At 46.7% G+C, this 71535-nt stretch overlaps 2 protein-coding genes across 2 annotated transcripts; one reads left to right on the forward strand and one right to left on the reverse strand.

Moving 5' to 3' along the window:
• The first annotated feature begins 1487 nt into the window (after window positions 1-1487).
• On the forward strand, window positions 1488-30872 carry CUNH8orf74 (chromosome unknown C8orf74 homolog). The gene is made up of 4 exons (XM_032855918.1): window positions 1488-1573; window positions 3046-3238; window positions 27735-28138; window positions 30501-30872. The coding sequence occupies exons 1-4, from the start codon at window positions 1526-1528 to the stop codon at window positions 30738-30740; spliced, it is 885 nt and encodes a 294-aa protein (XP_032711809.1). The 5' UTR covers window positions 1488-1525; the 3' UTR covers window positions 30741-30872.
• Window positions 30873-54590: 23718 nt separating this feature from the next.
• SOX7 (SRY-box transcription factor 7) lies at window positions 54591-61308 on the reverse strand. Its single transcript, XM_032855733.1, has 2 exons — window positions 60885-61308; window positions 54591-57303 (listed from the first exon to the last, which is right to left on the reverse strand). Exons 1-2 carry the CDS (start codon window positions 61120-61122, stop codon window positions 56381-56383), a joined length of 1161 nt encoding a protein of 386 aa, XP_032711624.1. The 5' UTR covers window positions 61123-61308; the 3' UTR covers window positions 54591-56380.
• Between the last annotated feature and the right edge of the window lie 10227 nt (window positions 61309-71535).

The following is a 71535-nucleotide window of genomic DNA, read 5'->3' on the forward strand; positions in this document are numbered from 1 at the left end:
AACAAGACTGTCTTATGCACTTAACAATGTATTGAGGGTAGATCTTGTGTTAAGTGCTACCATACTAGAGTTTTTAAAAAGAATATGTGGCTTAGAAGGATAACAGGGTAAGATAGAGCAATGGACAGCACCAACATGTAAGGAAAAAATAGAGGAAGAGAAGTCTTCAGAGAAGGCGGCGAGGAGAAGGATAGAGAGATCCTTTGGGAGAAAACAGTTCATGGAGGGTGGAAGAATGTGGTAATTGGGTGATGGGCATTAAAGAGGGCACTTGGTGTAATTGAGCACTGGGTATTATATGCAATTGATGAATCCTTAAATTCTATCCTGAAATTAATAATACACTATATATTAACTAACTTGAATTTAAATAAAAGCAAAAAAAAAAAAGAAATGAAATGAAATGAAGTCAAGAAGCATCAGCCAAGGATGATGATGATGAAAAGGGATCCATTATGAAGGAACCACACGTTGAAAAGGGACACCCTCCATGAGATAAATAAGAATGCAAGGGTTGCTGAAAAGAGAATGGGTAAGTTGGCATGAGGAGCCTGAGGGCCTCATGGGAAGGAAGGGCACCACTTCCCCATCCCTTTGTCCCTAGTAATTTGCAGGAGTGTAACTAAGTGGTCCTAACCAAGTTCTTCCTCATGGAAGAAAAGGTAGCAAGGGCCCTGAAGTCCATGAGGGTAGCAAAGGTGGGTCATGAAACCCACCCAGCTTGATGAAGCCATGGGTCTGATAGGAATAATGACTTTTAATGGTTAAAGTGGTGGATGCTGGAAACTTGGGAGCTCTTACTTCTTCCCTGGCACAGGGTAGACCTATGACCTGTGAGCTCTCACTTCGGGCCAGAAATTCCCTTGCCGGGCCCAAACCAAAAGAGACAACGATGTCTGGGAAGGTACCAATGGAGGCAGCCTCATGATCAGATGGCACAGCTACCAACCCCAAGAGAAGAGACTCAATCCCTACTCATCTTGGCTGTGGCTGTTTGGGCACTGAACTAGGGGACACCCCTACAAACCTGTTTTCTGCACCCTGAAGGGAAGTCAGGATGCAGGAAACTGGGAGTCACAGATACTACTGGCCAGCCAAGAAGAACGAATCTAAAACCAGGTCTTGATTGGAGGAAAGTCAATGAAGACATGAAGACAACAACTCCATGAAAACATGGAGACAAATCCTTGACTGTGAAAGGAAGGAGAGAAGTGGGGGAACTTGGGTTAAAGGAGATGTAGGATGGGGGACATTTGTGAGTGTTCACAGGAAAGCATGAGAAAGCTCACCTCCTGTGAAGGAGAGGTTGAACATTGTAGGAAATGGATCAAGACCCCTGAAACAGGTGTGGGGGAATGAAACCCAGAACCCAGTTGGAGAGGAGGGGCCATGAGGAAAGAAGCCTGGAAAAAGCCACCTCAAAGCAGGTCTTCATGACCTCACAAAGCTGGCACACTCACCTCCAGGGTTCCAGAAACTCTGAGTCAGTCCTGGCTAGGTCTCCTAGCAACTGGATGCAGGGGCCATGGCACTTTTAACACCACAGGGAGTAAAAAAAGTCTTCCAATTTCAGGTGAAGAGAAAAGACAGCTTTTAAAAGAGTTTTCTCAGATTGGTAAAATGGTGTGTTGTGTGTGTGAGAAGTGGCCCCTTGATGGTTCTTCCTCAAGGTGTCTACCTTGGACATGACTCCTTTCCTAGCACACCACCTGTGAGCACCCCAATCAGTTTGTGTCAGCTGGAATGCCAGGCCAAAGTCTTAGCAGCCTTTGGAGCTTGGAGGTTGTTTTTCCAGCCCACAGGAACAGAGCCTGGCTGGAGCAAAGGAGGAGACTAGCACGAAGACACTGTACCTCCCTCTACTCTGAGGAGGGCCAGGGAGGCCCCTGGGGCTTGTTACCATGGGATGCCACCTCTCACCAGATAAACTCAGGGCCCTGTGAGCCCTTTGGGCTTGTATGTCAATGTGTGTGGTTGTGTGTGTGTGGTTGTGGGGTGGGGGTTGGAGGGGGTTATTTCTTTAACGCCAGGAAAGGGCAGATTTTGTTGATTTCTCAGAGCCAATTCTGAGGCCAAAAGACATGAGCAAATGGGGATGGCCTTGTGGAGTAATGAGGACCAAGTGCAGGACCTGGAGTTCTCTGCAAGCTCTTTGCAGAAAAGGGCTGTCCACAGAGGTGTCTCAGGGCACTGCTCTAGAGATCAGGCAAGAGGATCCCAAGCACAGATCAGCTTCTGACCTGCAGCCATGAGCTGATGGGCAGGCACCAGGTAAAGGCTTTCTTGGTGGGGTCTCCCTCCCCATCCTGGGGCATGTGCTCTCACCAGCAGCTGGAGATCTCCCAGGCAGCTCTGACTCCCCCAGCCAGAGCTGCAACACTCCCATTTTTGGTGGGTCTCTACTTCATGCTGCACCTTGACTTACCCCGTCTTTAAAAGGCACTTGCTTCTCCTACATCTGTTGACGTTCTACAGGAACCTTTCTGGAAAAGCAGGACAAACTCTCAGGTGAATTGGGTTCTTACAGTTAGGACTCTGATCAAGATCCCCCCTACCCCAGCACTAGTCTACTAAAATGCCTGAATTTTCACCAAGTAAGACACATTCCTTCTCCTACAGCATAGCCTCACCAAGCCACTTTGCAGTCATTTACACTTTAGCATAAATTTCATTATCAGATCAATACCTCCAGGACAGCTGTTGAGAATAGACACAGAGAGAAGTCAAATTTTGTCTTCAGGAAGAGGAAGGAGGGACCATAAATCAGGACTTGAAGCCTGCTGGAGGCATACAAGCCTGGAAGCTACAGTGTCTAGCACGAGAACTCTCAGAGGAAGGAGAGGTGTTAGAAAAAAGAACACATTCCCAGAAAGGAGAGGGAAAGCTGTCCAGAAATGAAAGCATAATTCTGCCCAGGCATACCCACATTCCTGGTTACTCTTCGGGATGATGGGGAGCCCTGAAGACCCAGTAGTGTTTTGCTCAATGAGGTTGGCATCTTGATTCCTCAGTCTCACCCACCATCCCTCATATCATGCCCTGCAGAAACCAAAAGGTAGGGAACACCTACGGAGACTGCTGAACTGGGAGGAGTTTGATGAAGTGAGAGACTCCCGCCGAAGCATTCTGCTGGATACCCTCTACGAAAGCATCATCTTTGCCGTAGGCAAAGGCTTCCCATGGGTGGAAGTGACCAAGGTGGTCAAGTTCACAGAAGAGCTGCTCAAGGAAACCAAAGGTATGGGACATCTGGAGCAGGAGTCAGAGAGGCTTTCTGGGGAATAGGGGTCAAAGCCCCGCCACACACCACCAAGGTCCATAGTCTCAGGAATCCTCTGAGGAACTGGAAGCCCCTTCCTTTCTTCCTCCGACATTTAGTATCCTCACATGCTCATAGATAATATTCCTGTCTAGGTTTCTGGAAACCGAAGCAAACTGAATGTCCTTCCTGGGTCTTTTCACTCCATCTATCTGGCTGAAAATTTTGCACTACTCCAAGCTGTTCATGTAAAAGTCAGGGTGTTTGTCTCCTGGTCAGTCATTTACACTTTAGTGTGACTCTCATTATCAGATCAATACCACTGGGGCAGCTGGCTGAGAGTAGGCTCAGAGAGGAGTCAGGTTTTGTTTTGGGGAAGGGAGTAGGGTCCATGATTCATACCTTTTGTTTGGTTTCATTTTGTTTTTACTTACATAAACATGTGACTCCTCTGTTTAAAACCCTTCGCTGATTCCCCATTGCATTCCTGAAGGACAGCAAATTGTTCCACATATCAGGTTTTGGTCTGCTGAATGTCTTGGAGAAATCCTTTACAGGCATCAGCTTGCTGGCAGGGATGGGGTAAAAGCAGTCAAGTGAGTTTAAAGAGGGAGCATCTCTCCCACCACTGCTCTGGCTTCATGAGAAGAGCCATCTCCCCCTGGGACTCTAGTGCACAAGGGAATGTGATCACACCCATCTATCTCTTGGGCTGTGAGCAGCAGATTTATTCGTTAAGCAAATATCTGAAACAGCCCCTCTTGGGCCACCATCCTTGTAACACTCAGCCAAGAGTCACTAATAAATGCTAAAACCAGTGGCTGAATGCTTGATGAGAAATGGGATATTTACATATTTCCTCCCCACAACATTCTTGCTGATTATAAAGGGGAAAAGAATACTTCTATGTGAGGGAGCCTGGCAGACATCTCCTTCATCAAATGATCCAGTCAACATCATCAGTAAAAGTACACATTGTGAATCGTGTTCCACATGGTAGAATGCAAAAGGAGAACCCAGCTTCCTTCAGTGATGATTCTAGGAAGGACTCAAAACATGATCTAATCACAAGAAAACACTGAATTAGTGGCACTGAACAAAGTCCCTCTCCTGTGAGCTTCAAAAATATTAAGGTCCTGAGAGCCAAGGTAAGACAGAGGAGCTGTTTTAAACTGAAAGACACAGAGATGTGGCCACTAAACTTGACATGTGGCCTCAGTTTGGGTCTTTACATCAGAGTAAAAAGGATGTAAAGGATGTAAAAAGGGGACAACGGGGAAGATGCAAATGAGGTCTGGAGATTAAGCATTAGTAGTGTGTCAATGGAAATCTCCTGATTCTGATGAGTGTGGTTATGAATGCCCTGTGTTAGGTAACGTATATGAAAGCAATCTGATGATGGGGCATTTTGTGGGCTGCTTATTCTTTAAGTAGTTTGGGAAATTTTTCTTTGTACTATGTTTTTCCAATTCTATTGAGATATAATTGACATATACCATCGCATAAGTTTAAGGTGTGTGGCATAATGATGTGACATATGAACATATTGCAAAATGATTACCAAAGTAAGGTGAGTTAACATCCATCCCCTCACAGAGTGACAGTTTTTTTCTTGTGGTGAAAATGTTTAAGATCTACTCTCTTAACACCTTTCAAATATACAACAGAATTATGTTAACTACGGTCACCATGCTGTACATTAATTCCCAGGGCTTAATTATCTTATAATTGGAAGTGTGTACTATTTGAACACCTTCATCCTTTTCGCCCACCCACCTCTGGCAACCACCAGTCTGTTTCATTTCCATGAGTTCAGGTTTTCTTTTTTTTTTTAATTCCGCTTGTGAGATCATACAGTATTTGTCTTGATACCCTTTCGGTTTATCCACACTGTTGCACAAGGTTCTTTTTTATAGCTGAGTAATATTTTTATGGCTGAAAAATATCATATTTTCTTTTTTTTTTTTGGTGCAAAATGTTGGTTTATTAAAGCATAGGGACAGGACCCGTGGGCAGGAAGAGCTGCTGCCAAAATATCATATTTTCTTTATCCATTCATCCATTGATGGACTGTAGGTTGTTTACATGTCTTGGCTGTTGTGAATAATGCCGGAGGGAACATGCAGGTACTGATATCAATTCAAGATAGCGATTTTTTTAAGGACTTTATTTATTTTTTTATTTGACAGAGAGAGACAGTGAGAGCAGGAACACAAGCAGGGGGAGTGGGAGAAGGAGAAGCAGGCTTCCCGCTGAGCAGGGATCCCAGTGTGGGGCTCAATCCCAGGACCTTGGGATCATGGCGGGAGCCGAAGGCAGATACTTTATGACTGAGCCACTCAGGCGCCCGCCCCCAAGATAGCAATATCACTTCCTTTGCATATATGCCCAGAAGTGGTTCATATGGCAGTTCTATTTTTAATTTTTGGAAGAACCTCCACACTGTTTTCCACAGTATCTGCACCAGTTTTCATTCCCACCAACAGTGCATGAGGGTTCCCTTTTCTCCACATCCTCACCAACTTTATTTCTTGTCTTTTTGATACTGGCATTCTAACATGTGTGAGGAGGTATCTCATTGTGGTTTTGATTTGCATTTCCCTGGTGATGAGTGATATAGAAGTTGTTTTCATGGACCTATTGGGCATTTGAATATCTTCTCTGGGAAAATGCCTATTTAGGTCCATTGCCCATTTTGATTAGATTATATGGGGTTTTGCTATTGAGTTGTATGAGTTCATTGTATTAACACCTATCAGATATGTGTTCTGCAAGTATTTTCTCCTATTTCATAAGATGCCTTTTCATTTTCTTGATAATTACTTTCGCTGTGCAGAAGCTTTTTACTCTGATGTAGACACACTTATTTTTGCTTTTGTTGCTTATACTTAAGGTCTTATATATAAAAAAATCATGGTAATGACCCATGTCAAGGAGGTTTCCTACTGTTTTCTTGCAGGAGCTTTATGGCTTCAGTTATGCTATTTTTTAGTAGACTATTTCTTAGCACAGCTTTAGGTTCACAGCAAAATAGAGCAGAAAGTATAGAGATTTCCCACAGAAACCCTGTCCCACATACGTACAGCCTCCCCCACTGTCAATGTACCCCATCAGAGTGGAACATTTATTACAACTGATGAATCTACCTTGACACATCATTATTACCCAAAGTTCGTAGTTTATATTAGGGTTCATCCTTGGCTTTGTGCATTCTATGGATTTCAGTTAATGTATAAAGACATGTATTCACCATGAAAGTATCACATAGAATAATTTCACTGCCCTAGAAATCTTCTGTGGTCCATCTATTAATTCCTCTTTCTCTGCCAATCCCTGGCAACCACAGTTTTTTACCATCTCCATACTCTTGCCTTTTCCAGAATGTCATATAGTTAAAAGTCATAGTCTTTTTATATTTCCTTCTTTCACTTAGTAACATACATTTAAGTATCCTTCGTGTCTTTACATGATTTGATAGCTCATTTCTTCTTAGGATTGAATAATATTCCATTGTCTGGATGCACCCAGGTTTATGTATCCATTCAATCTGCTGAAGGACTTCTTGATTGCTCATGGATTTTGACAATTTAGAGCTGCAATAAATATCTGTGTGCAGGTTTTTATGTGGACATAAGTTTTCAACTCCTTTGGGTAAATAACAAGGAATGAGACTGCTTGATTGTAAGGTAGGAATGTGTTTAGTGTTGCTGGAGACTGCCAAACTGTCTTCCAGAGTAGCTATGCCATTTTGCATTCCCACCAGCAATGAATGAAAGTTCCTACTGCCCCACATCCTCAACAGTATTTGGTAGTGTCCGTTTTCTCAACTTCAGCCATTCTAATAACTGTGTAGTGATATCTTGCATTTTCCTGAAGACATATAATAATGATCACCTTTTCGTATGCTTTCGTTTGACATCTAGATAGATAGATCCATATATAACTTCTTTGATGAAGTGTCTATTAAGTTTTTTACCCATTTTTCAAGCGGGGTGTTTTCTTTTTGTTGAATTTCTAAAGTTCTTGGTCTGTGTTAGATAACAGTCCTTTATCAGGTATGTTTTTTGCAAATATTTTCTCACGGTCTGTGGCTTGTCTTATTGTTCTTGACAATGTCTTTTGAGGAAAATTTAAATTTTAAAGAAGTCCAAATTACCAGTTCTTCTTTCATAGACTATATCTTTATGTTGTATCTATAACAGTCATCACCAAACCCAAGATCACCTACGTTTTTTATATATGTTATCTTCTAGAGGTTTAATAGTACTATATTTTAGATTTAAACCTATGATCCATTTTGAGTTAATTATTGGGAAATGTATGAGATCTGTATCTAGATTCCATTTTTATACATGTGGATGTCCAGTTGTTCCAGCTCTATTTGTTGAAAAGATTATCTTGGCTCCATCATATTGCCTTTGCTCCTCTATTAAATATCAGTCACATATATTTGTGTGGGTCTGTTTCTGGGTTCTCTCTTGTGTCTGCCCTGTTCGTCTATTTGTCTATTCTTTTGCAGATACCATACTGCCTTGATTATATACTCTTTTTGAAACTTTTCTGTATTTCTTTATTCTGAAATTTTTTCCAGCATAATATTTTTAAAAAGATTTTATTTATTTATTTGACAGAGAGAGAGATATCACAAGTAGGTAAAGAGGCAGGCAGAGAGAGAGGGGAAAGCAGGCTCTCTGCCGAGCAGAGAGCCCGATGTGGGGCTCGATCCCAGGACCCCGAGATCATGACCTGAGCCAAAGGTAGAGGCTTTAACCCACTGAGCCACCCAGGTGCCCCTCAGTATAATATTTTTTTAACATGTGGCATATTTTTTTAAAAAGATTTTATTTATTTATTTGAGAGAGAGAGAATGAGAGAGAGCATGAGCAAGGAGAAGGTCAGAGGGAGAAGGAGACTCCCCATGGAGCTGGGAGCCCAATGCGGGACTCGATTCCGGGACTCCGGGATCATGACCTGAGCCGAAGGCAGTCGTCCAACCAACTAAGCCACCCAGGCGTCCCAACATGTGGCATATTTGAGGTCCTCTGCTGGACTTCTGTCCAAGGCCTCCAACCACTGCCAAGCAAATAGGACACACGACACCCTGTCCTTCATACATGATATCCCCATTCCTTATGTGCCCAGAGTTCACCCACCACTCCCAGCAACAGTAACTCGATGTCCCTCCTTAATCTTATCACTTTTCACCAGCTTCTTGTCCACCACTGTTTCTAACCCCCCTCCATCTCTTGACCAACCCACAGTTTTCAAATCTTATACTGCATCTTTTCACTGAACAGCATGGTGATTTTGTTCAGACACAAATAAAATCCCATCACTCCTCCGTTTCAAGCTATTTAGGGGCTGGCACTGAATCACACATCTTATATGCACGTGGATTAGACTCTTTTTATTTCTTAAACTGCTCATGTACCCTTCCTTCCCTTCTCTCCTCCAAACCAGTGATCCTGGTCTGAAGGCTTAAGCCAGATATGGCACTGCTTCCAGGCTGACTTCAGAGATCCTTGGTAACTGTATCCCACCCAACCCCCAACTCAGCCCTCATCCCTGCAGCCTTTGGATGATATATTTTAAGAACAATCTTAAAATTGTTCTTGGTCCTGTTCCCTGCTGCTCACAGCACTGCACAGGTATCAGAGTTCAAGCCTGTCGGCTGAGCTCTGTAGTGGCTCATGGCCAGAACAAACACTGACAAGCAGGAAGAAGAATGTCAGCCCCAAGCAGGTGGGAACTCGGGCTCTTTCAAGTTTCCATCAGAGACTTCCACAAGCTGAGTCTGTGAAAGTCAGTCAATGATGATGCAAACCAAACTTCAGACTTGGGAGATTAGCTCATACTGGTGCTTTCAGCATTTCTGGTTATCGCATAACTTGCCAGCACAGCCTAGCTATGCCTTGTGGATTTCTAAAACCGTGCAGTTGGAAGGACATTTGGTGATCCGAGAACTTAATTCCCTCTACAGCAGGGAGCCCCTTCAACCAGCCAACAAGGTTCTTCCAGCCTCTGCCGACACCCTCCAAGCTATAGGGTGCTCTCTCCTTTTGAAACAATTCATTCTGTTGTACAACCACTTCTCTTATTTGGAAGTTCCTGTTTATATTTAGCTACATCTGTCTTCTGCACCTTTTACTCAAATGATCAAAGTCTGTCCTCTAGAACCAGAATGCAGGACCGGCAGATATTTCATTTGCTTTATAAAATGTGACTATCATGTCTTTACATTTAGACTAGAAATCCCCAGTCACTTTTGTCTTTCTTAATATGAAATCATTTCCATAGACCCTTTCCCCCACCTCCCCACCACTGTCATCTTCTTTCCTGCCCTTCTCAGGGCATACTTGTGATTGCCAATATTGTTCTTAAAATATATCATCCAAATCCAAACACAAAACAGCCTGCAATTTGATCAGTGAAGTGATTAGGGATTTTATCGCCTCCTCTGTCCTGGTAATGATGCTCCTGTTTATATAGCCTATGGGTAAGTTTACTTAATCAACATCAAATTCACATTGATTTATATTGGGCAGGCAGTCCCACATGGGAACCACTTTTCCCATCCTGCCCTTGTGCAATGGCAATTTTGATTATTCATGCAAGACTTCACAATTATTCCCGCTGATTCCATCTTGTCAGTGTTGGCCATCTTTCCTTCCTCCTGACATCTTCTAAATCTTGATCCTGGGCTCTCCAGCTTATGAGTTCTTCCTCTTACCTTTAAATCATCCCCAAATTTGAGAAACATGGTTGGTACAAACACAGAATAGGAACAAGCTCTTGGGTGGGCCTCTCATGCCTGAAATTTGACTCACTGAAATCAGAATCCATTAGAAGGCTCAGCACCCAAAGGGAACATTCCAATCTTATGTCAGTCCCTTACTGGATATATGGTCCTTGGCAAGTCACATCACCACCAAGCCTCTGGTTACACATCTAGAAAATTGGAAAAGCAAGAATACCCACTTCCTGGGATTGTTTTAAGGATTAAATGAGGTTATATACATAAAGCTCATAACGTGAATTTGGTGCCTAGTAAGGACTCAGTGAGAGCTAGCCATTATTCTTAGGAGGGGACCATAGGGACAAAGACAGAAGACTTGAGAGAATGATGTGATTCAGAGATGGCATGATCAGAAATGGCTGCATGCACTTGGATGCAGCACCCAGGACAGATCAGCCTCCACAGGTTCAGAAGCAGCATCAGCTTCCTCCCGAGGGCAGCAGAGATCATCTGAGGCCCTTTCTCCTCAGACGCCAGCACTAACGCAGCTGACCCTGCATCACAGGGAGTGAGGCAGGACAATGGGCTGAGTGCAAAGGGGCTGGCACTTCAGCCAGAGGCAGTCCAAGGAAGTAAAGGAAACTGGCAGACTTGTTTGGGAAGTGGGGAGGCGAGAAAGAGGCAGGCAAGACTGTTCCCAGCTCCGCTCCCAGGTAACAGACTCATTGTTTGAGCTGACTCTTGGGAGTAATACCATGTGCTGGCTGTGATTTGCAGGGAGTGACAGTGGTTTGTGGTGGGAGCACCCATGGATATGGAGCCACTCTAGAACCAGGCGTCCTGAGCTAGGTCCTGCTCACTTTAGGTCCCCCATGGTGCCATTCAGGATGATGCCGGTTGCTCCTGAGGATGGTCAGGCTGGCCCAGATGATCTCCATGCCATACCCACATGGCTTCTCAGAAATCCAGTACCGGGACACTTGCAAGAGCATGAACAAGCTCATCAGTTCTCCCGAGATAGGGGATAGAATTTCAGCTGAAGCTTCCTTGTTCCATGGGAGTGTCCTCCTCATTTTATAGTCAACACCAGTCTCAAGCTGGACTGGTCTTCAACATTCCTGGTGCCCTGGTTCAAGTCCTGGTTCTGCCATTTCCTTGCTGTGTGACCCTCTGAGAATCCCTTAACCTCTCTCTGCTTCAGATGACTGTAAGGACAAGAAGAGGACAGGAATCTCACCAACTTCATGGGATCATTGCAAGGATTAGATGAGTTCATTTATGTAAAGCACTTGGAACAGTGACCGGTACAAGGAAGCCCTGTGAATGTGCAGTTGGTTAGCCATTATTATTATAATACCCATTCCTCTGGGATTTCAGGCACTCCCATGGGGTCTGTTGTCCATCCAGAAGTGTAGGTCTTACCACTGCAGCAGGAAGCAACCCTATAGCACTGTTCATTGAACGTACCTGGTTTGCTCCTCTTGGCTTTGTTCCCAAAACCCCTGTTTTTGCTTCCTTAGCTCTGTTCCCACTCAACCCAATTCCCGACCTGACCTTAATCTATTCTTTCTCTACCGCCTGGTGTTGTTTGAGCCACACTACCCAGGTCTAGACCACATTCTCTAAGGAGTTGGTCCATGTACCCTTTGCTCCTTCTTGTGCTTACCAGCTCTGGGTAGATTCCCCTCCTAATCCAGGACACAATGCCAGTGGGGGCCAACTGAGCCAGTGTCCAGGTGGACAAAGGGGCACACGACATCAGCCCCATCTGCTGGAGGGTGTTTCCAAATGTTCTCTCTGTTCAACCTGCCCCTGCCGAGGCCCTGTGCACCACCTCTGAGATGCCCCTTGTGCTGATCTTAGAGCGCAGGGCCTCTCACACTCCCACACCCTATTCCATCCCCTCACCCTCCAGGTCTCCAGACTTTGCCACCCAGAGCCAGTCTCGGATCCTCCCACATCAGGCCCAAGTTTGGCCTCCTCTCTCCTAGCCATGGCCACACCTTCCCAAGGTCCTCAACACTTTATAACTGGATTTCTGCAGCTGTATCCTCTCTGGGCACACACATGCATGCAATCATCCCCGCCACTGCCACCAGCAGTGGCTGCCTCATTCTTCTCAAACCCTGTGTCCATGGAGGTATCCTCCTTCCTTATCTATTCAGATCTAAACTCTTCCCCCAAAGAGCCATGGTTAGACAGCAAGAAAGGCTAGACCCTGAGGAGGCTGGATCTCCTGGAGAGGGGTCTATACCCACTTCACTTTTCTCCCTCTATCTGTGCCCCCATGCCAAATGCAGCATGTGACACACAGTAGGTGCTACCTGAAAAAAACTAATTAATTAACCACTGGTACCCCTGGAGATGATATTTCCTGTAGGCAGAGAGGAGGTTAGGGTACTTGACTTGTCCAGGGTGACTGCCTTGAGTGTTGAGTGTCCAGGTGATATCAGGGGGATTAGCACTAAACTCCGCAGTCAGAAGATTTGGGTTGAAGTTCCACCTCCACCACTTATTACTGTGTAACCTTGGAAAGGTTACTGTACCTGTCTGTACCTTCATTTCCTCAGCTCTAAAATGAGGGTCATAATAGTTCTAACTCCTAGTGTAGTTGGCAAGATTAAATGAGACAGGGCCTGCTAGATGTATAGCACAGTGACAGGCACATAGTAAATGCTCAATAAATGTTAACTCCCATGTGCCCATGACACACAGACGGGAAGATGGAATGAACAGAAGGTGCTGGCTGTCCAGGACTAGAAGCTGCTGCTTGACATCCCTCAGAGGGCTTACTGTCTGCGAAATTTCTTGTCTTCCCCTCAACTTGCAAGCAGGACTGCAGATGTATTCCAGTCACAGGCCAGCAGAATGGAGGTCCAGACAACCTCAAGCCCAGTGCCTAATGGAGCCACCCCACACCCATGACCTGCCTTTGGGCATGCATGTGAAGAAGTGCCACTGCCCAAAAGCATAAGGGGGAAGGCATCTGTTCACTACCCTTGTTAGGGGATCCAGGCAGCAAGGGGCAGGAAGAGCTGTCAAGACAGCAGGTCAGGTCCTGAAAGAGTTGTAGTGCTTCCCATCTCACATCCCGCCCTGCCCCTGCTCAGGGATCCACGTCCCACCCATCACAGGTGGAGAGGTGCAGGATGCAGACTGTGGGGTCCCCCTGGCGGGCCAGTTCACATGCACGCTTCTGTTTCCACTAATGTCCACAGGACACTGTCACTCTTCTCAGAAGGGAACTTTTCCAGGGATTTCTTGTTGTTGTTGTTGTGTTGTTATTGTTGTTAATTTGAGGCTAAGGATGGTTGAATTCTGTTTGCATACTAGATAACAAATCTGGCTGATGGTATTTAAGGAAGCTCATGTTTGTACAACAGTGATTCAAAGCTTTGACAGGACAGCTGCCAGCCCGGCTTATCTCCTGGCCCATTTGGGCCTTGCTACCAGGAGGGAAAGAGCTGCCCTTTATTCAAAAGCACAAGCTGATTCTGTCCTGGCAAATGTCTCACCAGGATGATCCAGTCTCAACCCCAGGTCAAAAGAGAGAGTCCTGTTGACCTCACCTCCACTGCCAGCCTACAGGAAGCCCTGGGCAGATCCCATCCTGCTGTCTCCATGGGCCTGGAGGGAAGTCACCGGGCCCAGCACAGAGAAACAACAAGCTGCTGCTCTGTCTTAATGGGAAGAAATCGCAGGAAGTGGGCATAATTTGCACACCCTGTTGAGTCTCTGGGAGAGGAGAAGAGAGAGGTGTTGGGGCATATGGGAACCCTTGAGGTGTCCAACTTTGCATCTGGGAGTGGCAGAGATTTGGGGTACCCAGAAGGCCCATACATCCTATCTTTGACTGACGCATTGCAGCAGGTGAGGGGTGAGGGGAACAGCCTATCTTGCCTCAGACTTCACCCTCTGATGCTTTCCTTACACATCTGGGCTAGAAGAACCTCTTTCCTTCTGGTTTGGCCCCATTTCCTGGGGCTTTGAGGAAGTGGGCCTTGATGATCAGTTGGTGGAGGCATGAGATAGGCAGGTGAGTGCTCAGTCAGTCATAGCCCTCTATTGGTAGTTCCATCCATGGCCACTCCTGATTCTCCAGGAAATGTCATCTTGGCAGACATAGGATTGAAGGCAGCCATACCACCTGTCTCCAGAAACCTGGGGCTAGCAGGAGGCATTACTTCTCCAAGGTAACCTATGCAAGCACTTCCTACCAGAACACTCATGGCCTTGCCCAGGGTCTATACCACCAGCCTCCTGAGTACCCCAACCCATGTCAGGGAGCCTCCAGTGATTCAGGACTAGCACAAGCTGAGAAAAAATGCACTTTCACTCGACTTGGAAAGTAGCTTGTCCAGCAGCCTTCTCCAGGGTGGCCTGAACCCCATGTCTCTCCCATTAGACCTGGAGGAGGAGCCTTTGGTGACAACTTATTTGTTGCTGGAGAGTGGAAGCTTCCACAAAGGCCATTGATTGAAATCTTGAGAGAGCATTTCTTGGAACAAATGGGCAATTGCCCTTCCAGAGCTACCTCCGTGAGTCTGTCAGTCTGCTGGGGCTGTCATAACAAAGTACCACAGACTGGGCAGTTTCAACAACAGACATTTATTGTCTCCCAATTCTGGAGGCAGGAAGTTGAGATCGAGGTATTGGCAGTGTTGGTTTCTTCTGAGGCCTCTCTGAGGCCTCTCTCCTTGGCTTTTAGATGGCCACCTTCTCCCTGTGCGTATCACATGACCTTTCCTGTGTGTGTGTGTGTGCGTGTGTGTGTGTCCTAATGTCCTATTTTCACAAGGACACCAGTCATACTGAATTAGGGCTATCCACATGACCTCATTTAACCTGAATTATCTCTTTCAAAGATTCTATTTCCAAGTAAAATCCTGTCTAGAGGCACAGGGGTTAGGATTTCAACATATGAATTACGGGCGGCACGCTGTTAATTCAGCCCATACACTAAGGTCACAGCTCTCTAGGTGAGACTGTTAGGCCAGAAATCAAGACTGTGCCATAGAAACCTCCCCCAGCCTTCCCTGAGGGACATACACCCTGCAGAGGGAAGAACAGTGAGGACTCTATGATCCTGGCATTTTCCCATGTAACATCTATAAGCCTCACTGTGATCTTGCATCACAGACATCATTTTAATGATGAGGAATTGAGGCCCGAAGAGTTGAAATAACTTGGCCCAGGTCACACCTCCAGTAGATGGAGTTGGGATTTGAATCCAGGTCCATCTGACAGCAGAGCACATGTCCTGCCATGTGACCTTCCATCTTGACTGAAGGGATCTGTACATGGGCTACATGAGAGTCTAAGAAGCATGAAACCTGGGAGCGCACCCCATGGTAAGTGGAATGAGACTGCTGGCATGCAGGAAGAGCTGAACACCTGGAAGAACAAGGTGTGGAACACCTGGGGGTGGGGCTCCTAACTGGGTCACCTGGAGTTACAGTATGTGACTGGGATCCTGCCCCTCAGTAGGATGGCTCCAAGGCGGTGGGTGGTGCAGGTCCAGCTAAGAAGAGGAGCTGTGTCCTTTGGCTAATGTGTTCTGGCCCATATGTGCCACCTGTGCATGGGCTGGTCGTACTGGTGCCCTCAAACCTGACCTCTGGCCCTTTGGAGTGACCTCATGCTCTACCTCTAACTTCCCATGTCCTTCCCTAGCCAGCTGGACATCAGCGGGGACAAGGCCCAGGGATGGAATAGCCTGTTTTTAGTCTAGGTACAGTTCCGTGTCCCTGAGGCCATGGGATTACTTAGTCATTTTCAACTCAGGGATGATGACAACAAGGATGATGATGAAGATTCGAAGTCAGGATTCCCTTCACTAAACTTGAGACAGCTGCAGGGCTTGGCCCACAGCGCCCTTAGATGTGGCTGTGGAAGACTGTCAGCTCAATCAAAAAGGAACCCAAGAGATCACCTGACTTAAGCCGCACCAACACCACCACACACACATTATTCAAGAATCCTCTCACTAGCCAAAAACCTCCTCACTCCTCAAGTCTAGACTGCTCCTTTAATAAAGCTCTTGCTTCTAGAATGTTCCTCCTGCTGCTGAATTGAAATGGGTTGCTTTGAGCCTTCTGCCTGAAGACTTCTCTTCATCCTCCAAAGCCTCCTCCCTGAATCAGTCCAATCCACCCCTCACACAGCCATTCTCCAGCAAAGGTTGCCAGGGCACTGTGTGAGGGGATGGAGCCTTCCTTATGTGCTGAGCTCTCCTCATAGATCATCCCTTTAATGTTCACAGCAATTGTAGATGGGTGGGTACTCTGTACCCATTTCAAAATGAGGCAGCTGAAGTTCAGAGAGGTTAGGTAACTTACAAATTATCACACAGTAAAGGACAGAACCATCACTAACCTTGAGATCTTCTGGCCCCAGAGTCTGTTCTTCCTGTCAAAGTTCTTTAGCATTAAGCTTGCAAACTTCTTATACAGACTCCTAACTATAGAAAACAAACTCATGGTTATCAGTGGGGAGGTAGGTAGAGTTTGGGTAAAATAGGGGACGGGGATTAAGGAGGGCACTTGTGATGAGCACCGAGCACTGGGTGATATATAGAAGTGTTGATTCAATATATTACACACCTGAAACTAATATAACAACGTATGTTAACTAACTAGAATTTAAATAAAAACTTAAAAAAATAAAAAACTTCCTTTTTAATGAAAAAAAGTCAACTTCTTGAGGAATGGGGGTGAAGAACAGTGAGGGGGTGCCTGTGCTAAGCAGATGAGGTTGGGGGGCCACCTGTGGCAAAGAGGAGTTTTGACAAAAGCCCATGACAATCTAAAATACATGGCTCTGTATTTGCCCTTTGATCCCAGGAGAGTGAACCATGAGGAAATAGTTACAAGGTCAACAAAGTCTTTCTAATCCCGCTCGCTGTTAGGGTAGGTTTTTTCTGTAATGTGACTATTGGTTTATCTTAAAAACAAAAGCAAAGCACCTATTAGGCAAGAGAATAGTAGGGAGATTCCTCAAAAAATTAAACATAGTATTGCCATGTGACCTAGCAATGCTATTTCTGGGTCTAACCCTGCCCCCCACTCAAAGAACTGAAAACAGGGACTTGAAAAGATATGTGTCCTCCCATGTTCATGGCACCTTTGTTCACAACGGCCAAAAGGCAGAAGCAACCCATCCATATGGATTTACATGTCTGTCAGCATGTGAATGGATAAACAAAATGGAATGCATACATAAAATGAAATGTCACTTGGCCTGACAAAGGGAGGAAATTCTAGATAACTTTTTTTTTTTAAGATTTTATTTATTTATTTGACAGACAGAGATCACAAGTAGGCTGAGAGGCAGGCACAGAGAGAGGAGGAAGCAGGCTCCCTGCTGAGCAGAGAGCCCGATGCGGGGCTTGATGCGGGGCTCGATGTGGGGCTCGATCCCAGGACCCTGGGATCATTACCTGAGCCGAAGGCAGAGGCTTTACTGAGCCTTCAGGCACCCTGAAATTCTAGATAACTTTTGAGGACATTATGCTAAGTGACATAAGCCAGCTACAAAAGGCCATGTCCTGTAGGATTGTATTTGTGTGAGGTATCTAGAGCAGTCAGACTCATGGAGGCAGAAAGGAGTCTCAGTTTCCCATCTCTAGCATGAGAGGACTAGACTAGTTCAATAGCTGTCAAAATGTGCTCCTTGGTCTGAGAGACCATTTGCCTCAAATAAATTTGAGCAATATTGCCTACACTCTACCATTTTTGGCCATTCGCTGAGCCCACCAGCAAATTAAGGGCTCCATTTAATTTCTTTTGGTCCAACATATCTTCAAGGTCTCTGGCTGCAGAGCGTTCATTTCTATGTAATACAGATTGCAGAACATCCTTTGGAAAACCATGACAGAGAGGACTGGGGGCTCCTTCCAGTGTCCACCTCCAAGGGTCTACAGAGAGAGCCCATGGCTGGTTGAAAGTGGGTGGTGGGTCAGGCTGAGCTTTGAATTCTGACTTTCCCACCCCACCAGCTATGTGACCTTAAGCAAATTTCTTTACTCCTTGAGCCTCAGTTTCTCTCATGGGTAAAGTGCCTAAACTTGCCTCACAGAGCTGGGAGGGATTGGGTGAAGCCTGAGATGACCCAGGGCACACGGGGTGCAGTGGGAACTCCCCAAACAAGAGTCCTCTGCTCCCTCAAGGAAAGCATACCCTGTCTTCTGAGCTGTCACTGTTGTTGGCACCTTGGTATAAATGAGTTTGGCAGAACTTTACCATGAGCAGAGAGATGGGCAGGGGACAGCATTCAAGGATGCAGGATGACGGGGAGATGTGGGTCCTGTGCTTTTGTCTGCTTCCCACTGTCCCATGCCAGCCCCGTAGGTGCTCAAAATGGTAAGCCATCCAGGCTGCAGCCTGACTTGGTTCCTCCCCTTTGAGCCAAGGCAGGGGCAAACAAACTGGTTTGTCAGGGGGCACTGGTGGCACCTGGATCCTCCCCCTCACTCCCACTCAGAAGGAGCAGCACCTCTTCACTGTTCCCAACCCTTCTGGGACGTGGCACATCTCCCTTGCTTTCACCCAGCCTCAAACTCCACATATGAGGGGCACTGGGAGGAGGACACCCACAGTGACTAGTCCAAGCCCAGTGGCTTTTTGCCCTGATTCTGGAGCATCTGGTGTTTTCACCCCACCCCCGCTCTTTCCCAGCTTATTGCTCTCCTCCACTCCTGTGCCTGCATCCCCATGCAGGTGCTGGCCTCCAGGGGTTTGGGGACCGTCTTCAGGAAGTTCCCAGCAGCCAATGCAAATGAAGGCCCCTCCCTGTTATTGAAGAGCAACTTGCACGTACAGATCTGTCCCCCCGGCAGCTAGAGGCTTCTCTCTGAGACTTAATCCTTGGCTTTCTGAGTCATCAGAACCTCCTCAACCTGCAGCAAATGGAGAATGGTCTGAGGGCCAAGAAAGTGTGTCTCCTGAGCCAGCTTGGGATGATCTTTGCTGAAAACCAGAGCTGGTCAAAAGAGTCTTGGGGCTGGAAGTTAAAATCCAGCCCAGGGACTCCTTCTCCTGTGACCATGGACGAGGTCCATGCTTGGGTTTTACGACCTTAAGGCTAAGGCCATAGTTATGCCCATAAGAGGGCACCTGCAAGGATGACAGATAGCTGGGAGCACTTGCCAGCATTTGCTGAGGTCACTCAACATGACTGGACCTTCAGACCTCTTGGGTTTTTTTAAAGAATTTATTTATTTATTTGAGAGAGAGGGAGGGAGGGAGAGAGCATGAGTGAGCACAAGCAGAGGGAGCTGCAGAGGGAGAGGGAGAAGCAGGCTCTCCACTAGGCAGAGCCCAACAGAGGCAGGGATTAATCCAAGGACCCTGGGATCATGACCTGAGCTGAAGGGAGAGTCTTAACCTACTGAGCCACCCAGGTACCCTGACCCTCAGACTTCTTGATTCAAATCCGGGCTCTGTGCCAGGAGCTGAATAAAGAAGACCAGGGGCCGGCCTTGACAAACCAGGCAGTTGTGGCCAACCACACGTCTGGAAGATGCAAGTGATCCCAGCCCCACGTACTCCAGACCAGGCTGGAAGAGAGAAAGGGCACTTGCCAGGATGTTCATTTGGCTCCGTGGAGCTCAGAGAAGATGCAATGACTCACCTTGTGAATTTCAGTCACCGCTACACCAATCTGGAGTCTGGCTTTGATGACCAGAAACCAATGACCTCACCCTGGTCCCCCAGCCTCTGAGATTCCTTTACTGATCGTACCTGCCATCCTCTGCACATCACCACCACGTTTCTGAAATGCCCAGCTGACCTCTCCCTTCCCGTCTTCAGACCTCTGAGTGGCTCTGTAGCTCTCAGCCACAGTTCATTTCCTTTCAGAAATGTGATGGTTCTTTCTTTGCACACACTCCCCAGGGGTGGAAATGCATGTGAAATTCTGGATGCAATTTTAGAAGTGCTAGTCAGCCTCGTGGCCCATCCTTGGGGTCCACAAATTCTGGTTGAGGAGCCCAGCTTCTGTTTTGAAGTCCAGCTTTTTCCTGTGACATACACAAGTTTGCCCTTTGCAAACTGAAGACACAAAGCCCTTCTGTTCCCCCAGGCAAGTCCCCCAGACTCCAGCTTTTCCTCCCAGAAACTCTGAGCCATGTGGATCATGCACATGCCTGCGCTGTACCCTACTTTCGTCTGGCCTTTATCCCTGTGGTCCCTTCTCCAGAAGTGCCCTTCCCCACCGTCTCCTGCCAACCTCACCATTCTTCCACGCTGGGCTCCCAGTATCCTTTTTGTAGGAAGCCCTCCATGACTCCTGGCCCCCAATATCCTACATCAAGATGCCTTCCTCATGCAAGCACCCACCCCATCTCCTCATGTTTCCCCTTCCTCCTTGCCACACTGCAGGGCCTGGTTTTGCCTCCACCGGGGTACTTGCTTGCATGTTTCTTTTAGGGGAGTCTTCAACTCTTGTCATGTCATTATGTTATGTACATGAGTACTATTAAAAAAAAAATGGATGGGACACCTGGGTGGCTCAGTGGGTTAAAGCCTCTGCCTTCGGCTCAGGTCATGATCTCAGGGTCCTGAGATCAAGCCCCACATCAGGTTCTCTCTGCTCAGCAGGGAGCCCACTTCCTTCTCCCTCTCTCTGCTTGCCTCTCTGCCTACTTGTGATCTCTGTCAAATAAATAAAAGTTTTTAAAAAATGGAGACTTGTATATTCTGTGTCATATTCCATGCCCTCTCCAAAACCAAAAAAAAAAAAAAAAAAAAAAAAAAAAGAATAGAATGACAGGGCCACTGGATCCGAGCAGCCCAAAGCTTATATCTATGCAGGAAGGGACCTAGTGGCCATGTGACAGGTGAGAGGACTGAGGTCCTGAAGACAGGTGCCGTGTGTAAAGGTCACTTAGCAGAATGGGGCATCTGGGGGCTTTGGCTTTATCCTTTACCAGGTGAGAATTTCATGACTGCCTGCATGTCAATGTCTGAGTTTTTTGGGCTCAATCTGGCTCATAACTGAGGAACAGCCATTCCAAGCTAGCCCTCTTGGGTCAGCACTTCCTTTTTTGAGATGTGTGTATGTGTGTGTGTGTGTGTGTGTGTGTGTGTCTGGGGTTTGTGGGGTGTGTGTGTGTGTGTGTGTGTGTGTGTATTTTTGGAAAGCTCCAAGTGATTATGTAACACAGGGCTCCAACTGGTCCCGCGCCCCCCTCCCCACTGAGGACCTGGGACACAAGTTCAGGAATGAAGGGGTCACCAGGATCATCTGCCTGGACAGATAGTTCCCAGCACAGGAGATGGGCCAAGGAACACATGGGCCATTGTTCCAGGGCCTGCTGGGGCTCTGTGACACAGGTGAGAGGCTCTGAGAATCAAAACAGAAAATGGAGAAGAAGGGCCTTTTGCACACTGTAGCACACTAAAGCATTATCCATTTCCCTAGAAGCTGTTTTATTTATTTTCTGAATATTTTCTGTGGGAAAGCCTTATTGAGGTATAACTGACAAAAATATTTATAAATATTTAAATGATCACCACAATCAGGCTAATTATTTCACACAGTTACCACTTTTATGTGCAGTGAGAATATTTAAGATCTACTCTCTTGGCTAATTTCAAATATGCAAACAGTATTGCTAGCTCTTGGCACTATCCCATACAGAAGATCTCCAGAACTTATTCATCCTGCATAACTAGAACTTTATGCTCCTTGACCAACATCTCCCCATTTTCCCCTCCCCTCAGTCCTTGGAAACCATCATTCTACTCTCTGTTTCACTTTTTTTAGATTTCACATGTAAGTGGGATGATGCAGCATTTGTCTTTCTGCATCTTGCTTATTTCAATTAGCATAATGTCCTCCAGGTCCCTCAATGTTGCTGGGAATGACAGGATTTCCTTCTTTTTTAAGATTGAGTAATATTCTATGTATATAGATAGATATTCTTTATATATATTCTACATAGAGATATATATTATAGACATAGAATTCTCTCTATATATTCTATATCTATATATCTCACAATGTCTTTAACCATTCATCCATCGACAGACACTTAGTGTCTTGGTTAATGTGAATAAGGCTGCCATGAACAAGGGAGTACAGATAGCTCTTCAAGTTCCTGATTTCATTTCTTTGGATATATATTCCAAAGTGGAGTCGCTGGATCATATCGAGGATGCATTTTAGACATTTCTCCTTATTGATCCACCCCTTTCAAATTTTAACATCATAAATATTCTGATTACATATTGTAGGTACATCTGCTTTATATATATATAAACCTTATTCTTTGTATTTAATTTAGAGTTAAACTAATGAGTCACCGAATATTATATATATCAAAAACTAATGGGGTGTACTAAACCTTGGCTAATTGAATTTTAATTTAAAAATTAAAAAAAATTTTAAAAGGTGACTAAAATTTTTAAATTAAATTCAAAATTTAAAAGGTATCAATGGGTGGGAGCGCCTGGGTGGGTCAGTTGGTTAAGTGTCTGACTCTTGATTTTGGCTCAAGTCATGATCTCATGGTTGGGTTTGAGCCCCATTTCTGGCTCCATATGCAGCAGAGAGTCTGCTTGGGGATTTTCTCTTTCCCTTGCCATCTGCCCCTCCCTATCTCCCCACTCATGCTCTCTCTCTCTCTAATAATAAATAAATAAATAAATCTTTAAAAAAAATTTAAAACCAATAAAACTTGGAACACGGAATCAAAAACTAATGAAGAATTTTATGGTGACTAACATAATAAAAAAATTTTTAAATAAAACATAAAAAGCTGTCAACATCTAAATTAACATTACAACTGTACCTTCTAAGTAATTTTAATGTAATTTATTTATTTATGTAAATTGTGATTATCAAATTACATGTTCAAAGAAGCAATTTATATATATACATAATGATAATAACAATGCTTCAAATCTTAAAATGCCATGCAAAAGTGCCATTTCTTTGACAAAAAATTTACAAAATTAATTGTTTTAGTTATTTTCAGTAAACTTAAAACTTTTGGTGGGTATTTTATTTTATTTTTTATTTTTTATTATGTTATGTTAGTCACCATACAGTACATCATTCTTTTTTTTATGTAATTTTATTTTTTCAGTGTTCCAAGATTCGTCGTTTATGCACAACACCCAGTGTTCCATGCAATACATGCCCTCCTTAATATCCACCACCAGGTTTACCTGTCCACATACCCTCCTCTCCTCTAAAATCCTCAGTTTGTTTCTCAGAGTCCACAGTCTCTGGCTTCATCTCCCCCTACAACTTCCCCCATTTCACTTTTCCTTTCCTTCTCCTAACATCCTTCAAGTTATTCCTTATACTCCACAAGTGAAACCATATGATAATTGACTCTTTCTGCTTGAATTATTTCACTCAGTATTATCTCCTCCAGTCCCGTCCATGTTGATACAAAAGTTGGGTATTCATCTTTTCTGATGGAGACATAATATTCCATTGCATATATGGACCATATCTTCTTTATCCATTTGTCTATTGAAAGACATCTTGGCTCTTTCCACAGTTTGGTGACTGTGGCCATTGCTGCTATGAACATTGGGGTACATATGGCTCTTCTTTTCACTACATCTATATCTTTGGGGTAAATACCCAGTAGTGCAATTGCAGGGTCATGGGGTAGCTCTTTATTTAATTTTTTAAGGAATCTCCACACTGTTTTCCAAAGTGGCTGCACCAACTTACATTCACACCAACAGTGTAAGAGGGTTCCCCTTTCTCCACATCCTCTCCAACAATTCATTAGATTTTGATGTAGTGTTCCAAGACTCATTGTTTTACACATAACACCCAGTGCTCCATGCAATACGTTCCCTCCTTAACATCACTGGGCCAACACATCCCCCCACCTCTCTCCCCTCTAAAACCCTCAGTTTGTTTCTCAGAGTCTACAGTCTCTCATGGTTCATCTTCCCCTCTAATCTCCCCCCTTCATTTTTCCCTTCCTTCTCCTAATGTCCTCCATGCTATTCCTTATGTTTCACAAGTAAGTGAAACCATATGACAATTGACTTTCTCTGCCTGACTTATTTCACTCAGTATTATCTCCGCCAAGTCCCATCCAAATAGATGCAAAAGCTGGGTATTCATCCTTTCTGAGGGCTGCATAATATTCCACTGTATATATGGGCCACATCTTCTTTATCCATTTGTCTGTTGAAGGGCATCTCAGCTCTTTCACTTTTGCTTCATACAGTAAATAACTAGTTTATAGGGAAAATGGGGTGGGGATGGAGTGGCCCAGGAGGGGTCTGTGGGAAGCTGGCATCCTGGGAGTGAGGAGTATGTCCACAGCCAGAAAGGGCATCCTAGGCCAAGGCCTGGCACAAGGGTATACAGAGTATGGTGGAAAAATAGGGAAAAGCCAGTATGCCAGGCAGGAGCCGAGGGAGAGGGAGAAGGAGGAGGATCATGATCTGATCATGTTGTGGAAGGGGCACTGTTTTAACAATACCTCTATTAAGGACTGAAGACCAAATTCCTCCCACAGGGGAGGAATATTATGTCTCCATCACAGGGCCTCCTCCCTGGAGGCCCAGCACCTCCAGGCCATTGCCCATGTCCCAACATCATCTAGAATCCAACCTCATCTTTTACCAGCTGCCTTCTAGCCTGCCAACCCCTCATCCCCAGCCTTTTAGTTCCTCAAATAGGCCATGCTTTCTTCAACCACAGGGCCTTTGTACACAATGTTATCCCTGCTTGCTTCACTCTTTCCTACCTCTCTTTGCCAAGTAACTCCTCTGACACTGCTCATCTCATCTCTTTCATCACCTCCTCAGAGAATTGCTCCCCACCTTCCCTGACAAAGTCACTTCCTATTCTGTGCGCAGCCAACCTGTGTAGCTCTGAGCAGGGTTATACTCTGTGTGTTTCCTCCCTAGGCCTTCATTGCCTCTCTGGAAGCCAGATGAGCTCTTGACACATGGAAGGCCCCTAATACTTGCTGGGTGGTTAAATGAACAGTTCTGTCACCGCACTTAGCATCAGAATTTGTCCATTTACTTGCTAGATACTCATTGGCTTCTACTGTGCACAAAGTCCTGTGCTAGGGGCTAAGCATTTGTGTAATTGTCCCCTTTTCTACAAACTGGAAGCTCTCTGAGGGCAGAGGTCATGTCAGAGGTAAATGTCTCACCTATAACATATTCTATTGGTGGCCCTGCCACCCTCCAACTGTCCCAGAGTAAGCACGTGGGAGTTGTGCAGGTTGCTACCACATTCCACATCTGACCCATCAGTCCTGCCACTCAAATCTTCTCCTGCCCATACCTGCTAACCTGGCATTCTCAGGCCACAGTAACTCTCACCTGGACTGGGCCACACCATGCACCAGCACCACATGACCATCAATGCGATTTAATTCAAGGCAACCATAGCCATGTGTACAACCTGCCTACAACACTGTGCTGACCCTGCACCGCCTACAGTGCAAATATCTGGATTCTGAATGTAGCCTCCAAGGCCCTCCCATCTGTTTCCCACCTACTTCTCCACTCAGTGCTTGCCATATGCTGCCTCCATCTCTAAGTGCCAACAACAACAAACCCAGTCTTATTCTCCACCCATGCCATGCAGCTTCTTGCCCCAGTGCTCTCACTCAGCTGTACCCATGAAGTGCCTCTCTCACTATCTTTACTGGCTCAGTCTCACTAAGTCTCTGAGGTGTACCTCATGCATTATCTTCTCTGGGGGGAATCCCTGTCCTCAGCTGAACATTCCTCTTCATCTGATTCTGTTTCTCTTTATACATGTAACATTTACTTATGTGTCTCTCCTGTGAGCACTTTGAAGGCAAGGAATGTGTCTTGTCATAGTACTGCCAGACCTAGCATAGTGCTTAGTATTAATAGGCACTCAGTAACTGTTGACAAATTAATCTTGGATGGATGTGTAGGTGCGTGGGTGGATGAGTGGATGGATGGATGGATGGATGGACAAATGGATGGATGAATGGATGATGGATGGATGGATGGACAGATTGATGGATGGATGGGTGGGTGGATGAATAGATGGAGAGATAGAAGGAAGGAAATATAGATGTGGTTAGAAGAGACTTTTCCCAGAGGGCAGAAACAAACTCTTCCTTTCCTACAGCATTTATTAATTACTACCATGTAGCAGGCTTTGTGCAAGGCACTTGGACATATCTTCCCATTTGATTCTCATAACAATCCTATCAACTAAATATAATTATCCCATTTTATATCTGTGGGAATGAAGACCCAAGTGTTATAGCTAGAAAGTGACAGAGCTGTCTCAGGCCTCCATACCTTCCCTCTATACCACTCTGAAACAGAAGCACTCTCTTGGGCCTCTGAACCTGCTTATTTGCCTTGAAAGAAGGGGAAAACACAGCCCGACAACCTTCAATTCTGCACAGTGGAGAGGTCCCTCTTCATCCCATTTGCAGGAGACTGAAGTCTACATCCAAGTAACACTTCCCAGCACATTCTAAAGAGGCTCAAAGTGGAGTAGTGCTTTATCTACTACTATTTTTCTAAAACAGCGATGCCTTACTATCTCAGTATTCTGGGTAGATTTAAAGTAAATATTCTCATACAGAGCCAAGAGTGAGGAGCCAAAATGAACATACAGTGGGGGTGGGGTGAGGAGGACTTTACAAAAACCACGTGGACAAGACTGAGACTGCCCCTCCTAAAAGAACATGGAGACCTCTGGCTGGAAAGGTGAGAGACTCTGCCAGGGCCCCATGGGGAGCTCACACAGGAAAGACAAGGAAAGGGATCTACACACGTTGGACCTCCACTCCAGGAGTAAAGCCAGGCTCCCTGCATCCAACACTTGGTCTCTATCTTCAGTGGATAAAACTGTGGAATCCCCAAAAGCATGTGACTTGGTGGTCAGTTGGCCCAAGCTCCCATAGACATATGTCCATATGTCGTACATAGACACTGAATCAGGGAACAAGAGACACTTGACTGAGTTTACAGAGCACTTCAGGGAAGGCATCTGTGTGAGGACCCAGGTATGCTTACACCAGGGCATGCTCTTTCTCTCTCCCTTGTCTTGACTTTTTCTCTGCCTAATGTCTGTTCACCAGGTCTTACATCTCACTTAGCAATGACCATTTACTGAACCACCCTCTGTGTTAAGATCCAATCATATGCTGCAAAGAGTCCTACCTCCTTAACCACAACACTACCCCAAGCTTTTGATGGAGTTGTGAGAAAAAGGAGTGAATGGGAGGAGATGGGAGAAGAGGTTTGCTCAGGAAAAGCATTGCCCATGGTGTAACTCCAGAGCAGAATTTTGCATGGTAGAAACAATATTTGCCCAACTCTGTGACACACATCTACAGCATAATGATTGCCTGGACATCTGTGTCTTGTCATCTCATGCTCCACTCTTACCAGAATCCCTTTCTTACACCCTCATCTCCTTTCTGAGTGCTTTGAAGTGGAAACAATATAAAGCACAGCTGAAGTAAACCTTTAAAATGAGAGTTAAAAGTCAAAATATAGGTAAAGAGTGAGATAACCATATAAAATGAGATAAATATAAATTACTACATAAAATAGGCACTGAGCTTCCTAGAAGCCAAGATAAAAGGGAAAATGTGATACACTCCATAGTTTTTAAGAGCTAATAAATGGTAATATAGAATAGCTGGTAGGATGTGGGCTCTACGTTCATAGGGTCTGGGTACTGAGCTATCAATGCAGCTCTACCTCTGTTCACACTTAATGCCTGGCCTCTCTGTGCTTGCAGGTTGCTCCATCACTGAGGCTGTGACAATTCTGGGGAACAAGCTGAGAGATTACCAGGGGCAGTTCAACACCACCCACCTGCTGGCCCTCTGTGACTACTTCCACAACACTTTTATCCGACACTACAAACTCTACCAGTATGTACTGGGCCAGGACCAGGAGGTCAACCTGACCGTCACACACCTGGAAATGTGTGCGCCACCCCATCCCCTCCCTCTGGCTGAGGGCATGGACAGGGACATCTGGCAGCTTGAGCAGCAGATGGCAGAACTCAATATGGCTGAGGTGCAGAAACGCACGAATATGTTGCTCCTAAAGGAGGCGTTGCACCTGGAGCAAGAGCATAAGCTACAGAGAACGTTCTCCGCGGTACCTGAGCAGCCCAGTCGGGTTCTGAAGAGAGAGGTAAGGCTGTGCCTGTGAGATGGAAAGATGTTCACCTGTCACACACAAATGCCCATTCCTACCAAGAAAACATGGTGGCTGGAGTCAGACTCACAGAGAGGACCCCATTGTCTGCACACATGGGATGGGGCAGAAGGGGACAGACAGTCACTGAACATGGGCCACAGGTTTTGTGTGCATGTTTCATGAAACAATCTCTGTGAGATGTAATTCATGTACCCATTTTAGTAATGAGAGGAGTGGAGCTCAGGGAATTTAATGGACTCATCCAGGGTCACCAAGCTAGCAAGGGGTAGAGTTTACATTTAGGCTAAGGCTTGGCTGACCCCAAAGTCCAAGTTCTTTCCACTGCAACATTCATCAGTGACAGATTCCACTAAAGAAGACCCTAGGCTCTGAATCACCACAGATTCTCTCAGTGCCCTTCATCCTTTGAGGCCTCGTAGTGGGGGAAGATGATACAGGAAGGGCCACTGGGGATAGCCCAAGTGGGTGATATGCTGAGAGAGGCAAAGGGGTGGGACTAGGGGGTCAGAGAGAACCTAGAAGAGTCTGGCATGGATCTAAGAAATTGGGCTCCTTTGTTGACCACTCTTAAGACCACTGAGGCTCCAGGAGCCAGAGGCTCAATGATCAGCTCTTTACTAATGGTAACTAGCATGGCCCCAGGGCCACCAACTTCTTAAGGGTCTGGAAGAGTCCAAATTCATTTTTTAATCTAGACACAGGAACTTATATCATCACTGTCACATCATCTGTAAACACAGACAATTGTCCTCGTATGTGTATACACAATTGTGTACATGTGTTGGGGAGATTGGGGCTGAGGTGGAGGTAGAGAGTCCCAGAGCCTATATATTTCAAAAGGTCTCTAAATCATCAGCCAAAGAGTGAATGGCCCTATGAAATATTCCCTTAAATATATATAAAATATGGGGAAAATCTTTAAAGAGAAATTAGCACAACAGAATAAATGATACTCTTCTAAGGTTAAGTCAAGTCTTCCAGAGAAATAACACATCAGGCTGCCATGCAATCTTAGAGCATTAAGATGTCCAGCAAACAAGAACACAGCAGAACCTAAGCAACAGCTTGTCTCCACCCGCTCTGGGGGACCTTACTCTAGAACATGTGGACAAGGCCAGAAATGTGAGGGGCTGCCTTCCCTCCCACTCTTGCTTCTTCTTGTTCACACAGTTGTCCTTCTTTGCCCCTCCCAGCTTCCCTTGCCAGCCCTCATTACTTTGCTGTTGGTCCCTGCCTGATAGAGCTCATGGACTAGAGTCCCCTCCACTGTGTACCTTTAGTCTTGTGCCTGAGCTGGAGACCATAGGATAAACATGATACATCTTCTTGGAGCATGATCCTTCCCACAGACTTAGGGGAAGAATATTATTTTTATGTAAAAACAATCAAGGAGATAGTACAGGGCAAATGTCAGATTTTACATGAATTTTTAAGTTAAAATATGAGATCGCAAAGAAATATCTTCTAGGCAATCAGATACTCCAAGTATGTCCCCTCCAGACAAGCACAAATTCTCCTCTACAGTTTGGTTGTTCAAACAGGGAATTTGGAGAAACACAGTTACATGGTCCATGTCTCCAGGATTCCATGATGCCATAGTCCTGATTGAGATGACAGATAGTGTCTCCTGTTTAACATGGCAGATGGTGGCTGAGTTTCTATTCTTTCCATGACTGGCTGGTTGAGGGACAGGCCCACTCTCTGAGCAACTTGCCCTGTCCCTTCTGATGAAGCCTGCTACTAGAACTTCAAGATGTAAAAATGAGATGAGGGCAGGAGGGTAGGGAAGGGGGATAGTATCCAAATGGAACATGCATTGATCAGAAGATATGGGAATATGGGACTGGCCTATAGACCCAGAACAATATTAGTAATAAAGGACCCACTCAAATAGGTTTATTGCTATAGTAGTCCTGAAGCGAGAAGGAAAGAAAGTCCAAAAAGAGAGCTATGGGAGAGGGCTATGGGACAGGAGGTGTAGTGTAAGGAGAGGATCAGAGTCAGGGCCAACCCACAGCAGACTGGGAGGGAAGCGAGAGACTTCATTCTCTTTCCAGCCTCGGATTTCCTACCAGCGCCTCCCATTGGCTGAATTCAGCCTAAAACCAGAGGGGTAAGGTAGCCAGTTGAGACAGCCTTTATAACTCTGACTCTCAGAGCACAGAGTAGGGTGGAGAATGGTGGCCAAGAGAGCTGGTGGGAGAAATGGAAAGTTCTAGAATACAGAAAAAGGAGTTGATGTGTTCAGCATTGGATCCTGTGGAGGGACTGTATCTGCAGATGGCCTCAGCCTTTCCTAGGACCCTGATCACCAGCCATGTTCCGTTTCTTCCAGGAGTTAGAAAATCTCATCAGTGAGGCCATTCACATACAGATCGAATGCCTGAAGGAGCTGCTGCAGTATGAGATACAAATAACTTTTGACATTTTGGATCTGAAACTTCAGAAGAAAACTTTGAACCTCAATGCTCCTATTCCTTCCCCACTTGCAATCACTGGCCAGCAAGGGCAAGATGAATCTCTTAAGTTCAATAAAGCAAACAAAGGAAAGAAAGCAAAAGCAAAGAAGAAGTAGAAAGCCATTGGTGTCCATTGATTGAAGACACTGACTGAGGAAAAGCCGTTGACAATTTTGGAAGTATAATGTGATGTGCTCAGCACCCAGTAGATCAGAGGTTTCTAGCAATTAAAAGAAATAAAACAACAGTCCTCAGATTTCCTCTTCTGTCTTCCTCTATCTTCTACCCCATGAAAATCCAACCCAAATGGATTTTTCCTGCGTGGTGGAAGAAAGCTGTCTTACTCTGCTGAGCACAGAATTTGTGTTGCATGGGCAGGCAAACATCACTTGTTAACTAAGGCTGAGTTTAGACGTTAAAGATAGAACCACCACCAGTAGGTTTAAGTGGATAAGAGTGAGGGTGACACCAGACACCAGGAAGGAATTCCAGCTAACACAGTGGTTCTCCAGCTAGAGTGGGAATAGGACCTAGGATTCTGTTTCCATTCTGCAGTTTGTACAACAGGACTGACAGCCCACAGTCTGTTATGCACATGCCAGTCTCTCTGCTAGAAGACCTAGAGCTGCCTAGGACCTATGCAAAACTCTTCCTTTTGTGAGAACCTACATCACTTAGACTGAGGCAGGGGACTCAGTACTGCCCGAAGCCAGAGACCTGCCTCTGAACCCAGCTCTGCTTCTGGTCTGCTGTGTGACCTTGCTCACATCCCTTCTATCTCTAGGGCCCAGCTCTCCCTCTCTGTTAGGTGGGGGTGTTGCCAGCTAGTGTCAGGTCTTTCTCCCACTCTAACCTGGAGTTGATGAAGCAAGGTTAGCTATTCCCATTTTTCAAGGGGTTCAAGAGTCAAGGGGATCAAGTACCCACCTCAAGTTCACACAAAAGTGAGTGAGAGAATTGGGACTAGAGTTCAGGTGTCTGGACTCTTGTTTCTGCACTCTTTCCCCTACAGCATCATGTCTCATGGTGATAGGGACACAAATCCTGTATAGTTGGCTTATCACAGCCATGTAACTGACAAGAGACTGTGGCCTCCAGGATCAGGGCAGAAAAGATATTGCCACTCACTGTCTCTTCCCATACCAGCGACCTGCTCTGCCCACCTCTGTCATCTGCCCCATGTCCTTGTTTATTACAGATGGGCCGCTGTGTACTGCACCAATCTCATACCCATCTCTCATCTCATCTCTCCATTGCCACTGCTGCCTTTGGGGTCTTGTAACCAAAGTGTGCCTGGCTCTGTGTGTGTTTCCAGGCAAAGTCATCCTGCTTTTGGAGGCCAAGCCGGATTCAGGTAGAGAGAGGGAGCCCCAAGGGGGCATATCATCAACCCGGAGACTTCTAACAGAAGTCCAGGAGACAGGAGGCCCTCAGCTGAGAAGGGGCCTCACCAAGAGCACTCCCTCATTCTCCTGCCTACCTCAATGCCACAGGGAGTGTGCTTTGTATCTGGAAGTTCTGTAAGCTTTCCCATACCTCTTTGGACAGAGAAAGTAAGTTCTAGGTTTTTCCTAAATTATTCATCCTTTCATTCACTCATCCACTAACATAGTCATATTTCACATTTTTAAAATATCCACATCTTCTGTGTGGTTGAAAACACAGTGACCCAGAGGGAAGTATGTGAGCTGCCATCCTATCCTGTCCAGACCTGACCAGGGCCGCAAAATATTCTGGTAGCCTATGTGGATGAGACGTGTGTGTGTGTGCATGCGCGCACGTGCACATGTGGATGTACTTATGCTTGTAAGTATGTGTGTGTGCATATGTGAGTATGTGTAGGTGTTTGGGGGGAGAGGTGGAAGGGGCAAGTGGGCAGTACTCCAGCCCAGACCGTATGCTGGAGACTCCTGATGCTGGAGCAGCAGAGCATCAGGCACCCTGGCCACCCTGGCAAGAAACTGGGCTGAAAGCTCTGTTCTCATGTCCAGGAGACACTGGAAGTAGTGGTTGTCAATCAAGTATAAAAAAGTTTATAGCTCCTCCTTGCCTTGCCTTTCCCCATATGGTTGGTGGCTCAACCATCTCATCCATACCCAGGGTCCCAGCCTTGTCCTGTCCCCGTGTCTGGTGCCCAGATAGACCCACAGAACCCCTGAGGCTTTGAAACCTTTCAGTCTCAGGCCACTTGGACCCCAAGGTATGGACAGTGGTCTGTTGGTGTTGTCCTCCCCACTGGACCTGGACCTTTCCCAGGAAGTCTCCTGCCACGGGACCCCCAGTCACCATCCCCATGGGTGGACATAAGGCCTGAACAGCATCCTCCTATTACTCCTCCAGCAAGGGGGTGGGTGCTCCCTGTAGTGGCTGTGAGGGAGAAGAAAGTGTCTCTTGCAGCCCTGTGTCCACACAGTCAGCCTGCAGTGCCCTCCCTCCCATTCAGGGGTAGCTCTTCTCCTTAACCTGGAAGGGTTGGAGTCAGGACTAGAATTTCAGCCCCACACTAGGTGTAGATGTTAAAAAAAATATTTGGGGAATGAAGAAAGAATGAATGAATGAATGAGTGAGTGAAAATGTTAAGAAAATCCTGGAACTTCCTTTCTCTGTCCAACAGATATGGAGAATCTTACCAAACTTCTCAGATATAAAACACTCCTTCCTCTTGCTAAGGTAAAACAGAGTTGTAGGCTTTACCATATGATGGAGGTAGGAATCTCTCCTACCCTGCCTTCCCAATGGAATCCTCCACTGGGCTCAGCCCTGTGCTAGAAGTTTCTACCCTCAAGAATTTCTCCTGGGGGCATCATGGTGGCTCAGTCAGTTAAGCATCTGACTCTTGATTTAAGCTCAGGTCATGATCTCAAGATTGTGAGATCAAACCCTACATTGGGCTCCATGCTGGGCATGGACCCTGCTTAATATTCTTTCTCTCCCTCTCCTTCTGCTTCTCCCTCCTCCTCATGTGTACTCTCTCTCTCTCTCTCTCTCTCTTAAAAAGAAAATATGTTTCTCCCCAATTAGCAAGGGAGACAAATACCCCAAAACCCATCAGACTTCCACAATCATTTGGTGTTATCTCCTCAAGGACAAGCAGAGGAGGCCTGGGGGTTTGTCTGGGAGGGAGAGGGACACCCTAAGCATTCTGCCTCCTCCAGCTCCTAATCAACTATACAGAAGTTCTGGTTTCAGTGCTTGTTAAATATCCATTTCTGGGGTAGCTGAGTTGCATTTGGGAAGGAGACTGGGACATGGAAGTCACAAGAGACCAGAAACAAGGTGAGAAGGCACATCAACGAGTGGATTTAAGGCCTGCATGGGGACAGGAGTGGAGGCCTCAGACCACATATACACTGAGAGTTAAAATTGGTCTTTCTACATCAAGGTAAGATCAGAGAATGGGTGATCCCCTTGGGAAAACCCTCCCTCCCACCCCCCTGAGGAAGGAGCACTGAGCAGGCTTTTGCTGCAACTGTCAGAGGACCCCAAGTCAACTGTGGGAGAGCAGAGTCTCCACCTGTGCCCCTATGCTCACGCAAGGCCTGGATACTGACACCACATAGACATGGAAACCCCAAACGGAGAAACTACCCTAAAACTGGGTTGGGATCAGAGCATCCCTTCGAGCCCAAGGATAAAGCTCCTGTAGGTAAGGTGGCCAAATTCTTTGTTTGTCGTGGATGGTGTCAGTTGTCCCCTGTTGTCCTGGTGTTCTATCTAGTTTGTCATTGCTTAATGAAGTCCTATTAAGAATTGCTTTAAAAGAAGCCAAGATCAGATCAGTACCCCTTTGCTTGTACTTCCAGCTTCTGCCACAGTCACATCTCTTGGTGAGTGATGTGTGCTGTGAGCAAGTGAGTTTTCACTTAAACTCAGACTAAATCTGGAAGATGATGAGGGCTGGCCTGCCTCTCCTTCCCAATCCTTTCCTAACCCAGTGCAACCCTCTCAGGGACACCGCATGCAGCTCCCCTTAAACCCTGAAATGCACACAGACACAAGCAATGGAGGAGAGTCATTTCCCCTCTGGGGTGGTGGGAAGGTAAAGACCCATGCCAGTTGTGCCATGGCCCACAAGGTTCAGGAAGCTGCAGGCCAACAGACTCCAGGTTAGTGGGGAAAGTAAGGAGTGACAGGTATGAACTGCAGGATCTAGAAGTCAGCAGTCTTGCTCCAGGGTTCATAGGCAGTAATGGGCAGCGTTGCTGCAGCAACTTTCCCACTTACCATGTACTATCAATCTACAACTATTTATCTGAGTGTTTGCTACTGCATTTTCATTTTTCAATAAACCCTCAGTAGCAAGGAGTTCCACAAAATAGGAAAGTGCATGAGTCATGAAAATGTAAATATCTTTCTCTTTTTCAATAAAGTTAATGGCAAACTGTAACAATCACAAAAATGTTATCAGCATTTACCATCGGCCCTGAGAACCATGGTGATGTCACTGACTACATAAAAAGCAGGCACAAATCTGCTCAGGGAGTATCAGCATCTAACTCAAAGGTCATCAGTGACTTTAAGAACACTGTCTAAAATCCTGCTCAGGACACCTGGGTGGCTCAGTTGGTTAAGCATCTGCCTTTGGCTCAGGTCCTGACCCCAAGGTCCTGGGATCAAGTCCCTCATTGGGCTCCCTACTCAGTGGAGAGTCTTCTTCTCCCTCTGCCCCTCCCCCTGCTCATTCTCTGTCTCTTTCTCTCTCTCTCTCTCTTGCTCAATCTAATAAATAAATAAAATCCTTAAGAAAATAAAATAAAATCCTGGTCAAATATTATCCTGGGTGTGTCTGTCAGGGTGTTTTTGAATGAGACTAATATTTGAATTGACTGACTAAATAAAGCAGATTGTTCTCCCCAGTGCGGGTGAGCCTTGTCCAGTCAGTTGAAGGCCTGAATAAAACAAAACACTGACCTCGCCACACCAACCCCACCCTGAGTATGAGAGAATGGTCCCTGTCTGACAGCATTTGAAATGGAACATAGCCCTTCCTGTTTCTATGGCAGCCTGACAGCCTGAGACATCAGCGTGAGAATTTGGGACTAGCCAGCCTCTATAATCACATGAGCCAACTCTTATAATACGTCTCTTCCATGAATATATATAATCTCCTGTTGATTGGTTCTGTTTTTCTGGAGAACCCTGCCTACTACATTTGTCAGTTCCAAGTTTTCTTGCACACATGCTACAAGTGAAGTGGTAGGGGTTTATTTGATAGCACCACCCAGAGAAGAACGTCACACATGGTTAAATGATGTCAGTGTTATACTCATGGAATCCGGTGCGACAATAAAAAAAGAAAAATCTGGTAATTCCAATAACAATTCACTTTTTTTCATATAATTCAGGCAATCAAAGTAAAACTTTTAGAAATTCATTTCATTCAAGGTGAACTATCTCTCAATACTGTGAATATAACTGGAAATTTTCTTTTTAAAAGTTCAAGATGACAGATGCAAGTAATTTTTTTTGAGGTGATAATATCACTTTAAATATATAAATGCTGGCAAAATCAATGTTCTCACTCAATTTAGAAAAAAAAAAAAACATGGAGCAGAAATGTACCTAGAATTGGTTGTTGGGCATACAGATGTCAGACCTGCACTAAGAGGGTCAGAAAGTAAAAATGAGGTGGAGAAGGGATGGGAGAAAGTGATGAGCAACTCCGCACAACAGAGTCAGACTCCTCCCACTATGCTTCAGAGCCAGTTGGAATTCACTCATTCATCCCCCAAATATCACCTGACCAATTGTTCATGCCAGATGTTGTTAGGCACAAGGGACTCAAGAGTAAAAATATAGACAAGGTCCCCATCCATGAGCTCACATTCAAGTGCAAAACATGAAGCAATTAAATAAGCAAGATATTCACCGGCTGGGATGTGAGCTATGGAGACTGTAAGCAGGTGCAGAACTCGAGTAACTCTGGGGTAACTGGGACTTTGTTACTGAGGCTGTTCAACAGGCACATATTAAGTGTCTATTAGATGCCTGATGCTGGGATAGGTGGCAAATATGAAGATACGAAAAAGACACAGTTAGTGCCCTCAATGAGCTTGCAGTCTAAACAGGAGGCAGATGCATACACTGCTAATGTTAACATAAGGAAGAAGGAGACAATGCTAAAATAGCCACTCAAAGGGGAGAAATAGACTATTATAGGAGCGATCAAGGAGAGGTGCTCCTTGAAGGACAATGTGAAATGGATTTTGAGAGATAAGTAGGATTCTAACTGAAGGGGGAAATTGGAGAAAGCACGTTAAATAGAAAGAAAATAAAAGCATATCTACAGGCTGTGGTTGGAGGAGAAAAAGCAGGAGCCAGGACAGCAAGTGGACTGGGCCAGGTGGTTGCACAGATAGTGCAAGGGCAAGTGACAAAGCCATCCACACCCGGGGGTAGGGGGTTGTTATACAAAAGAGGAGGAAGAGTGTGGGCTCTTGATCTGTGGGGAAAGGAGACTTTAAGAGGTTTAGGCATTTAAGGAGGGCATGTGATGTGATGAGCACTGGGTATTATAGGCAACTAATGAATCATTGAATACTACACCAAAACCTAATGACATACTATATGCTGGCTAACTGAATCTAAATAAAAATTTAAAAAATAAAAAATAAAATGTTTAGGCAGGGGAAAGGTGCCTGGGTGGTCCAGTTGGCAAGAATCTGACTCTCAATTTCAGCTTGGATCATGATCTCAAGACTGTGAGATCAAGCCCCATGTCTGGCTCCACACTCAGCATGGACGTCTGCTTGAGATTCTCTCCCTCTGACCTTCCTCCCACTCCCATGCGTGCTCTCTCTCTCTCTCTTTTCTCTTAAATAGGTAAAATAAATTAAATTTTTAAAAACAAAGAAAATATCAAAATCTTAAAAAGAAAGAAAGAAAGAAAGAAAGAAAGAAAGAAAGAAAGAAAGAAAGAAAGAAAGAAAGAAAAAGGGGCACCTGGGTGGCTCAGTGGGTTAAAGCCTCTGCCTTTGGCTCAGGTCATGATCTCAGGGTCCTGGGATCAAGCCCCGTGTCGGGCTCTCTGCTCAGCGAGGAGCCTGCTTCCCTTCCTCTCTCTCTCTGCCTGCCTCTCTGCCTACTTGTGATCTCTGTCTGTCAAATGAATAAATAAAATCTTAAAAAAAAACAAAACAGAAAATATCTCATGCTTTTAAAAAGGGCTTAGGGGAGCAAAATTATTGCAGGGATATAGAGGCTGGAGGGTGACTAGGAAGGAGGCTATTAAAATAATTCAAGCCAAGTATAATATTAGCCAACATGCGTGAAATATACAAATATTTAGTAAGTGTCTATAGTGTGCTAGCAACTCTTCTGAGCCCTGAGATATTGCACCAAAGAGTAAATAAGTCCTTGCTCAGGAAGGTTCTAATCTAGTGGGGAGACAGAGAAAGAGGGAGAGAAGATGAATAAACAAGTAAATATTGAGTGTAACACATGGTGACAAGTTACATGCATTGAACACACACTGTGTGCCAGGCACTCTGGTAAGCACTTGTTATGTCACCACATACTTTATTTTCATGACAATCCTATAATGAACAAACTAGTAATATCATCCCTATTATATAAATGAGAAAACTGATGAACAGGGGTTAAATAATACCAGGCAGTACCCACAGAGCTCATAATCTTCACCTCCATGTTTTACTGCCTTTCACGGGTTGGTGTTCTGGCAACAGCCAAGGGTGGGGAAGAGAAGACCACAAAAGCGGGGACCTTCCTCTCCCCAGTCTGGGCATCCCAAGCTCCTCTACCCCAGCAGCTATTGTGCAGTCATCCCTCTGCACTGTGGTGGCTTATCTGCCTACTGTGCTGCCAGCTAGTCTGCAACTCCAGTGAGAGCCAGGAGCCATTATACATCTGTTGTGTCTTCTTCACCTCACACTTCTGGACATGTGTGCAGGATCTGGGAGTGGAGTATTGTCAAAGGCCACCTGTTCAGGGGGGATCGAGTGGCTGCATGGGTGGAGTAGGAAAGGAGAACCATGATGGATGAGAAGCACTCATCCTAGGTTCTCTGTGTCAATGGGGAGAACTGTTTTATCTAAAAGATATCAGCATTTTCAATGACAAGTAACGAATTATGTTCTCATCCTTCTTGGCGAGGGTCCTAGTCCCTCTTCCTTTCTGTAGAAACTCAGGTACAGGAATAACAACAGAGACACCAATGGCATCTTACAATTACCTGGCTTACAGGTGAGTTTACAAAGTAGCCCTGCACCTCCATGGAATTTTCCAGTTTTGACTGTCTAGGTCAAAATCTCCTTTGAAGAACTATTTTCCTTCTTCTGCCCCAGTCAAGTGTTTCTGAGGGGGTTTCCTAGCCTTAGTGCCTTCCTTCCAAGCTGAAGGATGGGCACATGGTACTCCATTGCACTTGGCTACAGTGGTTGGGCCCTGCACGGGCACATGACCCATGCTGGACCAATCAAGATACTCTATTCTCACCCTACCCAACACGTCCCCAGCCCTGTTGATTGATTCATGGATTTTTCTAGAGAACAGGCAGGGTTCTGATCAGAGCAGCCAGTAGCTGTGATTCCAGCCTGAGAGAAGAAAGACTACATACAAAGGAAGCAGAAGAGAAGGGGGAGAGAGATTGATTGAGAGGTTGCTCTTTTATCTTGTCATCCTAGAGACATCTCTCCCCTGTCAGTGGTTTGAGCCAATGTGCACACACCCATGATCTGACTGAGGTCAGTAAGACAGGCAGGGCAAGAAATTCTTCCCCCATGACAGATGAGGACAGAGACAGAAAGGTAAAGTGATTGCTCAAGTCACTTGACTAATAGGTGGTAAAGCCTTAGCAAAAGCAATGAGAACTTCTGTCCTCTGGATGAGAGCTCTTGGTTCATCCACAGCCTCAAAGGGCAAAGTCCCTATACACGTGTTTATCACCCTGTGCTCCTGTGCAAAGGCATCTGGGTATAATCCGTTCTTTTTGTTCTGGACATGGACATGGAATGAAGCCACAGCATCTACTCTTCAATGCTGGAAAACCATTCAGGGCCCAGAGGATCAAACCTCTGCCCTGGGAACTTGCACACACAAAGTCAAAGTCAAATGAAGGATTTGAGCCACACTACACAAAATTTACCAGTAATCATTGTTCCCTCTTCAGAAAACATTCCCCCCCACCAAAGCAGGGTCACCAGCCCCTTCTCATTCAATAGGGTGTCTACCATAAGATGCATTAAGTCCAAAATTTATCAATTATTAATGCCTTATTTTAACTCCTCACAGTGGTGCTTGTAAAACATCCTCTAAAGAACTGAAAAGGCTTTCTAATATTTTCTCTAGTTATTTTTAACTGCTTAAAGGGTTGAGAAAACAGGCCATTCCCAGTCCCTGCATGTGTGAAATGAGGAACAAGGTGGCACTCATAACCTTTTGAGGCTACTTCCTCTTCCAGCATTCTCAGAACATGGCAGCATGGCTCCCAGCCAAGGTTCACCCACACCTGGGCCAGAGTGAGAACAGGGAAATTGTTTTCTGAACCTGATATGGTTCAGATAGTATATGGATACTATGGATAACATAGTAAAACTATGTTATCCAGGTCCCATCATCCCAGAAGAGTTTCTCAGGATGTTGTCCTTCCTGTGGGTTTCAGACTTCCGGCAAAATTTGGAAATGCCACCTCCATGACCCCCACAGCAAAGGAAGCAGCACAGTTCAAAATTTCCCTGAGTTTCTCATGTAAACAAACTTGGTATATGGATTCTGGACCCCAAATATCCCTAATGCATTTGTGAACAATTTAGGCCAGACAGGTGGACAAAAGATTTGAAACTTTTCTAGCAAAAGGATAGATCTATTGGTGAAAGTGGGGCAGTTAAGGCAAGAAGCACTAACTTCAGTCAGTGGCTTCTGTCTCAAGGACAATATCGGTTGGACATTTTAGGTGTTTGGAGGACACACATTTTCAAAATCTGAACCTGTTGATAGCTGGTGGTTGGGACTCAAAAGCCCAGGATAAAGTCCAGCCTTTGGGGGCAGCTGAGATAGACTGACAGCTTCATGGAATAGCCACTACTACATGAACTAGATGGCCACCTCCTCAAAGGTCCACGTCACCCTGGACACCTCCTGTGAGCTACCTCCTCTTCTCATGGCCGCATCTCTGATTTGAGCCAGGGCTACAAAAAGTTCTTCCATGAAGATTTTGTCCACTTTATGCTGACAACAGCTCATCTCCAGCATATGCTGAATGTCTCCTGCTTCCTGCCTGTGGACCTCTCTGAAGTCACAGCATGGGGCACCATCAGGAACCCACACAATATTCATGCATGCACATCCCAGAAGTACAGGGAACTTATCATCCCATGGAACAACCCATCCAATTCAAAGTGGGAACTCATGGCTAAATGCTTCTCCCTCCTATTCCTTGGGCAGGAGATGTTGAGACATGATCTGTAAGGCTCCTCAGAAGGTCCCAGTGGTATCAAGCACCAGTCACCTACAGAGATGGAAAACTCAGAGGCACACCCTACATTTGTTTTCCTCCTCTGTCTTCCTCCATTTTGTCTTCATTCCTGCTCTCTGAGATCACTTCCCAAAAACACTATATGCTGTAAGCAAATCTTTGTCTTAGGGTCTTTTTTGGGGAGGAGTATAGGCTAAGACAGATTTCTTCATCTTTGGATCCCCATATACCAGCACTAGCTCTGTGTCCATTATCTTTTGCTGTGTAACAATTCTCCCCAAACTCAGTGACTCAAAACAACAATCATGATTTTGCAACATGGGTAGGGTTCATGTGGACAATTTGGCTCTGTTCGCAAGGCATCAGCTAGGACGACTCAACCAGAGCTGAAGGATCTGCTTCCAAGATGCTTGAGCTCCATGGCTGGCAAGTTGATGCTGGTTGCTGACTGGTGGCTCAGCTGAGATTGTTGATACAGAGCCCCAATACTTCTTCACATCAGCCTTTCTACATGCTACTTGGATTTTCTTGCAGCATGGCAGCTGGGCTCCAAGCAGGAGGAAGTAGAAGGAACACACAGGACCTCACTTCCACTTCCACTGTATTCTATTGGCCAAAGCAGTGTTAGGCCCAGCCCAGAATCAAGGGAGTAGGAAAATAGACATAACTCTCAGTGCAGGGAGTGGCATATTTTTAACCATATCTGGTCTGCCACATTGGCACAGAACACTAGGTAAATGAAGGGTTAAATAAATGGTAAATTTCATAAGCAAATTCATTCATTAATACTGCCAGCCATTACTCAATGGTAATCTTCCCTGCACCTGTACAGCCACTGTCACTTATCTGAAATTTTAGAGTAAACTCTTACCTTGATACTAATTTTTTTGAGAAGTTTGTTTGACCTCAGAGTCATAGAATATTAGAGCTGCAGGAATCCACTTCAGCCACCTGAAGAGGAGGAAAGTGAGTCCCAGGGAAAGGAAGGGATTTGCCCAAGGTCACTATCATGCCCACTGGCAGGGAAAACACCAACCCAGGGCCCCACTTTCCAAAATTTCCAGTCCCACTCTTCCCTCCACACTGCGATCCTGGCAGACATGTATGTGTGTGTGTGTGTGTGTGTGTGTGTGTAGAGGAAGGGCTGCCTTCCCCATAGGAAGCTCTGCCTCTGAGTCCCTTTCCAGTGTCTATCCCCGGACATGCCACCCTCCGATCTGTGTGAGTAGCTATGGAAAACTCTCTAAAACTGAGCATGAAGGGGAGCCTGTGAGAGGGCTGAGGGTGTTAATGCAGGGGAGAAGCTCAAACTGGACCCAATAAGGCCTCTCTGGGCGGTTTGTGTCCCTGTCCCGGCCCCTCGGCCCCGCCACTCACACCATCCACAGTGTGCTGCTTCCTCCTTTGGGGAGTACTTGAGGAACCCCTGGGGTGTGCAAGACTGCAGAGGAGAATGCAGACACAACACAATAAAAGCCATCTTCAACTTAACACTGAGGATCTACCAAGTGCCAGACACTGCATCTCATTATCCTCATTTCACAGACAGGGAAACAGGTTCTGAGGAGTTGGGGAACTTACCTGTTCTTCCCACCTGAGCTGGTAAGTAACCTTCTGAGACTCAAACCCTGACCTAACCCTAAGTCTCCACCCTTTCCCCTAAATCAGCCATCACACTGATTTGATCTCTCTCTCTTCTAGGAGGTTCCATCTGGAGGAGAAGCCAAACACCATAGGGTAGTATGTGATGGAGGGTGGAAGGCCCAGAGGCATGCAGGGGCAGACGGGTCACAGGAGAGGCAGGCCTCAGGCCTGGGAGGGCACAGGAGGCCAGGCCTCAGGCAGAGGAGGCTTCAGAGAGAGGAGGGCAGGCTGGGGCATCTGAGCGGCAGAGCACCAATCTGAGCAAAGGCTCTTTGCTGGGAAGAAGAGCAGATGGTTCAAGTTGGCCGCAGTGTTGGAGGTGAGCCTGGATGCTGGGATCCTAGAGACTCAGGATGTCTGTGTAGGAGTGCTGGGGGGCTCCTCTTCTCCAAGTTCAACAAAGGGACTGGGGGAGCCTGGCCTGAAGTTGCATTTGCATAGCAAGCTCTGTGGTTCTATAAATTGTGTGTTTACTGAGGCACCGTGCCCACTCCATGAAGCCTGTCTCGGTGCAGACGAGGGCTGGGGACAGGAGTAAGGAAAAGGGCCCTAAATGTAAGGCCGTTTGCCCAGGGTAGGGAGCCACTGTGATCCCCACATGGGCCGTGGCAAGATGAAGCATAAAGGAGCCGTGCTCATTTATTACGTGCCTGCTTTGAGTCACTAGATGACAGCATGAGATTTCAATCTACTTATCCACCGGGGGAGGGGGTGTCTCCTTATCCCCATTCTTCCAGCTGAGGAAACTGAGGCTGAGGCTCGAGGAAATGAGGTGACTCACTCTGGCTCTCACAGCTAGCAAGTGGAGGAGCTGAGAGCCGGGTCCAAGTCTCTGCCCTCTGTGCACACTTTCTCGCCCCTGCAGCAATGTGCTAGAAGGGGCTCAACATGGAAAGGTACTGGAGACAGGAAGACATGTCCTGTCCAGTCACAGTCTGGCTGGACAGAGAAGACGAACACAGGAAAATACCACCCAGAATCACCCTGTGCAGTTTTTAGCAGAGGGAGATCATCCCCAGCCTCAGGCGCACACCCCAGGGCCTTTGCCCCGCCTTCCCAGGAAGAGAGGTTTCCGCCCTAAGCAAGACCTTGCACGTCAGAGGCTGAGGCCTGGCAGCCCTGAGCCTGGGGCCGATTCCCAGCACTCTCAGAGCAGCCAGGCCAAGCTGCTGACTCACTAAACAAACTTCAGACAAGTCACTTCCCTCCCAGGCACCCAGCATGGCAATGAAAGTGGGCATCCCTGTGTCCCTGGCTGCCCAGATCTGAGCCTGCACTCCCCGTGCCAGAGCAGCCTTTCCCACCAGAGCTGAGCGGCAGCTGGTGGCATGGAGAGGGGGCTGCATGATGTGGGAGAAGAGGGAATGTGTTGTTTGAGAACTGACATTTAGCAGGAAAGTAAAACCCAGACTTGGAAAGTGAAATCCGTGCCTATTTATTTTCATAATACACACCACCGGAAAGAAAGCGCCACATACCTCTTGGGGAATTTGCAAGGGAGGGAGTCTTAGGGGAAAGGGGTCCAGCTGAAGTCTAAGAAACCCCCAAAGGTGGGGATTGTATACTTCACTCATTCTGGTGGAAGAGTTGGGTCCTCATTTAGGGTAACTCAGACTTCTTTTGCAAACCACAGGTTGTTCACTGGGTCCAGTAACATGGGGAATGGAAAAGCAACTTCTAGAAGAGCCCACAATAGAATATTCATCATCTGGTAAGAGACATGCATTGATGCAGAAACATATTTAGGATACAGTTTCACTTTTTAAAAAAGTGAGTCACTAAACAATGTAATCCCAATATTCTAAAATAAGTTAAAAAAAAAAATACCCAAGTGAGCACACATATATACCTAAAAAGAAAAGTTTGAAAGGAATACAACACAGTGATAACAGCAAGTGTCCTTTTCATGGCGATTAGAGGGGGGAATCTCTCCATCTCCCTCTCTCTCTCCTTGTACCTGTGTATTTCCAAGTTTTTTGTATGTACCTACATAGCATGTTTAATAAAGGAAATAATAAAAGTGTTTTTTTAATTAGGCCTAGAAAAGGTAACTTACCAAAGGGCTAAATTTACTTCCAAAGTGAGTTTAGCATCCTTATTACTGTAGAATTAACAGTTAGCTCCTTCGTGTGATAAATTCTATGCATACATATATATACACATATATACATATACATACACATATATATATATGTATGTATCATCTTCCCAAATGCAGCAACAAATTTCCTCTTAATCTACTCCGGTAGGGACAATATTACAAATAGTTTTCATTCCTGACTGATGACCAAGTGGGGGATATGAACGTGGGCTAGGACGTGGCAGAAAGCCAGTGTAGAATTGAATTTTTCCAGGGACCATCAAGAGGTGATTGTCTCAGAAATTTATATCTCACCATTGATCATCTCCTGAGCTATTCCCATTGCTTCTATTTGTTACCTAATCTCAAAACTCTTGACATAAACCAGTACCAACTGACTGAAAAACTGAGTCACAGGGAAATGAGGCGACATGTCTAAGATCAAACACTGGGCAGAGGACAGACCTGTAAGTGTCTGAACACTGCAGAGCTGTCCTGTCAAACAACTGAGGTTGATGGGACACCTACTATGTGCCTGACACAAAGTAGGCCCCATGGAGTCAAAGATAAATAAGATGCCTTCCCAGATAAACACTTTCCCAGACCAGTGGGAGGACAGATGCTCAAAGACAGAGAGATTGCCTCATCGCACCGTAGATGCTGTGTGAGAGCGCTATGGGAATAGATGGGGCTTGTGGGGAGGACTGGGACAGGGTAGGTCAGATGGGTGGGAGGCATGTGGAAACGGCTTTTTGAGAGGGGAAGCATTTGAACTAGGTCCCGAGACATGAAGGACAAATCTACAGAGTGAAGGTGGGGAGAAGGACTTTCCACCCTGAGGAAACAACCTATGCAAAGGCACCGGGGTATGAAGAAACAGGTCCTATTTGGAAATTTGCTGCGCCCAGAACACAGGCTGTGCTGTGGGGAGTAAGTCAGGGGAGAAGAGACTGGCCAGGAGAGTGGGAGCTGAATGTCCTCTGAAAAGTTTGGGCTTCACCTTGTAGGCAAAAGTTTAATGAAAAGGGTCATATTTCCAGACCTTATGGAACCTCTAGCAGGACTGGAGGTGAAGAGGCTCAGGGTGATAACCTGGGAGTGCCAGTGGTGAGTGTCTGGAGTGGGGTTGACCAGACAGGGCCCAGAAGTCTCCATGGACCGTGGAGGAATCCCAGCATCTCTCCGGAGACCAGCTGCAAACTTTGCACTAGGTCATGCCTGATGGGGAGGGCTGCTCCTCTGTGTCAGGGTTACGTGAGGACCTGCCAGGCCGGGCTCAGAAGACAGAGGCCTCTTACCTCATCCTGTCCAGCCCAACAACCTATGCAGAGAGGTAGAAAGATCATTGATGTAAGTAAGGTAGGGCAGAGTCCCAAGGAGGTGGGGTCGGGTGACACACAGGAATAGGGTCAGATCAGGTGTCTGGGGGCTTCATGATGTAGCCTGGCGACAGAGGCTGGGCAGCCTCCCAGGGTAGCTGAGACAGAACAGATGATGTGGTAGGAGGTGCTCAGGGCTTGGATGTCAGAACCACAGCTCCGGCTCTGCTCAGAGTGACACCTGCCCAGGGACAGCCCACCACGACCATCTCCCCAGAGATCACTGCCCATGCTGAGGCCAGGAACAGAAAGGAAGGGAACTCCCCTCTTTTCTTTGCTTCTCTTTCACAGGCTCAGGGATGCAGAGCATTCTGCCCCTTGGAAACTTTTGAGTATAAGCTCCTCATTTATGGAAGCCTAGAGAGGGAAAGTGATTTACCCCAGGTCGCACAGCAGCACAGCAGGCACTTGGCTGGCCCAGCCCTGCAGAGCATAAAATGAAAAGGTGTAAACCCCAATCTTCTCCCCTTCACCCACCTCTCTCATCTCCAAGTATCCTGTGACCAGGGGACCACCTAGCAGAGAGGACTGCAAAGGCCTGGCAGCCTAGGTAGCTCCCAGGGCTCAGCCGGGATGCAGGTAGTCTTGCTGCCCAGGGAATTCCAGACCTTCCTCTGCTTACCTGGGCTCCTCAGGCTCAGCTGAGCTTGTGTGGAAGTTCACCCCAGGGAGCAGGCCCTGGGGAGCATCCTTGGGCCGGGTCCCTGTCCGCTTACCAGCGATGGGACCTTCCTCAGTCTCTTTGCCCCACCCGAGCCTCAGCTCCAGGACCTGTGACAGGGCATAACCGTACCTACATCGGGATTGCTGTGAAGATTACGTGAAATCCAAATGAGGACATGCTTTATAAAAGGCAGTGCACCCCCAGATGTGGAGGGAGAGGGGCTGCCTGCTCACCCACATGAGTGTGCATACCTAGTTATCTGTCCATGCCTATGTAGATGTTTTCTCCCAGGCAAGTGCGTGCTCATCTGTGCTGGGATTCAATACTCCCTTTGGCCAGTTTGGTTACCAAGAAACAGCTTCCCAGTGGGGGTGGGGGTGTGGAGGGAGCTGCCTTTACCAGTGGGTTGGGAAGAAGGTCTGGGCTGCAGGGAAGGTGGTGGCCCTCCCGGCATGCTGGGAACACCATACCATTGTAGTAGGGGGCCCACCTGGGGTCAGTGGTCTGCAGTCCCGGTAAGGCTTGTATCTGCAAATGTGTCATTGAGCAGTGTCCCTACACTCTCTGGGACTCTGTCCTTATTTCCAAACAGTGTTCTCTGAAAAGCATCTTTCCTTTGCTTTGAGAGCCTACGCACAACCCTTGCTTCCAACCTGGAGCCAAGGCTCCCTGGCTCCCAGGGAGGAAACTGGCCTCAGGGGACAGGATGGTGTGTGGGAAACCAGAAGAGGATGTTCTCTATAGGCAGCAGAGAGGGGAGCATAAAGCCTGGTCAGGCCAAGATGACACTGAAGAGTAGGTGCTCTCCCTCCAGTCCCCTCCCTCCCTCAGTGGGGATGGACTGCCCTCAGTGTGCCCAGCCCTCTTCAGCAATGGCCACTGTGCCTGCCACTCCAGGACTGAGTCCAGTCCTTGATATGAATGCTGGGAGGAGGGCAGGCCTCTAGCTCCCACTTGGCTCTCCCCTCCTATGTACAGGTGGGGAGGCAATGCTTAGAAAGGGTCAGAGACTCACCCCAACCACACGCTTGCCAGGGCAGAGAAGGCAGGAGCTAGGTCGCCCGGGCCTGCTTAGTGTCTTGCCTCTCAAGCCCTCCACACTCTGTGCCCTTGGACAGTTAGCCAGGTGGGAGGGGCCGGCTGAGTGGACTGACCCTGAGTAAAGGGACCAGTTTTCTAGGCCCCAACTCTAGGCATAAGATCTGACAAACACATGAAAGCTTTGCACTCACTGCCCTCCTTGGAAATGGTTGACTTTGGAGCAAGAAGGCTTCCGTTCTTGGGAGACTTGGACAGAGGGGTCCCGAGACAGACCGGAGTCCCTAGGCCTGGAGCCCGAGTGCTCTGAAGGTGGGGACCTCTGGGCTGCTGGGCCCCAGCCTCATTTCCTGTGGCTGCCATAGGGACAGGGGCGGAGGAGGAAGGCTCAGCCTGGGCGAGCTAATCTGGAGAAGTGATTTTCCTCCTCAGCCAGTCCCTCCCTGGGCAGGGCTCTGTGCGAGAAGGTGGGCCCAGCCAGGGCTCCCAGGGAGGGGCTGGCTTATCAGGCAGGAAACACTGGGCTCCGGCCACATCCTCCTCCTCCTCCTGGTCACAGCAGCTCCCATGGGCAGGAAAATACTCAGCAGCCAGGCTGCTCCTCCGCCCTCTCAAGGCCCCTCCCCCATCCCTTTCTCCTCTTCATCTTCCAGCCCACTGGAGAGGTGGTGTGGAAGGCCATGGCCTGTTGCCCTTAGAGCTCTGCCCCCGGCACCCTGGTCTCCCAGCCCTTCAGCCGCCCCTGACCCCCCTGCTACCTTTCAGGGTCCCTACAGGCTGGACATGGAGGGGCAGGAAGGGATGGAGGGCAGGCAGAAATGGCAGAAACAGAACACAAGGTTCCATTGGCTCCCGGAGAGGTCTTGGTGTGCTCATCAGGCCCCTCTGGGCCAGCCTCTGGAGTGTCTGGGAACCCTAGTGTCGTGTGCCTGCCTCCCAGCAGAGTGCACTAGGATTCTGTCCTCTGGGAGGCTTGTTCCCAGCCTCCCTCTCCTGGGCCAGCACCCACCAAGACCAGTTGGGTTTCAAGAAGTGCAAGAAGAAATTCCAGAGGTCTTCTGAAGGTCTGCTTTCACACAGTGTTCCTGCCTCCCCTTCTATCTCATTCCTAGGGCTCTTTCTTCCCATTAACCCACACTCCTGTACCTATGCCACTAGCCTCTGCCCACTGCTGAGGAACTCCCCTGCCCATGTAGCAGAGAGAGTTGTGGGGGCACCCTCGCCCAGAGCTCCGTCCTAGCCACCCTGCATGGCTAAGGAAGACTGACCACCTTGGTGCTGAAGGGTCTCACCTCACCTCCCCATCACAGCTCTCCCGTCACAGACCTGCACCCGCTTCTACTCTCAGTGGCCTGCTCTTAGGCCAGTCCCCTGACTTCTCTGGGCCTCCATTTCCTTTCTCAACAAACCTGGGGGTTGACAGCATGATAACAATGATTCCTTCCAGTTTTGACCTCCAGTGATTTTTTTTTCAAGGTCACAGAATTGGGTCGAGAATCTCCTAATTTCCAGCCCCATGTTCTTTCTAGTGAAAATGTAACCATTCTGTTTATATGAAGATACCCCCAGCAGAGTGACAGTCATCATCAGAACAAATCACTTCATCGTCAATTTTAAGGTTGCACACTTCCCCTGACCTTCACAGGGCCCTGAGATGTGGAACTGCTGCTTCTGCTTTTCAGGGAAAGGAACGAAGGAAAAGCAGTTTCCAGGACTTGCTGGGTTGGAAGGGAAGAGCTCTGCACCTCTCCAGCTCCTCTGACATGGTAAGAACTAGTCTGTGTGGAGAGACACAGGCTGGAGCAGGTGGATGCCTGTGGCTACCTGTCCCCTTCACATGACCTGTTCCCCACAGAAGTCACAGCCCCACCTTTAAGTTTTGTCATCAGAACATCTAAGACGCAAGAGCCAGCTCCCTGAGGCCCCTGGAGGCTGCAAACTCTTCATTCATCAGAAACTAGTGATTTTTCCAGAATCCACTGGAACATTTTTGTTGTTTTAAGGTCCCCTCCACTTGTCCCAGACCTGTGGCACCACATGGCCCCTTAGAGTGATGGAAGATGAGTGACCATTGAAAGACGGTGAGCAGCGCCAGGGGACCCACCATGTGACCCAGCTGTGTGACCCTCTAAGAAATGACTACACCCTATGCCCACTTACAGAACATTCCAATAGTGCCCAGAGAGTCCACGCTCTCACTCCCTGGTGAAATCCCCGGCCTCCCTCTCTCAACGAGACCTCCTCCTGCCTCTCCCACGTCCCTACAAAGTTCAGCATCTGATTAAAGGGAATGCAGACCTCAGGGAGGACCTGAAGGAAACCACACCCAACCCGGGCCTCAGACATGGCCCCACAGCGAAGAGCAGAGGATCATGACCACCAGCCTGCAGGGATGAGAATGACCTGGGCAAGATGGGGACAAATGTGTCCTTCTGCACAGATGATGACAAGCTCACAAGGACTTGGACTGAAACAGGAAGGATTTAGGTAAGGTACAAGAAAGAACATTCTGATGGAAGTTGTTAGACTAGCTTACAGAGAGAAAGATCCCTTTTTTGTGAAGGACTCAGATCAGATGGAAAGCCGTCTACCACGAGTGGCTAAGAGGCAGCCCTCAATAGAGAATGGTCTAAATGACTCCGTGCTTTCTTCTAATCCCACTCAGTATCCAGACAAGGAAACTGAGTGAGTCCTCTGTAATCTCCTTAGCCATATTAAAGGACTCCTTTTCCCTTATTTCTCTCACACAAGCAACCCCAGTAGGACAATCATATGGCTCCAGATTTTTTCAAACTAGTACCAGCCCCCAAGCCTAAAACAAACAAACAAACAAAACTAAATTGTTTGAAGAAATCAAACATAGAAAACAGGTATCCTATACATGCATATAAAGTTTACAATTTCTTAAGAGTCTACAAATTCACTATCCCCTTAGGTGAGAGAACGAATCTGGGGATTTACGCAAGTCCCCATTAAAATCCAGTGATGAGGTTAGGTCAGACACTTGCTTCCAGGTCCAGGCATTTTCCAGATACTCTCCTAGAGAGTTTAGAGCTCTGAGTGCCCTGTGAATGCAGCCAGCGTGCTGATGGTATTCTGAGGGGCTCTGGAGCTAACCCAGCTGCCTTGTTGATAGGGTAATCCTTTCCCCTACAAAGTTACTTGATGCTCGGGGAAACACATGCCATCCATTGTGGTGTTAGGGGAAAGGAACATCACAATTTGCCAATGGAAACCAGCAGTGAGCACATAACAGGTCTTCGGAAAAACAAAGTCACCATGACAAGTGAAGCCAAGTGAACATGGTCAGATTTAAGTCAGTCAGAAGTAGTATTCAGGGGTTTTAATTCTTTCTGTTGAGAGTTAGTTCATCCTGGGAATTGAATGGAGACATTTTGTGCCTTAGCTATCAATCGAGACTCTTTGGGAACCCAAGAAACAAGCAGTTTGAAGCAAAAGCTGTAAACTTGTTCATTTGTCTAGATCTCGTGATTCCCTGCTGGAAGTCAAGTCAAAGACATAAACAAGGAAATGTTCACTGCAGTGTTATTTGTAATGGAAAAAAATAAAAGTGGGAGATTGAATAGCAAGAAGGTGGTCAAGTGAATTAGCTATATCAATGCTCTGAAATATTGAGCCATCATTGGAAATAATATTAGGAAGATAAATATCAATATGGCAAAACTTCTATGTTTTCTATGATTCTTGAGAAAATTAAAGCCAAATGCCGGCAGTATCTATATCTACGCTGTGATCACACCAGGTACAATTTTGAACACAAAAATACAAGCCTGGCAAGTTCAGGATACCAAAATGAGCATATTGAAAATAGTTACATCAAAGTCATGGGGTGGCTGATTTTTCTTTTTTTCAAATTGCTGTTTCAACGGGCAAGAAAACACCTTTTACAGAAAAAATAAGTTTAGTAGCACAGGAAAATGTTTACTTAATATCATGAATAAAAATGTGTATTATAAGAAACATATGTGTACATAGAGCTAGATGCAAACAAAATTTTAAAGACTGGATGACCTATGTAAAAAAATTACAAGCAATGTCTTGAAGATGTGGATAATAGATGATATTTTTTTCTCTAAACTTTCTACAAAGACTGTCTCTTTTTAGAATTTTAAATATCAGTGGAAGATAGATGATAGATATGGATGGATGGATGGATGGATGGATGGATAGAAGGATAGATTAAAAAGATGATAGATGGATCTCTTTTCTCCCTTCCTCCCTCTCTCCTTCCCTCCTCCCTCCCTTCCTTCTAAATCCTTTTCACTGGGAGGAAAAAACCAAGAGCATAATTTTCAAAAGCAAAGCAGGCAGTTATAAATGTTACAAGCCTCAGGTCTATTCAGCTGCTCTAGGATGGGATGGGAGAGGGGATTTTCCTGCTGTACCTTGTGCCCATTCCTGACCTGTTTACTATAGGCTACAGTCTAGCAGGTGGGACTGAATAGCCATGGATGCATCACATCCAGCCTGAGCCCTGAGAACTAGACACACACAAAAGCTCTAGGGTGTTAGTGTCTAGAGAGATCGGCAGGGAAATAGGGACCCAGGAGTTTTAGGTCTTTATCACCAAGATGAACACAAATACCTCAGACGTTTATTTATTTACTGCTTCATATTTCTGTTGAGCAAGTACTATGTGTCTGTCCTCCTGGGAAGATGCATATGCATGGATGATTCCACTGCCAAGCAGTAAGGGCTGTTACCAAGGTCTGCTCAAGACCCATGGGAGCTCAGGGACACCAGTGACTGGCCCCTCTGCCAGGCAGGGTTGGGGACAGGTAAGGTGGACTTGGATGGTTTGTGGGATGTCATCAGACAGGTGATGGGAGTGAGGATCTCCCCTGTAGGTAAGAGCACTGGGTTAAACACAGAAGTATGGGAAAGGAAAACATCTCAGAGAACAATAGGCTTTTTGTGCAGTAGGTATCCAATGGTGGGTAGGGGGAAGCTGTGCAAGGCTTCTGGAAAGAGGAAGAAGGTTAATCATAGCGGTACTCACATGAGGCTAAGCAAGGTGTTGTGAGTCCTGAAGCTCATACAGTTGGGAAGCCAGGGGTGGGGAGCTGGCATATGAATATATTACCGGAGCTAATGAGTGAGAAGCACAGAAGCAGGAACTTCATTGCATTCATGTGATCCCACTTCTGTGCTCACCCTGGGTACTGTGCACTATGAGCAAATACTGAAGGATCTTAAGGAAGAATGAAATATCTACACCTATGTTGGAGAAAAAAAGGACAACTGTGCATACCCATCAATACTCATCAGCCAAAGCAAAAGGTGCTCTTGTTGCTGGGGACAGGTGGGTTCTCAGAATGGGCAGCTAAAGCTCCTAAGTACTCTTGGCTTCTGGGCACAACTGTCTCACTCATGGCTGAGCAGAAGTAAAAGAGCAGCCCCATCGCTTGCCTGCTTCCTGCCCTCCCAGAGGCAGGGACGATGGCCCTGCCCCCACAGTATGTCCTCGAATGAAAAATGCCCAGTTGGCAGTGCCGAGGGCCCATGTCCTATGCAGACACTGCACGACGCGTCCTCCAGACAGCTGATGGCCCTGAAGTCTGCCAGCCAGTCACGGCAGTGGGCCTGGATGGCCCTGACTTTGGGTTTCATCTGACTCTGACCCTGTAATTTCCTCTTTGCCATTCTTTCTTTCCCCAGGGCTGTGAGAGGTAGGAATTGGACTGCATGTGGTCCCATGCCATGGTGAAGTGCTAAAAGAGGCATGAAGCCTCTAGACTCTTTGACTGATGTTGCCAACAAATGTATCTGATGAAGTGGGGGAATGCCAGCCTCCACCAGCTGAGTGGGGTGAGCTACACTGCACCACCTCCCACCCCGGGCCTCAGTGTCCCGGCTGCACAGCGGGTGGATGGATGACAGGGCCCCACCTGGGATCGTGGGTGAGGATTAGCCCATAAAACTTGCCGTAAATTTCCCTACATCTATAAAGTGCTATGAAAGTAATGACTATAGATTATGATCAGAATTGAAGGATAAACATATGCCCATTTGGGCCCTCCCAGAACCCACTCCTTGGCCCAGAGAGTCTGGGAAGAGAACAAGTTACAACTGCTTCCCCAAGGAGAGAAGCCAGGCACGGCGACCCGCAAGGGGACTGAGTAATCATCAGCTTTTTCCAGGCATTTTTTGGCTGGGATTTTAATCCTAAACCTCACAAGAGGTTACATCTTTTAATTACCAATTCAGGCACTTCTCTGCATTCTCCACAACATTCCACTGGGTTTTGAAAGCCAGTGATGTCTTGTTATACCACATCAATAAATGCATATTAAAGGGAGAAAGATAGATATTTTTCTAGATTATTTCAAAGGAGGAAAAATTGTGGCAGCCTTAAGGAAGCAATTGGGCAGAACTTACGTCCTATCTTGAGAGCGCCTGATAATCACCTCATTCCATGTTGCAAGTATGAAGTCATCCGGAGAAAATTGTTTTGCAGGTAGATTACAAACTCGTCTTTTCTTTCAATATTCATGATCACAACACTGTTTCTAACATGTCAAATTAGGCTTTATCTCTTTATCATAATTCATAAAATAAAATAAATCAACCCTACAAGATAATTTTTTAAGATAAAAAAATTGATAAAGTATTTTGACTAGTACTATAAAGGGGAACTGGGCATAATATCTACAGCTCCCTGGACAACCTTTTCTGTTTGCAAAACTACATTTCAAATGATAGAATGGCCATGGTACAAAAACATTTATTTAAATTAAATATTTTAGACAGATCAATATCTACAACCATTCCAAAGCATGTGTAGTTCTTACAAAAAAAAAATGGAACAGTTTAGCTTAACGTCTGTGATAATGTTTTACAAGATTATTAATATACATTCTGGACTGCACCAGTCAATCATACTGTCGTGAATGATTCACTATTTATTACCAAATGTCGTATACAGCAATAGCATTAAGATTAATTATATCTTATAAGTAATTTAATAGTAGGACGTCTTGGAAGAAAAAAAAGGATCTCTCAACAATATAAAATACAAGCTAAAAATAGGATAATATATAAAACACTTACATATTTCATACAGGCAATAATAGGCTGGAATTAAAAGACAACTGTCTTTTCCCTCATTGCTAGGTATGTTCCTTCAAAGGAGGTTTGAGAGAAGGATGGAAATGTTTTTTGGGGTGGGGTCAGGGCTCAGAAACATTTTCTGAATCACAGTGCAGTTCTGTTCTTTGGGAAGTCAGTATAGCAAAGGGGAAGTTGTTTTGAAGTGTTAGCCGACGATGTTCCCAAGAACCAGCTGTCTGGTGAGGAGACTGAATTCCCATCTCAGCCATAGGAATGATGTTTAGGATTTTTAAGTCAGGGGATCTTTGAATTCCTGGGCAACTCAAGGGTGGAGGAAGAACAGTGAAAAAGAGAAAAAGAAATCCCAGGAAAGGACGAAGGGGAGTCAGCTACAGTGAGAAGGAAGCTCCTTTTGCACCTGCAGAGGGTAGCGTGTGTTAAAATTTTGCTTAAGAAATGAACACATTCAGATTGGAGGTAAGTGATGTTTTTGTGTAGAGATTCTTTTTAGGTTCCCTGCTCTTTGGGTCATTCGGAACAGGGAGTTAACAAGAAATTGCCAACATCAACAAGAGTATCTGATCTAGGCTGCACAGACATGCATTTAAGGGTGTGCATGAAGGTGTGTGTGTTGTGCATGGCCCACAAACACTGTATATGTTCAGGCTGCAAATAATCTCTTGTAATGTGTGATTTAAAAAAATAATTCATCTTAAAAAAAAGGTTTAAAAACCAGTGGTTTGCGTTCAATCTCGTTTTCAGTAGCACAGTCAATTCTAGTGGTTAATTTCCCAAATCAAGAGGAGTACTGTCCTTTTGAAAGACCACGATCATTTTGGAAGGTAGTGCGAGTGCAGAAAGCTGTGTGTTCTTGGGCTGCACACACGGATTACCACCAGGCTGGACATTAATGAATTTACTAAGACAAACTTCGTTTTCCTTTTAATTAGCCTTGAAAGAACCCTAGATCAGAAAACCCTGGAGCAGAAGGTGCCTTAGATGTCAAGTCTGTCCCCAACTTTACAGACTGGGGGAGGGGCTGCAAGGGGAAAAGAACCGAGTGGGGATCCCACCAGGGTCTGGGTCAGAAGCTAGAGAGATGTGAACACCGCTGAGATTTTCACACATTGGTTTCCGCGATGGGGACCCAGAGAAGTAAGTGAAAATCTACCATCTTTCTTTTGGCAACTACCTTGCCTTATTCCCAGGGTGTAGCCAATGAAAACCCATCTGAAGGAATATACTCAAAATGTAGGTGGCAGGGAGCAAAGGGGCACTCAGACCGGCAGATCCCGGTTCTGCCCCGCTGACAGTTCAAACATGCACACCCTGGGCCGTCGGAGGACGTCGGTAACACTGCGCGGTTACCTCTGCTCAGCGCTCAGGAAGGAGAGGCTGCGCGAGGCAGGGCCGGGCTGGCTGCCTCGGCCTCTTTGATAAGCTGTACTCTATGATACGCTGTAGCTGTTGTAATACGTGGCCGTGGCATCAGCCAGCACGGAGATAAGGCTGGTCTCTGTGGGGCCAGTTGATGTCACCTGGGAGACGGGGACATGCCCACTGAGGGCCACAGCCCCTGCGGCAGAGTCTGGGTGGCCAGGAGTGTTCAAATACTGGTCGAACTCATTCCGATCCATGTCCCCCAGGAGTTCCACCTGGCTCAGCTGATCCAGGGCATCAAAGCCGGGGTGTTCCGGAGGCGGGGAGAGCTGGCCCAGGTGGGCGTGGATGTTGGAGTGGAGTGGGTGGTAGGTGGCAGGGGAATAATAGGCAGGAGACGGGGGACAGGCAGGTACAGTGGACATCATAGAGACGCCCGGGGACTGGCCGAGGGCTAGGGAGCCCAGGGGGTGGCCGCAGTGGAGGGGGCTGGGGGCGAACTCCGGTGAGTAAGTGGGCCCAGGCAGGTGGGGGATGTGGTGGGAGTGCGCATGCTCCTCCTGGCAAGGGGAGGAGAAGAAAGTCTGCTCCGACTCCAGTACGTCCAGGGGCGACATTTCCGGGGGCGTGGGTAGCCCGTATGGGTAAGTGTCCATGCTGCCCGGGGTGCCGCCTCCGCCGGTTGGCCCCTCGTGATAGCAGCCCCGCAGGCTGGGCAGGGCGGAGCCGGGGGAGTACTCACCCCTGTCCTCCTTCTCCCCCAGCGCCCCGCGGCCGCCGCTCCGCTTCTCAGGCAGAGCGTTCTGGTCTCGGGAGAGGGAGCTCAGGAGGAAGCCCGGGTCCACGCGCTTGCAGAGGCGCTTGGCCTGCTTCTTCCTGCGAGGGCGGTACTTGTAGTTGGGGTAGTCCTGCATGTGCTGCAGGCGCAGCCGCTCCGCCTCGTCCACGTAGGGCCTCTTCTGGGACAGCGTCAGCGCCTTCCACGACTTTCCTGCTCACACAAGTCAGAGAAGGCCCCTTTCAGCATCTGCGCGGCTTGGAGAGGCCGGTTCACCTGTGTCAGACGCTCCTGCCTCCCTGCGTCCACACTCTCACTCGCCGTCAGCCTCCATCCCCATCCCACATCCCCATCCCACCCGCCCCCACCCCACAAAGGACACTGCACCCCTCGAATCCCGCTCCCATCCCAGATCCTGGCACTGTGGGGCCAAACCAATCTCTCCCGCTTGCAGCCCGCAAAACCACTAAGGCCAACTATGCACAGGGTCGCTTCACCTCTCCTATAAAAGCCTAAAGCCGCGAATCACGCAAACGTATAAACAATGCGGGATTCATAGTGAAAAGCCCACCAGACCCAATGTCAGATACTCGATAAAAATATATAACGACGACTTTGATCTGGGCTCTTTTTTACCCTAAGTGTGCCAAGTTTACTCATTTGCTCATTTTAATGAAAACTCTCTGCCTTTGCTGATTATCGCTGCCTCTCAGGAAGTGATGCTATATTTATTTATGGCATAATTCCCACAGGCCGTCTTGTGAGGGAACTCTGGGCTCAGTCCATCGTTTTACAGATGTAAGTAAATTACAGGATCTCACTTAGGGGAACAGACAGTTATCCCTCACATCTGAAGGTCAGTTAGGACCCTGCCATATGAAGCCCATTGCCAGCATGCTAGCATCTGTCTGCAACATACACACACATGCGTGCACATGCACACAGGTGCACAAGCATGAACACATGCACTCATGATAAGGCTTCCTGCTCTCTACTTAATTAGTAGCCTGTGACTGTGGCAGGGGCCAATTGCTCAGTCACTGACTCCTCTCATAGAAGCAAGTTCTTTGACTTCCCTGGGTCTTTATTTTCCTCACTATAAAATGTATTGTTATATTGTCCAATTCAAGACTCTCTTTAAGAAGCATCTCACGCTTGTAACCAATTGGTGCTAAAGTGCTGGTTTCACTTGGACTTTCTATTCATCCTTACTCCCTTCTGTATAGTTTTATAAATTGCTTTAGCATCTCTCTCTCTCTCTCTCTCATCTGTCAGTACATTCATTGCACATCCCTCTGGCTGCTGCTTTTCTGAAGGTCATTTCTGGACACTTACCTCCCAGGCAGACCTGGGGTTCTGCAACTTTGGAAGTCCCCTCCCACAACCCGACTCTAATGTATCCTGAAGTTTGAGACCTACTAGCTTGGAGTTAAGTACCCCCATCCCCACTCCCTGTAAGGAAAGAAGCCACATGTCCCACCCAGAACCCTCGGCATAGGGTCCCCTACAGAGCTCTGTGTCCTGTCACCTCAGTACCCACACTGGCCCACTCTGCATGCCTGGCCCTCACAGAGCACTGGAGGAGGGCAATTATTAAAGACACTCTACCATTGGGATGAAAGTTTATAACCATTGTGACAGACCCATCAATTAATATAATTAGGTGTCACTTAAAAGGGCAACTCCAAGTGTCAGGAACTCTGGGTTTAGGGCTGGTCAGCAGTTCCCAGCCTGTGGCTGAGACTGCAATGTTGTTGCAAGAGGCCCAAAATAGAGGCACACCCCACACCTTGTCTGTGGACTGAATTTAAAATGTGACTCTAGTTTCTAAGTTTCTAAGACATAGATATCATAATATTAATAAAATATTCATTTTAAATTTCATTAAATATATTAACTGTTTTTATGTGCCTTTTTATTCATAGTATCCTAAAAAATAGTAGTGCTACTAGGTGAAATTGTGATGTTAAAGATTGGAAAGCTTAGAGGCAAAAAAGTTGGGGACCCTTTTCTAGGTTGGAAAGGAAATGCCTGGGCAAGATCATGGGTGGAAGTGGATCATCATGCTGCCCCCTAGTAACAGGTGTAGGAAGTCCATATTTTTAAAAGCCCCTTGCCCCTTGTACAGTTAGGCAGGAAGGAATCAGTGTCTTTCCTGCAAAATGAATTATAACCTCTGGAAGCTTAAGTGAGACTTGTCAACAGGGATCAGCTCACAAGAGGCATTTGTCAGGTTGGTCCTTTCGCCTTCCCATTCCCTGGGCTGTAGGCAACCTCAGTCCCGAAAGGCTCCCCAGCCTGAGCTCCTCTCCCACCTCTGGCCTGGGCCTGCAACGGAAAACTCACTCTGTCCTGGTCACAGGAGCTGTGCTTGATCAAAAGGCACAGTGCCTGGGCCCATGAAAACAAAATGTTGAAGGACCCACAAAAAAAAAGTATTTTCATTTCTTTAAAAACCTGAAGAAAAAAAATCAACTTTTAGGTAAATGCTTTACTGTTGTATATATTAATATATTTGTCTTTATGCCCATACAGTATGAATATAATTTTTAATATTTTTATGAACAAAGGGGCTCACTAAGACACTGATCCACCATTGTGTCCCGTGCTTATCTAGCCAGGGGACTGGGCTATGCATGGGTAGGAGACTTTTGGAAACCAGCAACTTTGAAAGGGCATCTACACTGCAGGAAGGACCCCTTTTGGGGGCCTGTAGGTTTAGCCAGAAGAAAGGTGGGTGACAGCCCTCACTCCAGGGTTTGGAGCTCTGGAGGGAAAAGAAAAAAAAGCTCAGTTCTGGGGGAGGGGTGTGGTTGGGGAGGGTCAGTCCAGCCTCAGGTGACCACATACTTCCCCTTGTCCCACTGTGCCTACAAAGTGCTTTGAAATGTTTCCACAAGTTAAAATGAATAAAACCTCCGTGGAAGGGCAAAAAGGAGTAGAGCAGTTGAAAGTACTCAGCTCCAGACCTGGGAAAGAAGAAACCCCCACAAAAACCCTACTGGAACTCTAAATTTTCAGACCTGCCCTAACTTCTTTCTCTGGGCTCCTCTGGTCGGTCTTGTCCTTGTCCCCAGGCCCACTGCCCCTGTTGAGCAGCCCTCAGAAAGTGGCAGGCTTCAGGACAGACCTCACTGGCTGCCCTGAGCGTCCCAATCACAGTATCTATCCGCTGCGATTGAGAAATACATTATCGAATCGAGTCTATGTGCGCATTTTTTGCTGTAGGTTTAATAATTAAGTTAAAGAAAGGATGCGTTTCTGCAAGGTTTCTCTTGACGAATATTAGTTAATAATAGTTAACAACCTCCTTCTGTGATTGTGCCAGTGGTAAATTCAGAGAATAGTGGGTTTCCCGCTTGGATATTCCTAGCAAACACCGGTTCCACCCAGCCTCCGGGTTTCCGTCCTGACCTGTGTGCGCGTAGGTCCCGGTCGCAGGGCGACCGGGGCCTGGCAGCTGATGGCCACGCCTGTCTCTTGGGTTCCCGCGAGTGGGCTTCCTGGCCCACCCCAGCAGGCCGCGCGGTTTCACTTTGGGCGTCGTCGAGGTATTTCGGCTCTGAATCCAGGTTACTGTGCGCTCACTCACGCTCACACAGATGCCCAACCTCGCGGGCACATCGAGCGCGAGCACTCCCCGAGCATACCCACACGCCGGGTCCTACCCAGGCACCCCGCGCTCTCAGGACCGCAACACCGCCCCTAGAAGCGAGCCCCGGGGACCCGCCTCCGCCCGCGCCCCCGGCCCGCCGACCTGCCGGGAAGCCCCGCCCGCCCGCCGGCTTACTCACCCAGCATCTTGCTGAGCTCGGCGTTGTGCAGGTCCGGGTTCTGCACCGCCAGACGTTTCCTCTCGTCCTTGGCCCACACCATGAAGGCGTTCATGGGCCGCCGGATACGGCTCTCTGCGCCCTTGTCGCCCGGCGGGCGGGGGGCGGCCGGCGGCGACAGCCCATCCGACAGCTCGGTTTCCAGGGTTGGGCACTCGAGCCCCTCGGGCCACGGATAAGCTCCCAACAGCGAGGCCATGGCCGCACGGGGGTCCCCTCGCTTCGGCTCGCAGGGCAGGCGCTGACCTGGCCCTCGCACGGGTCGGGCGTCCAACTTGGTTGGCAGCCGCGGCCCGTCCCTTTATTTATCAGCTTCGTGCGGCCGCGTCCTCCAATGATTCTCGAAGGCGGCGCGGCCCCTCCCTCCGTCTAGGCTCGGGCCCACTCCCTGAGTCCTGGGCCACCGCGTCCCCGCTCCGACCTGCCAGGATGGGGATAAGGGAGGGAGGGCCACTTCCCCGCGCCCGCCCCGGCCCGCCCCTCTGCCTTCCGAGTCCCTCCCGGGAATCCGCCCCGGGCCGCCTCCCGTCCTGCCCGCTCTGCGTGCAGGTGTCGCAGAGCCAGGAGGCTGGCGCCGCCCGCAGTCCCGTCGCCCCGGAGCGGGAGTCAGACTGCAGTGCCCTGTCCCGACTGGCCGTGGCCTCTCCCAGCCACACTCCACCAGCTCCTCCCGCGTCTGGAATCCCATGGAGAACTGAAGCCAAAGAGGTTTCGCTAGGCCAGGCCGGGCGGGAGAGGAATTACCATGAATCCCCCCCAGAGCAGCCTGTGCGAACCGTTCTGAAGAGAACATTCTTGCCCTTCTTGTAAAATGAACAGGGTTCCAGCATCCTCGCTCCCAGCCAGCTTTGGCGGCCAGAGACTTGCCAGGTGGAGGGATGCACTCTGCGTGGGGCCCTATGCAGTGCTCACAAAGCCCCTGCAACTCCCAGGCTGTCTTGAGGGCTGGACTGCATTCTCAGTTCTCCTTCATTCACTCTGCCATCTGATTTCTCTCCTCTAACACCCTTATCTCCACACCACACTAGTCTCAGAGGTCCTCGGGGTCTTCAGCTCCCTCATCTTCTCTCTGTATTTTCCTTCTGGTTGTATTTTATCTTGTCTCCGTCTGGCTCCTGCTTCTAGGCATGGAGTTGCTCTGGCCCTCCCTTCCCCCCTTGCTCAATGGCTTTCCAGTGGCTTTCCGACTTCCCAGGTTAGATGGCGGCAGGTTCTGGACTTGTGCTCAACTGGGAGGGCTGAGGGCTGGGAGCTCAGGGTAGTGTCTCCAAGATGCCAGCCCTCTGCCCCCAGGGCAACTCATAGGAGCCGGGCTGTCCTCCTGGCTCTCAGGCAGCACCGGCACACAGTAGGCGCTCAGGAACTGCCAAAAAAGTGAAAGAATAAGGGAGTGAGTAAATAAGGCTTAGACACACCCTACTGTATAAAACACGACAATCATGAGGCTTGATTAGATCCTGGAATTCAATCTACAAATATTTACTGAGCACCATCCCTGTTTAGGGCTTAGTAGAGGTGACCCTGAAAGGAGGTAGCATTGTCCTGGGGGGACCCTGGGATCTGGAGCCAGGACCTGTCTTCAGTGTTTGATTACTTAATGCATGACTCTGGGCAAGTCATGTATCTCTCTAGGCCTTTTTTCCTAAACCTAAAAGGAGGACAATGATAAGACTTGATCTCATGAGGCTGTTGTGAAGATTCGGTGAGATAATACACATGAAAGCTTAAACTCTATATGATGCTTGCTGTTAATACAACTCTGGATGTAAAGCCCTGTAAATTTTAAGACCAAATTTCAATGCCCTAGGGTGCACGCATTTCATAAGTGCCTCGTGTGCAACATGCACTCCCAGACAGGCCCCACGGACCCCAAGGCAAGTGGGTGGAGAAATGCAACTTCTGTTTTTAAATCCCAATTTTAATCTATAGAACCCGGGATAATTTTCATCTCAGAATGGGCTTTACTCATAAAATAATAGATTGCTTAGTTTTCTTCTCCTTTTCCAGAAGAATCCAGCAGCAGCACCCTAGACCCATGTGCTCCACACACTACCCTCACAGGCCAGAACTGAGCAGCAAAGGGAGCAGGTGCTGGCAAGAAAGGGGGTGTCTTGAAACCAGGAGAGCATCCTGGAACCCAAGGTGGAGCAGAGGGCCTCGCTGGCGCCAGGGACCAAGTGGACAGTGGGGAGAAAGGGGGTGCGTGCAGAGAGAATGTGTCCACAGTCTAGGCAGACATCCCTACCCCTGGAAGCCTAGGTCACTTCCTGTGTTAGACCCCTCTACCAGAAATTCCTCAAGAAAAATCCCCAGGCCAGGATAATCTAGGAAGCCCGGGGCGCCAGATTCACGCCAGGCCACGGGAGGGCACCTCATTGGGGTAAGGAGGGAAGGAGAAGGGACCACGACCGAGGGTTCGGGAGGGGGAACTGCGCTGCAAACGTGGATCCCTGAAACAACTCGGCTGCGACTCTTTCTAAGCCCACCGCCTCTGCAGGGCACAGACAGTGCTCCGAGGGCCCAGAGGCCTCTAGAGGATAGAGGCCCCTTGCCAGCCGCGGACGTTCCCACTCCAGCCCCCAGCCTCTGGCGCGCTGCCGGCGCGTTTCGGGAGCAGAGAGAGCACGCAGTGGGGCCGCGCCCAGGCACCAGGTTAGAAAAAGGCTCGGGATCCGGGTAGCGCGGAGCGGTCAAGGTGGGCTCCAAATGTCTTTCGCAAAGCTGGAGAAAAGAGCGGGGGCGGGCACAGAGAAAATACAAGCTGTGATTGTTTCCAATTGTTTAATTTCTTGCATTTCATCTGGAGAAAGTGCACGAGACTGAGTCGTCCAGGACCTGGACGTTAAGGGCCACATGGCTCGCATAAGCGCCGCTCTCAGCGTATGAGCGCTCTGCTCACGGGAACCTGGGCTCTTTTGCTCGCTCCTTTCCTTCATTTTCATTAGTTAATTTGCACCCGCGCATTGATTTACCAGGGCAACTTTATGCGAACGTGCCCTGCTGAGAGCGGTGCTAAGAGATGCGTGTCCTTCTGCCTCTCTGGTCACTGCGACCTTCAGTCTCCGGAACTCCAAATGGACCTCAAGCGTCCCCAAAGCCCGGTGCTCCCGAGCCTTGAGCGGGAGGGCCAAGGCCGGCGATCCCCCATCCCCCATCTCCCTCACCGAGCAACAGCCCCTACACTTGCTTGGGCCTGCGCTGGGCCCAGGACGGCAGCCAGTTGTCCGTAGGGGTTCCGCACGGTGAATTCGCAAGCAATCAAACCAAGAAGTCTCCAGTAGGGGCAATGGAGTGGGGTCCGCAGCGGGATGGGATGGGGGTTCCGTCAAACACCGAAGAGCAGTCTGAGCAGCGGTCTGCGTGTGAGGCCTCAGGGACACAGTGGGCACCGCGCGAGTACAACACAGGAGACCTGTCCGCACAGGGACCTGAGCAAGCCTTTACTTCCCCGTGTGTATTGCGAGAACTGCACTCTCTGCTCCCTCAAATGACTTTTGCTTCCTTTCCTTTCTTTTCTTTTTCCTTTCCTCCTTCCCTATTTCCCTCCTTCCCCCTTCTTTCTCCCCTCCCACTCTCCCCCTCTTTCTCTGCTCCCTCCCATGTCTTTCTTCAGCTCAGCTCTGTAGTTGAACATGGGTTTCCAGGAATACAGGACTTGAAGTCTGAAAGCCCCAGTGTAAATTGCTACAATTTACTAGCAGTGTCATTTACTTGATCTCAGCCCCGGTTTCTTCATCTGTAAAATGGGGACAAAATCAGGATGACTGATACATTAGTTGTCAAATCATCTCCTATGCTATAAAGAATTGTGAATTGTTACAATGAATGGATGACATTTTACATAAAATTAATAGGGTCAGGCCTTCAGAACCTTCCCCCTCGAGGAGTTTTCCTTATTCTGTTCCAAACCTAAGAATTTTGATGACTCTGGGAGAAGGGGAAGGAGGGGAGTCTGGTGCACATTCCCTGCTCTGAGTGGCAGCTCCTGCACAGGAGCTCAGCATCTGGACCATGCATAGCACTGGGCTGGGGGAGCCACAGCTGCCAGCCCTCATGTCTACAATGGTTTGTGCATGTGTTTGCTGGTGAATTTCATCCCTCGGTTGAAATCATCACCACCATAATCTTTCCTCACACTAATTTATGTACTTGACTGGCAGTCTTTGTAAAAGGTCATTTGCTGACCCATCTGGGCCTCTACACAAACCCTCTTGGAAGCAGACAGCCCCAGTGGTGTCATTAAGCCCTTTCCCTGATGACACAGGTGAGGCTGCAGCTTGCAAGGGGCAGAGCAGAGACATGAACACACATCCCTTGCCTTCGTGCTTTTGCTCCCTGGTTGCAGGGCTCTCCAGGGTCAGCTCCCAGCTTCCCACCCTCAGCAGAGCTCCAGGCTTCTGGGGGAGAGAAGAGAAGGGCTTCTAACCAGCTGCTGTGTCTCCCTTGTCCTTGTGCCCTCTCCAGTCTGGTCCCTCCAAGTTCCACTGGTGCTTTCCTCATCCAAATGGTGTTTGAAGTTCAAGGAAATGTGAAAAGCAAACGAGCAAACCCTGTTGGCCATGGGTGAGGTGCATGCTGGAGAGCCAGGAAACCTGCCCAGGCCTGCCAGCTGCCTGTCCCCCCACTCCTCACAGCTGACCCAGCAAAAAGAGACCCTGACTTCCCTCTAAGCAGTTGTACTCAGGGTTGCTCTTTTCTAACCTAGAGCAATCTCTTCATAGTCATTCAGGAGGAATTCATCAAGGTCCCTAATTTAGAATCATTTGGGTAGGTGGGATTAAACAACACTGTGTGGACCTAAGATGTACCTGTAGGCTTGCCTGAGTGGCCTGGAAGTAGGCAGAGCACAAGGAAACTGGGACAGATCTTCACTGCCTCTGAGGTTTAACTGCTTTTCTACAGGCACTAGGGGAAGTGGAATAGGGTTTCCAAACTACATTGTTCCTGAATATGGGGAGGGTAGACCTCTTGCCAATATCAAAATCCCTTTGTAAGAAGGACTTAATACTAAAAAAGGACTGGGATGCAGAAGCCCAAGATTTCCCGAGATGGCCCACATCAGACTTGTCAAACACATCAGAATCCCCCCCCCCCAGAAGTGCTCATTGCCGATTAATCCTGTCTCCCAGCAAATGGTGGGAGGACCCTTGACTTGAAGCCAGAAGACGTAAGTCCAGTCCCATTGGCTACTGCTGCTAACGCGTTTGAGCCAGTCACCTAACCAGTGCACATGGTGGAGAGTAACATGAAGCCAGTGAGGTGAAGGGCTTGCCTGTGTTGTACGCATTCTCCAGGGCAAGGCAGAGGGAAGCCAGTGCACATTCTGGGTTTTGTGTTTGCTTCTCTCTAGCACTGAGGGCTGGAAGAGCTCCAAGCCAAGAACACACTTTTTCTACATTAATTTTCTTCTACTCCACTCTGAACAATGGCCAGTTTTTCTTCTGTAAGGGAGTATGTATGTAGGATTACTGCACTGAAATGATCTCTCTTTAATTAGTCAGAAGCTAGACTTTCAGACTTCAGATGGAAAAACCAACAAATTACAAGAAAAACTAACAGTTGGTTCAAGGGGTTCTGTTTCTATCTCTTTATCCTATTGCCTATTCTTTCCAAATGCCTAGGAGGAAGAAGGGAAACTGATTAGAAGTCATCTTTAAATAATACACAGTGGAAATAGGAAGAAATGGGAATGAGTCTTTTCTTGGGCTTTCTGTACAGGAGTCTGATTTCTGGGTAAATAGTGGCAGGATCATGACTGACATTGTGAGGTGATCCTGAAAGAGATCTCATCATGGAGAACTGTGTCATCAACCAATAATTCTGGCGTGAGAAGCTAAGGATACATCCTGTTTGTTTAGCTTATGAGATTTTCTTCTTGAATAGATTTCAGCTTGCCATTATTTTATGTTTTGCTTTTACCATTATTTTATGTTTTGCTTTTTAATAAGGTATAACATGCCTATGGAGAAGTGTGCCGATGGTGACTCTGCTGAGATTTCATAAGGTGAACACAACTGCATAAGTAGTACTCAGATCATGAAACAGAATTTTACTAGTCCTGCTATTTTAAGGCGTCCCACCACCATTAAATTGTAAGTTCCCTTAGGGCAGAACTAAATATCATTCTGTTTTACAGTATAGAATATTAATAGAAAATTTGAGGTATCACAAAGCCAACAAGTCAGAAGATAACTGCCACTGGAAAGCTAGTTACTCACAGTTCCCAAGAGGGTACTCTATACTCTTGGGGACATATGGGGAAGCACTGGAAGGGGGCAAAAGCCTTCACTGTGGTTTCCTCAGGAAGGCCAGGTGAGGGAGGGGAAGCAGGCTTAGGATTGGCTAGTCTGAAGAATTTGAACGGGCTCTGGAGTATAAGAGCTGTCCCTGTTTGTCTGGTACCTGGCCTTGAGGTGATTTGGGCAGGTGGACAGTGGCCCAGAGTGTGAGAGTGCTATGAAGGAGATGGTTGTGGGTGTGGTTTTGTACTTGAAAAGTGCACTAGCAGTTGAGTTGTTTACTATCTCTAGGGATTGGCTAGCCTTGGGAGGGGCAGTCTCTCCAGAGTCAGCAAGGCCCCTGATATCAAAGCATCAAAATATAGCCAAGGACTCTGTTAATGCACAGTTATCTTTGACACTCCAGAACCTAAAATAATGTGTTGCGCATAAAGGGCATTCAATGAAAGGGGAAAGATAGAAGGAAAGAGTAAGGGAGGGATGGAGGAAGGGCAGTGGGAACAATGTCCAGTGGGTGGGTGGCTAGTAGGGCAACAAGAGGGCTCACCTCCAACAAGCACTGAAGTAAGATGCCCCTAACAACTTATGTGAACAGACTGCATTCAACAGCTCCTGGATTTATATTCAGAAAGATTGAATGTCTCAGCAGTTTTAGATGTCCCTTTATGAAGACTTCACTGGGAAACACACCCCTCATTCCACATATCCACTCAGACCACCTATCTAAATTGATCCTTGAATGATTTGCCCCACATTTCCACTAGCCTATGACAGTGATCTAGGAAGTGATGCCCTACAGTTCTCTACTGCTGTGTGATTAACCACCCATTATTCTAGGTGACTCTGTGCATCAGGAATTTGGATCATGTACAGTAAGGGTGTCTGCTTCATGATGTCTGAGGTCTCAGCTGGAAAGGTACAAATAACTGAAAGTAACTAGAATGATCATGAGCTGGAACTATCTGGAAGTTTTTTCAGCCATGTGTCTGGCACCAGGGCTAGGGTCACTCAAAGGTTGGCCTAACCAGAGTATCTATTCATGAATTTCCCATATTGTATTGACTTCCTTTTAGTATGGTGGCCTCTAAGTAGATGGACTTCTTAAATGCTAATGCAGCTCCAAGAATTAGGGTTCCCACAAACAAAGTACATGGGATTTTTTTGCTTTGGCCTAGAAGTCACATGGCATCACCTCTAACCAATACTCTACTTATCAAAGCAGTCACAAGCCTGGCCAGATTTAAGGGAAGGGAACATATATCCCAAGTCTCAATATGGGAAATGTTAAAGAATTTTGGCATACTTTTGAAACCACTGTGAGATGTGTGTATGTGTGAGATGATGGTGGTAAGAACACCATAAATTTAGAACTCAAATAACTAAGTAACTCATAACAACACTCTTTCCTACTCCAAGGTCAAAGTCAAGGCAAAGAAGTATGTCACCCTCTTCTTCATGTCTTCTGCCCACATATATTATACAATGCCATTCCTTTAAAAGGTTTTTCAAAGCTTCCCCAAAGAAAATAATAGAAATAGGGTAACAATAATTTCATTTCAAAGATGGAGACTGCTGAGGCATAAGGTATATTAGGGCCATAAAACAATTTAAAGGATGGGACTGGGTCTGGATACCAAAATTACATTTTGAAAAAAGCTTAATGAGTTATGCATCCACATTTGGAACTGGAATTTGTAAACTTTTATTGGAAGGGGGCTTGGGCTATTTGGTAAGAATTGAAGTACAAGCAGGGAAAATGGTTTCCAAGGCCTTCTTCAACTAGGTTTTAACTCTTGCCATCCTCTCACTTCAACACTGAATCTAGTCAATGTAATTTTGAAGCAGAACTAATAACAGCCTTGTTTACTTATATAAACAAGTATTTTACCTATTTATTTTCAGTTTATTTTTTTAAAAATTGAAAGTGATCTTCCAAGTCACATCCCATTTCATTTCCAAACATCCTACAAGGAAAGCACAGAACACATATTATTAATACCCTAGTTTTGTAGATGAGCAACCGAGGTTCACAGACATTAAATGACAGCTAGTGAGTGGCAGAATGGGTAAAATGACTCAGCCCAAGGCTCTCTCAGGAAGACCCATTCATTGCTAGCTCTCCAGAAGTTGTAGTGTTCAAATGAAATGAGGCTGGTTGGATATAAACAAATAATATAATGTGTAAGAAAGTAAACTTTAAGTTACAGAAAATTCCACTTCTGCCCATGATGGAGAGACAGGGATTAGATTTATCTTCTCACCTTAAATCATGACAAAACTAGATGAAATATATAAAACAGAAGTTTCCAGACATTATACACAGACAGTGTGGAACAATAATCATGGAAAAGATAAATAAACAAGGTGAACCCAGTAAATTCCCCTGCTCACTGTCTGGAGAAAATTTCCAGCCACAGCATGGGGAAGAGAAACTGAAACAAAGACCAGGGTTTTTGCTGTGTCAAGGAGACAAAATTCTGAGCTCAGGGAGGACAAAGCAAAGAAGAAGAGACTGCACAGAGGAAGAGCCTCAAAGAGTTGCAGAAGGGTCTCCTTGATCTTTGGCTGAGTACTCATCTGTACATATAGGTGAAAAAATACTAACGCTGTGTGGGAAAAAAATATGGGAAAAAAGTAGGAGGAATAATCTGAGTTCATACGGGGCCAGAAAGAGTTCCTGTTCCCACTGGCCAAGGTGTAAATCTCTTAATACATGAGGCATCAGGTACTGTCCTCAGAAGAGCACTGCCTCATAAAAAAAAGTACAACTCATAGCCAGGATAAAAACAAGCAACAATAGAAAGAGAAAGAGAAATGATAATGGAGCTAGCAGATAAGGATATTAAAAGAGATATTTAAATATATTCCATATGTACAAGAAGATAAGGGAAAAATACGATAGGGAAATAAATAAAGGATCTAAAATGATTCAAATCAAAATTTTAAAATTGCAATATACAATATTTGGAATATAAAATAAACTAGCTAAGATTAACATCAGATTAGATATTACAGAATAAAATATTAGTGAATAAGAGACAAACTATCCACAATGAAAAGCAGAGAGCAAGATGAATGAAAGAGAAGCAATAACCTGTGAGACAATATTAAGTGGCCCACCATAAAAGCAATTGAAGTCCCAGAAGAAAAGGAGATATTAAAATCTATATTTGAGAAAATAATGGCTAAAAATTTTCCAAAGTTAATGGAAACTACTAATCCACTGTTTCAAAAAGATCAACAATCTTCAACCAGAAGAAACATAAAGAGACCACAAATAGACACATCATAGTTGAACTTCTGAAAATCTTAAAAGCAACCAGTTAAAAGGACACATAACTAGAGGAACAAATATAAGAATTACAGTAGACTCCATGCTTGAAACTATGTAATCCAAAAGACAATGGAATAACATTTTTAAAGTGCTAATCAAGAAAAATTATAATATCCTCAACCTAGAATTCTATATCCAGCAAAAATTTCCTTTAAAATGAAAGCAAAATAAAGGCTTTTCAAAGAGGCAGAAGCTTCATGAATTCATTATCAGTAGGCTGGCTATATATATATATATATATTCTGAAGGAAGTCCTTCTGGCAAAAGGAAATGATACCAGATGGAAATTGGATCCACATAAAGGAATGATAATATATGGGTAAATATAAGATATTTTTTCTACTTTAAAAACCTCCTTGAAAGATAATTTATTCTTTAAAGCAAAAATAATAGTACTATATTATGGCACTTTTAAAATATGTAGAAATAAAATGTTATGACAATAGTCCCAAGGCCATAAGAAGGGACATGAAAATATACTGTTGTGATGTTCTCATTCTATATGTGAGGTGATATTACATTATTTACTGGTAGACTGATCAATTAAAGATACATATTGTAAACTCTATAGCAACCAGTGTTTTAAAAAAGCAAATAGACTTACTGTTGATAAAATTGTATCATAAGAACTTCAATTAATCTAATTTACCCAAGACATGAAAGGAGGAAAAAAAGAGAAAAAACAGATGGGACAAATAGAAAACATAGGGGTGCCTGGGTGGCTCAGTGAGTTAAAGCCTCTGTCTTCAGCTTAGGTCATGATCCCGGGATCCTGGGATAGAGCCCCGAATCGGGCTCTCTGCTCAGTGGGGAGCCTGCTTCCCCCTCTCTCTCTGCCTGCCTCTCCACCTACTTGTGATCTCTGTCTGTCAAATAAATAAATAAAATATTAAAAAAAAGAAAAGAAAACATATAGTAAGTTATTAGATTAAAACACAACCATATTGATGACTGCATTAATCATTTATGGCCTAAACACTTCATTTAAATGGAAGAGATTGTCAGATTGGAAAAGAAGCCAGACTAACTATATGGTGCC

This window comes from Lontra canadensis, unplaced genomic scaffold (genome assembly GCF_010015895.1).
Source record: "Lontra canadensis isolate GAN:19392208 unplaced genomic scaffold, GSC_riverotter_1.0 scaffold10, whole genome shotgun sequence".
In the NCBI taxonomy this organism is placed as follows: Eukaryota; Metazoa; Chordata; class Mammalia; order Carnivora; family Mustelidae; genus Lontra; species Lontra canadensis.

Bases quoted from the DNA above. Each gene is read 5' to 3' on its own strand.
- CUNH8orf74 (XM_032855918.1), top strand. From the start codon at position 1,526: ATGGCACTTTTAACACCACAGGGAGTAAAAAAAGTCTTCCAATTTCAG. The intron at 1,574-3,045 runs GTGAAGAGAAAA...CATGCCCTGCAG, and splicing joins AAAAAGTCTTCCAATTTCAG to AAACCAAAAGGTAGGGAACA. The intron at 28,139-30,500 runs GTAAGGCTGTGC...CGTTTCTTCCAG, and splicing joins GTCGGGTTCTGAAGAGAGAG to GAGTTAGAAAATCTCATCAG.
- SOX7 (XM_032855733.1), bottom strand. From the start codon at position 61,122: ATGGCCTCGCTGTTGGGAGCTTATCCGTGGCCCGAGGGGCTCGAGTGC. The intron at 57,304-60,884 runs GTGAGTAAGCCG...TTGTGTGAGCAG, and splicing joins CGAGCTCAGCAAGATGCTGG to GAAAGTCGTGGAAGGCGCTG.